The 60,948-nt window shown below is 43.6% G+C and overlaps 1 protein-coding gene across 13 annotated transcripts; it reads right to left on the bottom strand.

Annotated features, from left to right (window-relative positions):
- Window positions 1–28,999: 28,999 nt before the first annotated feature.
- Window positions 29,000–59,442, bottom strand: LOC124010899 (target of Nesh-SH3-like). 13 transcript variants are annotated; one of them, XM_046323675.1, is made up of 25 exons: window positions 59,242–59,442; window positions 50,745–50,924; window positions 48,787–48,855; window positions 48,554–48,689; window positions 47,372–47,562; window positions 46,578–46,630; window positions 45,120–45,159; window positions 44,626–44,703; window positions 44,365–44,439; window positions 42,957–43,163; window positions 42,554–42,631; window positions 41,437–41,652; window positions 39,498–39,689; window positions 38,755–38,820; window positions 37,873–37,959; window positions 35,954–36,016; window positions 35,536–35,658; window positions 35,310–35,399; window positions 34,978–35,187; window positions 33,590–33,695; window positions 32,722–32,801; window positions 31,793–31,822; window positions 31,206–31,364; window positions 30,978–31,100; window positions 29,000–30,819 (listed from the first exon to the last, which is right to left on the bottom strand). In XM_046323675.1, exons 1-25 carry the CDS (start codon window positions 59,315–59,317, stop codon window positions 30,704–30,706), a joined length of 2,844 nt encoding a protein of 947 aa, XP_046179631.1. In that variant the 5' UTR covers window positions 59,318–59,442; the 3' UTR covers window positions 29,000–30,703. The 13 variants fall into 13 exon arrangements, with proteins under 13 accessions (XP_046179631.1, XP_046179632.1, XP_046179633.1 ...); XM_046323676.1 differs by lacking the exon at window positions 44,365–44,439; XM_046323677.1 differs by lacking the exon at window positions 42,554–42,631.
- Between the last annotated feature and the right edge of the window lie 1,506 nt (window positions 59,443–60,948).

Consider the following 60,948-nt stretch of genomic DNA (forward strand, 5'->3'; position numbering starts at 1 on the left):
TGGTTGCATGCTTATTATTATTATTATTATTGTATTTCACCTTTATTTAGCCAGTGCAAGTAGAGATACAGGGGTGCAAAGGAGCAAGATAAATAAATAAATACAGTATGGGGATGAGGTAGTTGGATGGGCTATTTACAGATGGGCTATGTACAGGTGCAGTGATCTGTGAGCTGCTCAGACAGCTGGTGCTTAAAGCTAGTGAGGGAAATATTAGTCTCCAGCATCAGTGATTTTTGCAATTCATTCCAGTCATTGACAGCAGAGAACTGGAAGGACAGGTGGCCAAAGGGGGAATTGGCTTTGGGGGTGACTAGAGAGATATACCTGCTGGAGCGCGTGCTACGGGTGGGCACTGCTATGGTGACCAGTGAGCTGAGATAAGGCGGGGCCTTACCTATTAGAGACTTGTAGATTACCTGAAGCCAGTGGGTTTGGCGACAAGTATGAAGCGAGGTCCAGCCAACGAGAGCGTACTGGTCACAGTGGTGGGTATTATATGGGGCTTAGGTCACAAAATGGATGGCACTGTGATAGACTGCATCCAATTTGTTGAGTGTTGGGGCTATTTTGTAAATTTCATCGCCATAGTCGAGGATCTGCAGGATGGTCAGTTTTACGAGGGTATGTTTAGCAGCATGAGTGAAGGATTCTTTGTTAGGAATCCAGGTACCTCTGGATCCGATCTTGATTGGGAAGTCACCAAGGACCAAGGTGCCGGAACCTCTGGTTCTAGGTAGGCAAAGCTGTTTCTGGTCTGTGTGAGTTCCGGGCTCAACATCTCCATGGAGACCCCTGTTTCCAGAGGACACCTTCTTCAACTTCCATGGCGGCCCCATGGCTGGTTGGTTGGGTTGAGAACAGCTCTGTTCTCCAGGGAAGGGGGAGACCCCTTCGGGGATAAAACCCTGCCTAGCACCGGCTGTGGAGAGCCGACACAGCGGCGAAACCTCCACCAGACCAGAAAAGAAAAGTAGGTGGGCGTGGTTTCCCCAGTAGCATATGTAGGTTGCAACATTGAAAGTAAGCGTGGTCCACATTGTCCCGAAGCAAAGTAAACACAGCTCCTGCAATGCTGGAAATGTTCAATAGCGGCCTCCACTTGAGGCCGCCGAGCCAACTAGGCTACCTGGGCTTTTGCCTTCTCTCCCCCTATACGGAATCTGGCCTGATCCAGGGATAGATAGCAGCGCTCACAACAATTTAGCCCAACAGAGCCACAGGATTCAAAATAAAATAAAAGTATATAAAAACACTGTCATATAAAAACGCTGCTTTTAAACCGTCCATCAAATATTATTTTTTCAACACTGCTTTTAAACTGTCTTTAGTTCAGCTTTCGGCATTCGACAGCATTCAACAACAACAAACATCTCTGGAGAGACCTAGTGGGCGACGTCCTGCGGCAAGGTGGGCCACCAGTACTTCTCAGAGAAGGATTGGATGGTGCGGGTGATACCTGGATGTCCAGTGGCGAAAGGTCAACAACCACTCTCTCACCCCCGTGGGGACGTAGATGCATTCTAGAGGGCAGGTGGCAGGAGCAGGTTCCCTCTGCAGAGCATGACGGATGTCCACATCTACGTCCCAATGATACAGGAGGTCCGATTGGTGGGCACATACAGGACTCTCAACCGGCATGGAAGAAGAAAGCAGGTCCTCCAACATCCCGGTCCCCAGGTGGTTATTTTCATCCTCGACCATGAGATGGTGGGGTTGTGATGTTGGGTCCACAGAAGGCCAATTACCTTGTGCCATGATGTTGGCCTGGGGGGTAGGTTTATGACAGTCATAAATACCTCCTCCCCCCTTTTTCCTCTCTCTACCCTACTGAGGTTGCATTTGCAAAACCCTTGGTTAACATAGAGATTCTGGGAACGTCAGAAGGTGGGGGGAAATGAACTATATTCTGGTAATCCAACCAATGGAACATATGCGGTGGTACTTAATGAATATGATGTCAGATCGGTTGTCATCTGAGACATTCTCTTCAATGATAAGATGACATAAACTCTACAGTGGAAAGTCTACACATCAGAGCTATCGGATTCACATGGAATTGTTGTTCAATGTAAATGTTTGAATATAAAATTATTCCTGATGGGATGAAATGTGATTTTAGCTTCTAAAATGTGAGATTTGGGTTTTCATAAGACAAGGGCTCTGCTCAATCAGTGTCCCGCCCCTGTGAAGGGACGTGGACTATAAAACTTTTCAAACACGCCCTCCTCTCCCTTCCTATATAAGCCCTTGACGACAATAGAACCTCCTGTTCCAATGATGTGAGGACGATGGTCCAATGTCAGAATGGTTCAGATAATAACTTCAGAACGAAGCCAACATCAGCGTGAGCTTGTTTGCGAATGGTATGAACTTTGAACTCTTATTCACTACAGAAGTGATACCTCCTAGCCGTTGAGTTAGCAACAGCAGATCCTGTCTATCACCCAACAACGTTACTACAACGTATTCAACTGACAACCAGAGACATTCTTCAAAGGACTCGGTTTGGCAACACTGCCTTCCATCTACTATCAATAATTAGGAACCAGAAAGAGTTTGCCGGGATAACGATAATAATGGATTATTCACGTCAACCCTGGGAGACGGAAGGGCAATGGGGCCGCCCCTCTGCTCTAGCGGGTTCCCCTACTGGCCGCAATAGGGACAAAGCCCCAGCTGTCTCTGGCAACGCCGCTCTGCCACGGAGAGATGTGTGGCCCCTAACTCCTTGGGTTTAGCCTCTGCCTCAGGACAGGCAAAGGATGGAGGTGAGTGGCGAGGTGGACATCTGGGCACCCGAAGAAAGTTATCCAGATGGATGGCCATCGAGGTGAGTGTCCAAGGATATGTTGTCATCCCGACATGCCAAGTCTGTCTGGACCTCCTCACGCAGACCACTAGGGAATAGAAATGCGGAGCGCCGGCTCATTCCATCTGCTGGAAGCTGCCACAGGCGAAAGGTGAGGCTCTTGGCATCCTGCCGGTCTGGGCACCTTGCCAGAGCTGGAGAAGTCGCTCACCTCCCTCTCTGCCCTCTGGAGGATAGTCGAAGACTGCCCTGAACAAGGCCATGAACCACTTACCAATCCAGCTCCTCCTCTCCTCCCTCCCAAATGGTCGTACCCCACACCAACACCCATCCGGTCAGCAAGGAAATGACCGTGGCAACCTTGGACCTCTTGGTGGTGGGAGCTCCCATCTGATAAACAAACTAGAGGGAGCACTGGAGTAGTAAGCCACAACATTTTGATGGAGTACCATCATATTTCTCCGGAAGGGACAGTTGGGCAGCTCTGACCTGGGGGGACGGCTGGGTAGGATGGGGGACTGGCTCACTTGTACGACCCGTGGTAGGAGGCCCTCTGATAGGGGTATGGAGAACTTCGCTGGTGGTGTCAAGGCAGTGGAGACCACAGAGGACCTCCTCCATTGCCATACCAAGTTTCGCCAGCTGTTCATGTTGTTGATGGAGTAGATGCCCTTGTTCATTAACCATCTGGTAGAGAGTTTAATCTTCTGCTGCTTCCATATTGCGCAGTGTTATTCGAGGTGTTATATGCAGGGAGTCAGAAAGCAGGTGCAGAAGGTGAGTTTTAACACTGAACCGATACAAAAGAACAAACCTGGGACGCGTACTGCACGTGAGAGAAAAACCAATAACACTTAAGTATGGATGACAAGGGAGGGCTAAATAAAGGGGGAGTAATCAGGGAAATTATGAGTCCAGGTGTGCCTAATGATGAGGCGCGGGTGTGCGTAATGAAGGTTGCCAGGTGTTTGTAAAGATGGGTTGCCAGGACCGGTGGTTAGTAGCCCGGCAACGTCAAGCACTAGAGAGGGGGAGCGGGAGTAGATGTGACAGATGTCTTCAAATCCTTAGGTAGATTTTCTGCTCGATTTCTAAGAAAAAAAGTTCAAATCCAGACGGTGAGGCCCCTCTGCTGAAGGGTTTGACATAGATTTACTCCACAGTAAGAGAACAGTACCATGGCACGAGGCGAGACCCAAATGCAGACACAGGAGGCAGATGGTTGGAGTCTTAAAATATTTATTAATCCAAAGGGGTAGGCAAGGGAATGGTCGTGGACAGGCAAAAGGTCAAAACCAGATCAGAGTCCAGGAGGTACAGAGTGGCAGACAGGCTCATGGTCAAGGCAGGCAGAATGGTCAGGCAGGCGGGGCAGACAGGCACGTGGTCAAGGCAGACAGGCGGGTACAAAGTCCAGAAACAGGCAAGGGTCAAAACTGGGAGGACTAGAAAAAGGAGAATAGCAAAAGGAGTATGGAAAAAACACACTGGTTGACTTGACTTAAACATACAAGACGAACTGGCACAGAGAGACAGGAAACACAGGGATAAATACACTGGGGAAAATGAGCCACACCTGGAGGAGGTGGAGACAATCACAGGGACAGGTGAAACAGATCAGGGCGTGACAAACAGATGTATTGTGTTGCAACATGCAAACCACAAAAAAGGAAACATCACAAAAATCATTAACCAATCATCTTAAATGGACATCTATCAACAACGTGTGTCAGATTGAAGACACCATTGTCTGTCTCTGACTTTAATCCATTTACTGAAAGTCACAGATTGGTTACTTCTACTGTCTCCTCTTCACCGAAGACTTGAAGAAGAGAAGGAAGAGGAGGGTTTGGCAGCTGGAGTAAAGTAGGAATGAGGAGAGGAAAATGTAGTGAGGCCATGGGCTGGCTTTGTCTAGTCTAATACTCCCTTATGAGGACTGTTTTAGATTAGAAAAAGGGACTTTCTCAAGTGCCCTGTATCATGTATAAAAAGCACATTTAAACATGACAAATTGCTCATCAGAAGCAGACGATTCAGCTTGCTGCAAACACATCTTCCACTTATGAGGGAATTATGTAAATGCTTCATTGCAGTATAAGCTAGAGCTAGGCAACATCATCATTGCTTAACGGACATTGAAAAGCCTGTTAAAGTCAACGTTTTTTTTTGGTATTGCACCCTTTTGCAATACCTTTTTCAACCATGTAAATAGTTGGTAACTATGCACCTAAATGATAATTAAATCATAAGAAATGGTGCATGAATGGTAATGAACAAGAACGACAGGAGCAGTCAGAGCTACTGATGAGCCCAGAGGGGACAATGTACTGAAATGAGCTCTCAATATTTACTCCTTGTAAATTACTCAGCAGACTAAGTGCCCGGATGTAGTTACTGTTAAAATGGCTACTAATCACCTACCTGATGGTTTTATGTCACCTCAGGCACTGTAGGAGGAAGTGATCTGTTTAATTGTGCTTGGCACAAAGAGGTATAACAGTACTGTACAGCAAGTATTATGTAACATTGCGTACCTGCACTGTAATAACACTGTTGCTGTGTCGATACCATGTGAATATGTATGTTTTTTGGACACCCAGAAGTTTGAGCAGGTTGTCCATGTTGATTGACCACAGGCCCTATTCGCCCTCTATCAGTCACTCCATTTTGACAAAGTAGGTGTTAGCAGTCTGCTAACCTTCAGGCTTTTGCTTCACTCTACAGGCCTTTGGTTCACTCTCTGAGACTTAAACCCAGTCAGTCACCTGGAGAGTTTACTGCTAAGTAGCAAAGGTTCACAGATGAAACCTTCTCCATGGACACCTTCCAGTGCTTTCTTCTATCTACGCTCTCCAACCCACTGCACTTCACCTTTCATCTACAGAGCCGTGTGGGAAACTAGTGTTTTTAAAATAGACCCCAGTCCCTCACAGGTGGAAAAACACCCCAGCTCTCCTCCGCGCAGGCGGCACTTCCCGGTCCAGAGCCCCTAGTGTGATGACGGGTCTGTAAACGTGGAACTTACAGTATGACGCACTTCTCTGCCTTCTTTTAGCTGTTATGTTTTCATAACCTTAAAGTGCAGGTTATGTAAGAGCAGTTATGAACAGCCAGGTAAACAGAGAGGAGGTGGTGAAATGGAGATGCTATCCACGGGGTGAAGGAAACTGACCCAGATCCATGACTGTGAGAATGACTGATTTTAGAGGGAGAGAGATCCAAGTATTTCCTAATGGAGAGGTTCAGAAGACATCGATCCCCCTGGTGTTTGGCCCTGCAGCTCTAGGCTGCGGTGAGATTTATTGATCGTGAGCTCTAAACTGATCTTTGGCGAGGATTGGTCTGGCGAGTGATATTGGTACTCCTACACCTTTCCACTAGGAGGTGGATAAAGCAGGTTGCGTTACAAAAGATGACCATAATTCCATTAGCATCCTAACTTAGAACTTTTGTTTAAATCATGTATTGCACAACTTAGGAGCACTGAACATAAATCCGGCCATAGTGACAGGTAGCTTTTGTGGAAGCCAACACAACCCTACATGCACATTAACTTAACACGTTAGAGACTGTCCGCCTGTCTTCAGCTGCTAATCATGGGATGATTTAAAAAGCTCATGCTGACTCAAGTGATATTTCTCTCTTGATTTCGCCATTTATTTTTGCTCCAGTCTTGACATGATGTCGGCGCTTACAGCTGTCTTTTATTAGGTGGACGAGGTCATTTGTCCCCAGCCAGAGGTTTCCTGAGTGACAATGACACAACGTCGCCACCGCCAGCCAAATGTGTCATGTCAGCTGGAAGCGGGACGTGTCTGTCACACGTGGAGCGTACAGTAGGCCTGACCTTAAGGTCAGCTGCAGCCACAGTGTAGCTGTAACTGGCAAGCTGTATCGGAGTCTTCAGATCTTAAACCATAACCACAAGTGCTGTGAAATGTGATGTTGTTTACAGTCTGTTTCTACGGTATGGTTTCTGTGCCAGAGCAGACGATGCGTGACTAATTGTCTAACGACGATGCGTGACTAATTGTATTTGATGTTGTGTTTTTATAATGCTAGATGAACGGGGATCTCGTTATGTCACCATTGTGTCCCCCTGCTTCGCTTTGATGGTGACATAAAAAAAACGGCAAAAAGCTTTTGAGCTTTGCCATGGGTGAACGTCACTGGTTACCATTATTATATTGGTCCCTATGTGGAAAATTTGAGCAATTACAAGTTCTTGTACTGTACTGGAGTACATTCTCATTTAAGCCAAGATGTGATGGAAATATGTCATACAGTATAATTCTTAGCTTCCCCATTTCAGAGACAATTCTTCCATTCAGATGAAGACGGACATATGAAAACATTCTGTTCTCATTCGACTGGTCATAAAGTGATACGTTTGGGGCCTGCAATAAGAGTGAACGGACATCAGCAACCACACGTTTTCCCAGAGTTGGATAAATCATTCACAGTTGTCATCAGCACAGCTAAGTGCAAAAACATTATGCCAGATTATTACAGGCAGGAGTATAACTAACTACTGTAACTACTGTCCCGATGTTGAAGGATTGTAGACAAGACAGTTCATAAGTAATCATTAGTTGCTGATAGCCTTCTTGCATCTCTTTGTTATGTAACCTCTTTCTCCGAGATAGTTTTTTTCCCTCTAAAATGAGAAACATGCATTGATTGCAGCGTTGTGCAGTGTGTCAGACTCTGGATGTCAGAAAGCCATAGAAGTCGCCATTAAACATCAACTGACACTAGCCGGCCAACAATTCTGGTCTCAGGGAGGACAGGCTAATATGCTCCTAAGTGAAACCTTGCCCCCTGCTTATAAAAGGTCAAATATACAATATGTTCTTCCAGGGCTTTCTTCATTTGACTATCTCTTTCTACCCCATCCGTTGGCCTTTTTAAGTCATTCACGTTTCTAAAATGCTTTGTATTTTGTTGAACTCACGGTCTGTCTTAGAACCATAACCTTCCATCTATGACATCATCCTCCTTCCATGTCAATGACTCTTATTCAAGCAGATATGATCAACACAGCACATTTACAACCTCACATATCCTGCATCTCCCTGTATGTAGAAATTAAGTTTAATTCCAAAACGCTATACAGTATATACATTTTAAACAATATGGGTAAATTCACTTTTTTTGTTTAAATAAATGATGTAAGAGATTGGTGTGTTTTTTCCCAATCTAATCATGGCATAGGGTTGGTAAATGACAGACGTATTTGTTTGAATACTATCACTAGGTAGTTTCATTTCAGAGGGACGAACAATCAAATTTAGTTGCAAAACTACATATATCTGCCTCACTCAGAGAAGAAACTAGCACTGCAGGGTGTGAAAAATAATCATGTTTTTAAAAAATGCAAACGGTACGAATGATACATTTGTGACAACAGAAAATAAAAAAAACCTGTTAAAAAATGTATCGACACAGTAATATGGGCTCTGATCAAAAGCAGGGCACTATATAACCGCCCTACAGCCATCGGGCATCAGCCATCTGCCATTGAGGGAATGCGGGAATGCACTGCGTCACCTCCAATGGCAGCGTCTAAGCTCAAGAATTGCCCAGGTTCAATGATGGCTGATGCACCTGTTCATTTTATCTTGTCACTTAAAATAATGAGAAATAAATTCAATTTTGGTTGCATATGGCCTGGACTAGACACCACTGGTTATTTAACTAAGTTGTATGTGTCACACCTGCTCCCACTCACGCTCAAAGGCGCCAGGCTCCCAAACATCACGCACTCATGCCACCATCATTACACACACCTGCCTTCCCCCGTCACGCGCATCAGCAATTATTGGACTCACCTGGACTCAATCACCTCTGTCATTACCTCCCCTACATCTGTCTGGTTCCCCGCTCTGTTCCCTGCTACAGCATTAATTATTATTTGTGATTTTGTACCCGTGTGCATCTAATCAGGAAACAGACAAAGAACAAAACAAGAACAGATTTGTTCTTGTCTTGGTCATTGTCTGTTTCCTGATTAAATGTTGACTCCCCCTACCGGCTTCGGTCCTTACGGTATGAAGTCAAGAAGCTTCTAGCTAGCAGAAACTCTAGCTAGCTACATTGACTATGTTCAAAATGTAAACAAAAGAAACGTGTGTAATTAGAGGATCATTTAGCACAAGCATATTGTTATGCAGGTGAAGTGAGGACCCAAAAGCGACTTAACAGAAACAGAGTTTATTCAAGTCCACAACAGAAAACGACAAATCCCGAATCCATAACTGAAATCCTCTAGTCTGTAGAGGGGAAGGACAGGAGAAGCGGCCACAGACTGCAGGTCGCTTCGGGTAGGCGCAGTCAGTAGCTGACAGAGACACCTGCTCACACGCAGCATCTGATGAAGGCAAAAACATGACAGGACGGAACAAGAACACAGTACAGCAAACAAGGATCCAACAAGGACAGAAGCGGAAACAGAGGGAGAAATAGGGACTCTACAAGGATCCAACAAGGACAGAAGCGGAAACAGAGGGAGAAATAGGGACTCTAATCAGAGGGCAAAATAGGGGACAGGTGTGAAAGAGTAAACGAGGTAGTTAGGAGAATGAGGAACAGCTGGGAGCAGGAACGGAACGGAACGATAGAGAGAGAGAGAGAGAGGGAGAGAGGGAGAGAGATAGAGAGAGGGAAAGAACCTAATAAGACCAGCAGGGGGAAACGAATAGAAGAGGAAGCACAGGGACAAGACATGACAATCTATGACAAAACATGACACATATTCCTTCGCCATTGACACTACGCTGATAGTGGAGCTGAAGAGTAAGGAATAGCCATTGACACCTAGCTGATAGTGGAGCTGAAGGGTTAGGAATAGCCATTGAAACCAAGCTGATAGAAGAACAGGGGGTAAGGGAAAGACATTGACACTACGCTGATAGCGGAGCTGAAGGATAAGAAATAACCATTGAAAGGAGGCTGAAAGAGGAGCTGGGGGTAAGGAATAGTCATTGACACTACTCTGATAGTGGACCAGAAGGATAAGGAATAGCCATTGACACCATGCTGATCGTGGAGCTGAAGGGTAAGGAATAGCCATTGACACCAAGCTGATCGTGGAGCTGAAGGGTAAGGAATTGCCGTTGACACCAAGCTGTTAGTGGAGCTGAAGGGTAAGTAATAGCCATTGACACTAAGCTAATAGTGGAGCTGAAGGGTAAGGAATAGCCATTGACACTACTCTGATAGTGAAGCTGAAGGGTAAGGAATAGCCATTGACACCAAACTGATAGTGGAGCTGAAGGGTAAGGAATAGCCATTGAAACCAAGCTGATAGTGTAGCTGAAGGGTAAGGAATAGCCATTGACACTACGCTGATAGTGGAGCTGAAGGGTAAGGAATAGCAATTGACACAATGCTGATAGTGGAGCTAAAGGCTGTTCTTTAGCAATTTACACAAAGCTGATAGTGGAGCTGAAGGCTGTTCTTTAGCCATTGACAGTATGCTGATAGTTGAGCTGAAGGGTAAGGAATAGCAATTGACACCAAGCTGATAGTGGAGCTGAAGGGTTAGGAATAGCCATTGACACCTAGCTGATAGTGGAGCTGAAGGGTTAGGAATAGCCATTGACACTACGCTGATAGTGGAGCTGAAGGGTTAGGAATAGCCATTGACACCAAGCTGATAGTGGAGCTGAAGGGTAAGAAATAACCATTGAAATGAGGCTGAAAGAGGAGCTGGGGGTAAGGAATAGTCATTGACACCAAGCTGATCGTGGAGATGAAGGGTAAGGAATAGTCATTGACACCAAGCTGATAGTGGAGCTGAAGGGTTAGGAATAGCCATTGCCACCTAGCTGATAGTGGAGCTGAAGGGTTAGGAATAGCCATTGACACCTAGCTGATAGTGGAGCTGAAGGGTTAGGAATAGCCATTGACACCAAGCTGATAGTGGAGCTGAAGGGTTAGGAATAGCCATTGACACCTAGCTGATAGTGGAGCTGAAGGGTTAGGAATAGCCATTGACACCAAGCTGATAGTATAGCTGAAGGGTTAGGAATAGCCATTGCCACCTAGCTGATAGTGGAGCAGAAGGGTAAGGAATAGCCATTGACACTACGCTGATAGCGGAGCTGAAGGATAAGAAATAACCATTGAAACGAGGCTGATCGTGGAGCTGAAGGGTAAGGAATAGCCATTGAAACCAAGCTGATAGAAGAACTGGGGGTAAGGAAAAGACATTGACACTATGCTGATAGCGGAGCTGAAGGATGAGAAATAACCATTGAAACTAGGCTGAAAGAGGAGCTGGGGGTAAGGAATAGCCATTGACACTACGCTGATAGTGGAGTTGAAGGGTAAGGAATAGCCATTGACACTAATCTGATAGTGAAGCTGAAGGGTTAGGAATAACCATTGACACCAAGCTGATCGTGGAGCTGAGGGGTTAGGAATAGCCATTGACACTACGCTGATAGTGGAGCTGAAGGGTAAGGAATAGCAATTGACACAATGCTGATAGTGGAGCTAAAGGCTGTTCTTTTGCAATTCACACAAAGCTGATAGTGGAGCTGAAGGGCGAGGAATAGCAATTGACACCAAGCTGATATTGGAGATGGAGGGTTAGGAATAGCCATTGACACCAAGCTGATCGTGGAGCTGAGGGGTAAGGAATAGCCATTGACACTACGCTGATAGTGGAGATGGAGGGTTAGGAATAGCCATTGACACCAAGCTGATCGTGGAGCTGAGGGGTAAGGAATAGCCATTGACACTACGCTGATAGTGGAGCTGAAGGGTAAGGAATAGCAATTGACACCAAGCTGATAGTGGAGATGGAGGGTTAGGAATAGCCATTGACACTACGCTGATAGTGGAGCTGAGGGGTAAGGAATAGCCATTGACACCAAGCTGATAGTGGAGATGGAGGGTTAGGAATAGCCATTGACACCAAGCTGATCGTGGAGCTGAGGGGTAAGGAATAGCCATTGACACTACGCTGATAGTGGAGCTGAAGGGTAAGGAATAGCAATTGACACAATGCTGATAGTGGAGCTAAAGGCTGTTCTTTTGCAATTCACACAAAGCTGATAGTGGAGCTGAAGGGCGAGGAATAGCAATTGACACCAAGCTGATAGTGGAGCTGAAGGCTGTTCTTTAGCCATTGACAGTATGCTGACAGTTGAGCTGAAGGGTATGGAATAGCCATTGACACCAAGCTGATAGTGGAGATGGAGGGTTAGGACTAGCCATTGACACCAAGCTGATCGTGGAGCTGAGGGGTAAGGAATAGCCATTGACACTACGCTGATAGTGGAGCTGAAGGGTAAGGAATAGCAATTGACACAATGCTGATAGTGGAGCTAAAGGCTGTTCTTTTGCAATTCACACAAAGCTGAATTCTGAAGGGGAGGAATAGCACAAAGCTGATAGTGGAGCTGGAAGGCTGTTCTTTAAGGGGTGGAGCTGAAGGGTAGGAATAGCAATTGACACCAAGCTGATAGTGGAGATGGAGGGTTAGGAATAGCCATTGACACTACGCTGATAGTGGAGCTGAGGGGTAAGGAATAGCCATTGACACCAAGCTGATAGTGGAGATGGAGGGTTAGGAATAGCCATTGACACCAAGCTGATCGTGGAGCTGAGGGGTAAGGAATAGCCATTGACACTACGCTGATAGTGGAGCTGAAGGGTAAGGAATAGCAATTGACACAATGCTGATAGTGGAGCTAAAGGCTGTTCTTTTGCAATTCACACAAAGCTGACAGTTGAGCTGAAGGGTAAGGAATAGCAATTGACACCAAGCTGATATTTGAGCTGAAGGGTAAGGAATAGCAATTGACACCAAGCTGATATTTGAGCTGAAGGGTAAGGAATAGCCATTGACACCAAGCTGATAGTGTAGCTGAAGGGTTAGGAATTTCCATTGACACTACGCTGATAGTGGAGCTGAAGGGTAAGGAATAGCTATTGACACTACGCTGATAGGTGAGCTGAAGGGTAAGGAATAGCCATTGACACTACGCTGATAGCGGAGCTGAAGGATAAGAAATAACCATTGAAATGAGGCTGAAAGAGGAGCTGGGGGTAAGGAATAGTCATTGACACCAAGCTGATCGTGGAGATGAAGGGTAAGGAATAGTCATTGACACTACTCTGATAGTGGACCTGAAGGATAAGGAATAGCCATTGACACCAAGCTGATCGTGGAGATGAAGGGTAAGGAATTGCCGTTGACACCAAGCTGATAGTGGAGCTGAGGGGTAAGGAATAGCAATTTACACAAAGCTGATAGTGGAGCTGAAGGCTGTTCTTTAGCCATTGACAGTATGCTGATAGTTGACCTGAAGGGTAAGGAATAGCCATTGACACCAAGCTGATAGTGGAGCTGAAGGGTTAGGAATAGCCATTGACACCTAGCTGATAGTGGAGCTGAAGGGTAAGGAATAGCTATTGACACTACGCTGATAGTGGAGCTGAAGGGTTAGGAATAGCAATTAACTCCAAGCTGATAGTGGAGCTGAAGGGTTAGGAATAGCCATTGATACTATGCTGATAGTGGAGCTGAAGGGTAAGGAATAGCCATTGACACTACGGTCACAGTGGAGGTGAAGGGTAAGGAATAGCGTGCCATTTAGTGCGAGGTCTTACTCTAACCAAAGACTATAGCATGCGGCTAGATTTGTGATAGTCAATTCATATGTTAAATACACAGGATTCCAACATTCCATTTCAGTTAAACAATGGTTACTTTATATACCCATTTTAATACACATCGAAAAAATATGAGATCAGTAATATTTTTCACACAAATGAAGATACCCATAACCATTCATTTTTGACGAAACAAACACAAATGTGAAAAATTGGTAGATTTTTAAAAATAAACTCTTTTTAAATATACCTCAATAAATACCAGTTCTCAGAAATGGGTAATAAAGACAAGCAGGGATTGTTCGTGGAACGTGAGACGCTCTGGAGTGAAACAGGCTGCTGAGGGGAGAACTGCTCATAATAATGTCTGGAACGGAGCTCATGGAATGGTGTCAAACACCTGGAAACCATGTGTTGGATTTGTTGATACCATTCCACTGAATCCGCTCCAGTCATTACCATGAGCCCAACCTCCACAATTAAGGTGCTACCAACCTCCTGTGGAACCTACACCAGACAAAATATTCTACAAACCATTCCCACTCGCTGTGTGGATGTCCAATCGTAATTTCAAACTGAAATCTAGCGTCTCTGGCTCTGCCAAACATTTCAGATTATAATCATTCTTCTGGGAATTCATCCCACTCGTTCCTGACAGCCAGCCTCTCCACTGGCACGGTGTGCAGAGCCTCCTCTCCTCTCTCATTTCTGTAGAAACAATCAGATATTTGGACGATTTTGTCCGCCTCGATCTTTTCGTCTGTTTGAACAATCAAGTCCTGGACATGACAGTGAGTTGGCGGTCCACCTCAGGCAGCGCAGGCACAGAGCGTCTCTGGGGCTGGAAGATCTGGGTCCTGCGTTGATTAACTGATGTCTTTTGGAAGCTCCATTAGTTTAGTTATTTCTTTTGTTTGAAACTCCAAGGAAAATCTCCATGAGAGCACAGATGGTGCACAGGCAGAGTAACGACACGTTCTCCTCTCCCCAAAACGAACACAGGGATGGTATCCTATTCAGATCTCCATAAGGTGACTGATAGACCATGCACTACTAGAGCATGTAATGTAAATAAATACATTCTGGGATGTGCTGCTTCCCTTGTCTTTTTCTTCTAGTGTCATATTAAACAGCACGGCTGATTTATCAGCTATTAGTCAGCGGCTGCTGGCGGATCAGTTGGAGTCCATCCGCTAGAGTCTACAGGTTAAATGGTTTGGATTAGTGCTCTCCATCCATGTTCCTGGAGGGCTACTGTCCTGTAGGTTCTCACTCCAACCCTACCTAGCTCACCTCATTCTAATAATTAGCTGGTTGATCAGCTGCATCAAGTTTGTTACAACTGGGTTTGAAGTGATTACCTACTGGAGGGTAGCTCTCTAAGAACAGGGTTGGTGAACACTGGTTTAGATGTTTCTCACAGTAAAGAAAATCTACTAAGGGAATACATCATATGAACATGATTGGACCCAACTCTTGTACACTCTTTGAAAAAAACTGCTCTCTAGAACCTAAAAGCTTCTTTGGTTGTTCCCATAGGAGATCCGTTTAAATAACCATTTCTGTTCCAGGTTGAACACTTTTGGGTTCCATGTAGAACCCTTTCCACAGAGGGTTCTACATGGAACACAAAAGGGTTATACCTGAAACCAGAAAGGGTTCTACCTAAAGCCAAAAATGGTTATCCTGTGCGGACAGCCGAAGAACCCTTTTGGAACAAATGTACAGGTTCAAACTTTAAGCCGCTCAGTGACTTTTCAGAGTTGTTGAGCGGTTTGATTCTTCTAACAATCTAACCTACTGTAGGATGGAGGACAGGCGGAGAAGGATGTTAATATACTGTATATATATTTTTTTTAAAGCCAGCTTTGTAAGATGAACTCTGAAAAATAAATTAAAGTTGAAGAGAGGTTCTGATCAAAACCGGATGAAGTAATGTATTTTTGGAGGAAGAGAAGAGAATGAATGAAATAAATGAGTCCACTCATGACAGCAGTGGCAAATTTGCGAATTTATGTTTTCAAAAGAAATTAGTTATCTTCAATGGAGATGTTTGGCAAACAGGTGTTTTGAATGCTATGGGGTTTACAGTCATAAATGAGGTCAAGCTCATTCACTGACAAGGCCATGCAGATTACTACCCAAGGAATGTATTCTGGAATGTCTCCGTCTGACCTCAGTACTGTCAAAGCATCTTGTCACAACACAATCAGCAGCTGGAGAATTTACAGTCGTCTAATGAGGGTAGATTGTTTCTGGGTCGTAGGATTGATTGATCATTTGTGCAGCCTTTTGGCAACATTAGTCCATCCGCTAGAGTTTACAGGTTAAATGGTTTAAATGTTTCTCACAGTAAAGCATCATTACTATGGGAATACATTATATGCATATTATTGGCCTCATCTCTTGCACAGGTACAGATGGTCTATCTTAATTTGACTCTGCTTCTCAGGAAATGGAAACAGGAATTGCAAATTATTATGTGGATTATAACTAATGGATATTTTTGTAAGTGTTGATACATTTTTCATTAGGGCAAATAAAGTCAGAAATGTTCAAGTGGAAAGTACAAACTTTAGAAGCTTTTATAAACCTTTAATAGACTACAATGTGCATTTCCTGCAACAACGGAGTGATCAAACTAAGATAGCAGATATGTAATTCAACCTTTAAGCCACGCGGTGACTTTTCAGAGTTGTTGAGAGGTTTGATTGTTCTAAGGGCCTAAAGTAGGATGGAGGACAGGTGGGGAAGCAATTTGATACAATACATTTCAATCTTATTTGAAAGCCAGCTGTGGAAGACCAACTCTGGAAATGTTCTGATCAAAACTGGATGAAGAAAGAGTTGCTGGAGTCGATCAGGAAATTCCTCTCAGGAACAAATTAGTTGATTGTGTCAGACTGTATTTCATAGTTTTTACATATTTTTTTGGAGGAAGAGAAGAAATGAAAGAAATGGCAGCTGTTTTGTCTCTGGGCCTCTTTGAAAAGAAGTCCCTCATGACAGCAGTGGCAAATTTGAGAATGTATGTTTTTCGAAAGAGATGAGGTACCGGTGTCTTCAATGGAGACGTCTGGAGAACAGGTGCTTTGAATGCTGTGGGTTTACACTCATAACTGAGGTCATACAGACAATTACCCAAGGAATGTAATTCTGGAATGTCCCCGTCTGTCCTCGGTACTGTCACAACCTCTAGTCACAACTCAATCAACAGCTGGAGAATGTACAGTCACCTAATAAGGGTAGCTAGATAATAGGAGTGATTGAAGGAAAAGCTCCCTTGTTATTACTCCTCTATCGTCCTTCTGTTGAAAAGACATGAACTTCTTATTGCAATGAGCCTTGACAAGATTGACTGGGGAGAATGGACTCCTGTCTTGAGTTATGTAACAGAGTTGATGGATAACAGGCCACAGAGTAGTAGAGTCAGCCAAGTGGATTTAAACACACACACACACACACACACACACACACACACACACACACACACACACACACACACACACACACACACACACACACACACACACACACACACACACACACACACACACACACACACACACACACACACACACACACACACACACACACACACACACACACACACACAGGATCCCTTATAGGTACTCAGGGTTCAAGGCTACGAGTCCTTTGACATGTATCACGTTGAGGTGCGCCAACCGCACTTACAGGTTTTTTTCTCAACCGCCCAGTTGTTGGCATAGTTATGGTGCCTTCAGAGTCTCTCAAAGAGGTTAGGTATGTCATTGGATGAAACAGCCCAATGGTTGTTGTGTTTTGACACTTGAGTCTAATGCATTTGGTTTTAGTTGCAATGGATACTCCCCGGCAGAACCGTATTTATATTATGTCGTTTTTACTTTCCATCTGCTTCTGATGCCCAATCCCCAACTAGCCCTAACCTTTGGTCATTGTATCAGAACACCCAACCAACCCTAACTTCATTATACAGATCCCCAATCAACCATAACCTCCTCATATCAGATGCCCAACCAACCCTAACCTTATTGTATCAGAACACCCAACCAACCCTAAACTCATTGTATCAGAACACCCAACCAACCCTAAACTCATTGTATCAGAACACCCAACCAACCCTAAACTCATTGTTTCAGAACACCCAACCAACCCTAACCTTATTGTATCAGAACACCCAACCAACCCTAACCTTATTGTATCAGAACACCCAACCAACCCTAAACTCATTGTATCAGAACACCCAACCAACCCTAAACTCATTGTATCAGAACACCCAACCAACCCTAAACTCATTGTATCAGAACACCCAACCAACCCTAAACTCATTGTATCAGAACACCCAACCAACCCTAAACTCATTGTTTCAGAACACCCAACCAACCCTAAACTCATTGTTTCAGAACACCCAACCAACCCTAACCTTATTGTATCAGAACACCCAACCAACCCTAAACTCATTGTATCAGAACACCCAACCAACCCTAACCTTATTGTATCAGAACACCCAACCAACCCTAAACTCATTGTTTCAGAACACCCAACCAACCCTAACCTTATTGTATCAGAACACCCAACCAACCCTAAACTCATTGTTTCAGAACACCCAACCAACCCTAACCTCATTGTATCAGAACACCCAACCAACCCTAACCTTATTGTATCAGAACACCCAACCAACCCTAAACTCATTGTATCAGAACACCCAACCAACCCTAAACTCATTGTATCAGAACACCCAACCAACCCTAAACTCATTGTATCAGAACACCCAACCAACCCTAAACTCATTGTATCAGAACACCCAACCAACCCTAAACTCATTGTATCAGAACACCCAACCAACCCTAAACTCATTGTATCAGAACCCAACCAACCCTAAACCAACACAACCCTAACCTTATTGTATCAGAACACCCAACCAACCCTAAACTCATTGTATCAGAACACCCAACCAACCCTAAACTCATTGTATCAGAACACCCAACCAACCCTAACCTTATTGTATCAGAACACCCAATCAACCCTAACCTTATTGTATCAGAACACCCAACCAACCCTAACCTCATGATATAAGAGATGTTGAGACAGCAGAGTGTCACCACTTTATCACTACTATCTGCTACTAACTAACCAAGGCCTTACGGGTAGGTTCAAGAGGATTTAGGGCTAAGGCTACGTCCCAAATGGCAACGTAATCCCTATAGTGCCATATATCGTGCAGTAGCAAAAGTAGTGCACTATGTAGGGAATAGGGTGCCATTTGGGACTAATACTAATCTGTATTTGTTATTTTATTTATGGCCTCAAATAACCTTCTCAGCCCTAAATCCTCATCTCAACACCAACCGAATGTTAGTCTGAACTTCTGCCACTGTAACACTATCGCCAAACACCCATAATCCACTTTGTCTCTCTATTTAGACCCATAATATGAGTCAACTCAACTCCCCGTGAGAAAATGAGAACAGAGCCTCGCTCAGTCAGGAAAACCATTGCATGCATCCACAGTCGCTCAAAGCATGGAAAGACCATTTATTTCTGATGGTAAATAAAACCTTTCTACTGCTTTTGTTCATTGTTTTACTGTGGTTTTATTTTTAGGTTTATGCCCTACTTTGACATGCCAGTGATTTGATGTGCGCATTAGGAGCTTAAAATGGCAAAACTCAGCCAAAACATTTGAGTCCTGGTTGCCCAATAGTTTCCATGTTGCCTGAAATTTGCTCACACTCTCTGTGATGTAGTAATGCTCTGCCAACCTCTGGCATAACACACTCTCTGTGATGTAGTAATGCTCTGCCCACCTCTGGCATAACACACTCTCTGTGATGTAGTAATGCTCTGCCCACCTCTGGCATAACACACTCTCTGTGATGTAGTAATGCTCTGCCCACCTCTGGCATAAAACACTCTCTGTGATGTAGTAATGCTCTGCCCACCTCTGGCATAACACACTCTCTATGATGTAGTAATGCTCTGCCCACCTCTGGCATAACACACTCTCTGTGATGTAGTAATGCTCTGCCCACCTCTGGCATAAAACACTCTCTGTGATGTAGTAATGCTCTGCCCACCTCTGGCATAACACACTCTCTGTGATGTAGTAATGCTCTGCCCACCTCTGGCATAACACACTATCTGTGATGTAGTAATGCTCTGCCCACCTCTGGCATAACACACTCTCTGTGATGTAGTAATGCTCTGCCCACCTCTGGCATAACACACTCTCTGTGATGTAGTAATGCTCTGCCCACCTCTGGCATAACACACTCTCTGTGATATAGTAATGCTCTGCCCACCTCTGGCATAACACACTCTCTGTGATGTAGTAATGCTCTGCCCACCTCTGGCATAACACACTCTCTGTGATGTAGTAATGCTCTGCCCACCTCTGGCATAACACACTCTCTGTGATGTAGTAATGCTCTGCCCACCTCTGGCATAACACACTCTCTGTGATGTAGTAATGCTCTGCCCACCTCTGGCATAACACACTCTCTGTGATGTAGTAATGCTCTGCCAACCTCTGGCATGACACACTCTCTGTGATGTAGTAATGCTCTGCCCACCTCTGGCATAACACACTCTCTGTGATGTAGTAATGCTCTGCCCACCTCTGGCATAACACACTCTCTGTGATGTAGTAATGCTCTGCCCACCTCTGGCATAACACACTCTCTGTGATGTAGTAATGCTCTGCCCACCTCTGGCATAACACACTCTCTGTGATGTAGTAATGCTCTGCCCACCTCTGGCATAACACACTCTCTGTGATGTAGTAATGCTCTGCCCACCTTTGGCATAACACACTCTCTGTGATGTAGTAATGCTCTGCCCACCTCTGGCATAACACACTCTCTGTGATATAGTAATGCTCTGCCAACCTCTGGCATAACACACTCTCTGTGATGTAGTAATGCTCTGCCCACCTCTGGCATAAACACACTCTCTGTGATGTAGTAATGCTCTGCCCACCTCTGGCATAACACACTCTCTGTGATGTAGTAATGCTCTGCCCACCTCTGGCATAACACACTCTCTGTGATATAGTAATGCTCTGCCAACCTCTGGCATAACACACTCTCTGTGATGTAGTAATGCTCTGCCCACCTCTGGCATAAACACACTCTCTGTGATGTAGTAATGCTCTGCCCACCTCTGGCATAACACACTCTCTGTGATGTAGTAATGCTCTGCCCACCTCTGGCATAAACACACTCTCTGTGATGTAGTAATGCTCTGCCCACCTCTGGCATAAACACACTCTCTGTGATGTAGTAATGCTCTGCCCACCTCTGGCATGACACACTCTCTCATTTATCATCATGGAGACTATGGCTTCTCTGTGCGAGTCTGTCTCAACAACACCCTCTTCTCTCGCTTTCTCTAGAATTGCCCCTTGTTGCTCTATCTGGCTCTGTCTCTCTGTCTTTCTTTCTCTCTTGCTCGCTCTCTCTCTCTGTATCTCTTTCTCTCTCTCTGTCTCTCTTTATTTCTCTCTCTTTCTCTGTTTCTCTCACTTTCTGTTTCTCTGTCTGTCTCTCACTCTCTCTCTCTCTGTCTGTTTTTCTCTCTCTCTGTCTGTTTTTTTTCTCTCTCTCTCTGTCTGTCATTGCCAAATCAAGTGAAATGGATAAACAAAAGTGAAATAAACAATAAAAGTGAACAGTAAATATTACACTCACACAAATTCCAAAAGAATAGAGACATTTCAAATGTCATTATATCTATTTACAGTGTTGTAACGATGTGAAAATAGTTAAAGTACAAAATGGAAAATAAATAAACATGAATATGGGTTCTATTTACAATGGTGTTTGCTCTCTCCCCATCGATTCCCTGTCGTTTTAGCCCTCTCCTCTGTTTTCCTCACACTTGCTAATCCTCTTTAATTAATGGTGGTCATTAAAGAGGTTCAGGACTATTAACTTGTGGTCATTAGGCAGTACAGTTGGAATGTCCCACATTTTTTCAACATCAATTCTCCATTAAGACGCCTGAGCTTTTGTTCTCTGAACTTCACAGGCTGGCTTGTTTGCAGGAAAACCGTCTTGTGTTGAAAGTGTGTGTGTGTGTGTGTGTGTGTGTGTGTGTGTGTGTGTGTGTGTGTGTGTGTGTGTGTGTGTGTGTGTGTGTGCGTGCGTGCGTGCGTGCGTGCGTGCGTGCGTGCGTGCGTGCGTGCGTGCGTGCGTGCGTGCGTGCGTGTGTGAGAGCATCCCAGCTGAGGGGAATGGAGTGTGTAGAAGGAAAACACTGCGTCGGATTAGGACTCTCAACCCTCCGCTTTTCTTTCTCCCTGTCATGTTTCTCTCAAGGGCTTCCTTGATAGATGAGTTGTGGTCCAAGGGAAATTCCCTAATCCTATCTGGGCAGGGATTCCCTGTATAAGGAAAAATATTTTTTTTGAGGGATGAATGGAGAGATGGAAGGAGGATGGAAGGATGGAAGGAGAGCGGAGGATGAAGGGTGCTTGGCTCAGGGGAAGGTGGATGACAGTGAAGAGGGGCATGGAGATTAATATGGTATTGCTCTGTGATGACTACCTCATACAAGCATGGGATCCCTGCATAGAGATTAGTGTTGTGATTGTTTTCACAGCCCTCGTCTGTCCACTGCAGGACTGTGCTAACATGTTTCTCTGTGATTCAGGTTTGTTATGGGGCCTTTGTCTATTTAGTACTGACGTGAAGCGTTATAGCTCATAACAGAAAAACAGAAAATGGACCACACAAGCTTTAACCCGTATTTGTAATGCTAGTAAAACAGTTTTATGTCTTTTCATTTTAGGAGTGCTTTTGTTTTAACACTACCCATGTTGGTAGTGATTATAGGGGGGACACTGGGGATATGCTTTAATACATTTGGCACAAAGCGTCTCACCTTTGCATTGAGGGAAGTTGACAACAGAAAGCAAACACATTCAACATGTGTTTTCAGTTGACTGAATACTGAGTGCCTGGACAGCTCTCTTTTTTCATCATTTCAGTGTATTCTGCTATGTATGTCCTTGAAAGGGAACGGTCATTCTTCACAACTCCTCTGTAAATGTCATCCATGCTGTTTAATTGCTAGACAAGAGCATTGTCACAAAATGTTTACTTACTATCAGAACCTCCTTCACACAATGTACTTTGTGGCTGAGTGACTGGGGTGAGGAGTACGACAGTCAGTACTGAGTTTAACCCTGCACTATCCCTGTTTTATTTCCCAATAGTCACAGTGATTTTGCTACTGAGACAAATCACAGAGAAGAGAAGCCCCTAAAGTCAGCTTCAGTCAAATGGTATTTTTGCCAGCAGTCCTCTACAGCAGGGATTCTTCAACTTTTTCAGTTCGAGACCCAAACGAAGAAGAAATAGTATGTGATTATAGATGTATTATCATAACTTGTGACCCACCTCTCACATGCCCAGGGCCCGCTTCGAGTCCCGACCCATAGTTTAAGAAACCCTGCCCTAGAGATGTGATTGGGATACAGCTGGATGTGGATGTGATGAGGGACCCCAGTACACACATGCCTTCTCAGAGAGAGAGAGAGAGAGAACTTACAGCTGGCTGCAGAACACACTACTGTTGCATCTGAAATGACACCCTACTCCCTATATAGTACACTACCTATGGGCCCTGTTCGAACCACCTATGGACCCTAGCCAAAAGTAGTGCGCTAGGCCTATATAGTGAATAGGGTGCCATTTTGGATGCGCCCCTAGAAACTGAACGTTTCCAGCTGGCTGCAGAACAGACCCTCCCAGAGGCCTGCTGTCTAAACTCCCCAGGGCCATGTACTCACTGTCAGTAACCAGGAAGTGGACTTTTATCACATCCCCTGAAAACTAGAGGATTGGTTACAGTACCAGCATGTGCTGTTCACAGAGTGCTGAACACTTCCTGGTTACTGACAGTCAGATCCCATTCAAGTCCAAGTCATTGATTAGCTCATTTATTTTCTCACAGACACATTTCTTCTTTCATTTAACCTTTATTTAACTAGGCAAGTCAGTTAAGAACAAATTCTTATTTACAATGACAGCCTAGGAACAGTGGGTTAACTGCCTTGTTCAGGGGCAGAACGACAGATTTTTACCTTGTTAGCTAATAGGATGTCAGTGGGTGGAGCCGGGAGAGTCGTCAGCAAAATGGGACACACCTGTGCTCAGTTGTGTCCCAGGATAAATACACCTCTTCCCCATTCATTGAGGAGACTCTCTCCATGCAGACACTGATTGATTTTGGTTGTGGCATTTTTTGTGGCTGTTTTTTGTTTGTTTGCGTTGGCACCTTTCAACACCCCTCATTATCACATTTATGCACGCAACCACTTACTTACACTACTGATTACTGATCACAATTGCCAATTGTATTTAGTTTACTTTAGTTAATAAATATATTTAGTTTTTCCTTATCTCCATCTCCCTTTTGTTACGGGTTTCGAGACGGTTTATGACACATGGAACTCAATTCAATACAATTCAAATATAAATGGGACGCTTCAATTTTCTTGGTTCGAGACATTTGTTTGATAACAGCGTCAGACAGTGGTTGACTGACCGTTGAATGGAGATCTGTGGACTGGTGTCTGGTGCACATTTCCATGATTTGAGAACTGATTTCAGTACAACACATACAGACATCTGTTATCGTGTTCCGTTGTTTTTCTATGACACTCAGTTGTTTTGACGTGCTCCTATATTTCTCTCTCTGTATACACTTTGGGCTTCACAATGTTGTGTGAAAGAGGCTTTATCAATATATTAGTTAGGATTCAACCCCAAATGACTTGCCCCTATACCTTCCGTCTTAACCTTAAGTCTAACTCCTAAACTAAACAGAATCCCTGCAGTTGTTTTAACACATGCATTGTCTAATGCCTGAAATTATGAGGAATCACCATCCAATGATGTAATGTCCCTGCATAATGATTCCACCATTGGCATTTTGGCCTCACAGAGCTTATTTGTCAACTGTTGAGGCTGAATTCTGCTTGTGATCATGAATTAGTACAGTATATTTGATTAACAGCCAAGCCCTGCAGTTTTACCCCTGTTAACATGAGAAATCAGCGAGCTATAAAGGCCATACTGTGAAACTGTTCCTATATACAGTGAATGCCCTGCTGTTGAAACAGCTGCGTGGGATTTGTGGTTCCCTTGTGTGAAGCGGCGTGGGTGGGCGGTGTAGTTGTGTAGTGAGACATGGCCACTTACACTATACTCTCTGCTGACATTGTTGTATGTAGTCTGGTTAGCCAGCATGCTTGGACAGAAGCCTCTATGTACTGTTACAATGCATTCGAAAAGTATTCAGACCCCTTGACCTTTTACACATTGTTAAGTTACAGCCTTATTCTAAAATGTATTACATTTTTTTAAATCATCATCAATCTACAAACAATACCCCATAATGACAAAGCGAAAACAGTTTTTAGTTTTTTTTAGAAATACCATATTTACATAGGTATTCAGACCCTGCTATGAGACTTGAAATTGCGCTCAGGTGCATCTGGTTTCCATTGATCATTCTTGTGATGTTTCTTCAACTTGATTGGAGTCCACCTGTGGTAAATTCAATTGATTGGACATGATTTGGAAAGGCACACACCTGTCTATATAAGGTCCAACAGCTGACAGTGCATGTCACAGCTAAAACCAAGCCATGAGGTCAAAGGAATTGTCAGAGAGCTCCGAGACAGGATTGTGTCCAGGTATAGATCTGGGGAAGAGTACCTAAAAATGTCTGCAGCATTGAAGTTCCCCAAGAACACAGTGGCCTCCAGTCATTCTTAAATGAAAGAAGTTTGGAACCACCAAGAACTGGCCACCCCGCCAAACTGAGCAATCGGGGGAGAAGGGCCTTAGTCAGGGAGGTGACCAAGAACCCGATGGTCACTCTGTTAGAGCTCCAGAGTTCCTCTGTGAAGATGAGAGAACCTTCCAGAAGGACAACCATCTCTGCAACACTCCACCAATCAGGCCTTTATGGTAGAGTGGCCAGATGGAAGCCACACCTCAATAAAAGGCACATGACGGCCTGCTTGGGCACCTAAAGGAGAAACAAGATGATCTGGTCTGATGGAACCAAGATTGAATTCCTTGGCCTGAATGCCAAGCGTCACATCTGGCAGAAACCTGGCACCACTGTGAAGAATGGTGGTGGCAGCATCACGCTGTGGGGTTGTTTTTCAGTGGTAGGGACTGGGAGACTAGTCAGAATTGAGGGGGAAATAAACAGAGCAAAGTACAGAGAGATTATTGATGAAAACCTGCTACAGAGAGCTCAGGACCTCAGACTGTTCACCTTCCAACAGGACAATGACACTAAGCACACAGCCAAGACAACCCAGGAGTGATTTCAGGGCAAGTCTCTGAATGTCCTTGAGTGGCCAAGCCAGCGCTCAGACTTGAACCCGATCTAACCTGAAAATAGATGTGCAGCAATGCTCCCCATTCAACCTGACAGAGCATAAGAGGATATGCAGAGAAGATTCAGATAAACTCCCCAAATACAGGTGTGCCAAGCTTGTAACGTCATACCCAAGAAGACTGAGGCTGTAATTGCTGCCAAAGGTGCTTCAACAAAGTACGGAGTAAAGGGTCTGAATGCTTATGTAAATCTGATATTTCATTTTTTTAAATATTTTTTTCTCAGCAAAAATGTCTGCACTGTTTTAAGCTTTGTCATTATGGGGTATTGTGTCTGTAGATTAATGAGGAAAAAACACAATTTAATACATTTTAGAATAAGGCTGTAACATAACAAAATGTGGATCAAGTCAAGGGGTCTGAATACTTTTCAAATGTACTGTGAGCTATTTGTAGTGTATTTGTGGTTTAAAAAGGCTTTTGAAGTTTGCAATATCCACTTTGAAACTTCAGATTTGATTTTCACTTACAAAAAAAATGATTAACAACTACAAAAATACCCATGAATTATAATCCACATAACAAATCACATGTCCTGTTGCTGCAGGATTATTTTCCTGCTGTAGCAAACTGTCTCAAATGAAGATCCTAGATCTGTATAACATTCCCATTCTGTAACTCATACCGCTGAGTTGTTCCCCATGGATCAGCTTGGCATCAAGCCTGGCAGTGTCCCTGATGGCACTGGTTAGCTGAAGCTTATCTTTATCATTCTGCAAATCTTATTGTTCAGCTGGTAATGTCTCATTGCCTGCACAGACTGGTCCATCCTTCTTAATACAGAGCAGAGTTATTATTACTAAAGCAGCAAGGGTGAAGTGGTTAGTTTAGCAGTATTTAGCCAGTTGGTTTTGTATAAATTGGTTAGTTTTAGCAGTATTTAGTCTGTTGGTTTTGTATGTAGTGGTTAGTTTAGCAGTATTTAGCCTGTTGGTTTTGTATGTAGTGGTTAGTTTAGCAGTATTTAGCCTGTTGGTTTTGTATAAATTGGTTAGTTTTGTAGTATTTAGCCAGTTGGTTTTGTATGAAGTGGGTAGTTTAGCAGTATTTAGCCTGTCGGTTTTGTGTGAAGTGGTTAGTTTAGCAGTATTTAGCCTGTTGGTTTTGTATGAAGTGGGTAGTTTAGCAGTATTTAGTCTGTTGGTTTTGTATGAAGTGGTTAGTTTAGCAGTATTTAGCCTGTTGGTTTTGTATGAAGTGGTTAGTTTAGCAGTATTTAGCCTGTTGGTTTTGTATGAAGTGGGTAGTTTAGCAGTATTTAGCCTGTTGGTTTTGTGTGAAGTGGTTAGTTTAGCAGTATTTAGCCTGTTGGTTTTGTATGAAGTGGGTAGTTTAGCAGTATTTAGCCTGTTGGTTTTGTATGAAGTGGGTAGTTTAGCAGTATTTAACCTGTTGGTTTTGTATGAAGTGGGTAGTTTAGCAGTATTTAGCCTGTTGGTTTTGTGTGAAGTGGTTAGTTTAGCAGTATTTAGCCTGTTGGTTTTGTGTTTTGATTTAGTGGTTTTGTAGTGGTTAGTTTAGCAGTATTTAGCCTGTTGGTTTTGTATGAAGTGGGTAGTTTAGCAGTATTTAGCCTGTTGGTTTTGTATGAAGTGGTTAGTTTAGCAGTATTTAGCCTGTTGGTTTTGTGTGAAGTGGTTAGTTTAGCAGTATTTAGCCTGTTGGTTTTGTATGAAGTGGGTAGTTTAGCAGTATTTAGCCTGTTGGTTTTGTGTGAAGTGGTTAGTTTAGCAGTATTTAGCCTGTTGGTTTTGTGGGTAGTTTAGAAGCCTGTTGGTTTTGTGTGTTTAGTTTAGCAGTATTTAGCCTGTTGGTTTTGTGGTGAAGTGGGTAGTTTAGCAGTATTTAGCCTGTTGGTTTTGTATGAAGTGGGTAGTTTAGCAGTATTTAGCCTGTTGGTTTTGTATGAAGTGGGTAGTTTAGCAGTATTTAGCCTGTTGGTTTTGTGTGAAGTGGTTAGTTTAGCAGTATTTAGTCTGTTGGTTTTGTATGAAGTGGGTAGTTTAGCAGTATTTAGCCTGTTGGTTTTGTGTGAAGTGGTTAGTTTAGCAGTATTTAGCCTGTTGGTTTTGTATGAAGTGGTTAGTTTAGCAGTATTTAGTCTGTTGGTTTTGTATGAAGTGGGTAGTTTAGCAGTATTTAGTCTGTTGGTTTTGTATGAAGTGGTTAGTTTAGCAGTATTTAGTCTGTTGGTTTTGTATGAAGTGGGTAGTTTAGCAGTATTTAGTCTGTTGGTTTTGTATGAAGTGGTTAGTTTAGCAGTATTTAGTCTGTTGGTTTTGTATGAAGTGGGTAGTTTAGCAGTATTTAGCCTGTTGGTTTTGTATGAAGTGGGTAGTTTAGCAGTATTTAGCCTGTTGGTTTTGTGTGAAGTGGTTAGTTTAGCAGTATTTAGCCTGTTGGTTTTGTATGAAGTGGGTAGTTTAGCAGTATTTAGCCTGTTGGTTTTGTATGAAGTGGGTAGTTTAGCAGTATTTAGCCTGTTGGTTTTGTATGAAGTGGGTAGTTTAGCAGTATTTAGTCTGTTGGTTTTGTATGAAGTGGTTAGTTTAGCAGTATTTAGCCTGTTGGTTTTGTATGAAGTGGTTCTTTTAGCAGTATTTAACCTGTCGGTTTTGTATAGTGTTTATTTTAGCAGTATTTAGCCTGTTGGTTTTGAATGAGAGTGACATAACTTGAACTTCCTTTTGAAAGACTGCTGTATGTAGGTCATCTGTGGCAGATGCAGTCAGGTTCCTGGGATCAGACTACTGTCCTATTTGAGGGAACGCTCCACCTTGATGTGACATGAGCTGTTATGCCCAGACTATAACTTTCTCCTGGAAAGCTAATACAGACAATGAGAGCCTTTTTTCCCCTTGCCCCTGCGATTTGGAAGAATGTCCCTGTGTTGAATTTGGCGTTCGTTGGGCTCTCTCTGGAAAAGCGTGGTAATCCATGGATGTCTGTTGATCTTTCTAATTGGCGATGTGGTTCTACTCTGACATGGGGAAAGTACACCAGGATGTAAGAGCTGTAAGGGGATCGGCTCAGTGGTGGTCAACATCTCATGTCAACATAGACAGACCATAAAAACCACTAAATTTTCTTTTAGAGCTAATAGAAATTCTATGGATGAAACAGAGCAGCCCAGTTAAGGAAGGTAGTTTATTTTTCAAGTTCCACCTGTACGCTCCTTCAACTGGAAAACACTATCACTCTAGTTACCCAAAGTGAAAAATGGCAAGGACATATTTTTTTAAATAAAAAAGTAACAGAACTTCTGTTTTTATTATTGAAAATAGATACAGAAATGAAAGTATGTTTAAAAAAACAAGAGTACAGTTCCATATGACAAACATTTTCCATAAAAAATAAGTATGAAAACACTGATCTGCAAGCGCATTGAGCCAAAAGTGTATTTTTGTACAAAACTAAGAAATCATTCAACAGGACTCCTCTCTGTACCATTTATCAAGGCTACTAAGAAGATAAGATATCCCTCTTATTTTCCAACATGATATATATACAACGTGTTGTATCAGAGGATGTAAAATGTTGCCAGTGGAACACTGTGAAGTATGAGCGTTCGCTTTAAGGGACGTGTCTTTTGAAAAAGTTAGTTGAAAAAAATACTTTCTCTCCATATACATATAAATACATTTATGCTGTGCAAAATGCAAGTGTAAAGAGCTCCCATGCACAGCCACCCCATATATCAGGGCTAATGAAGGAGAAATATTGGTTTGGTGCGAGACGTCCTCTGCGTGTGTGCTTATTTTCCTTTTTGGTTTTAGGTGACTGCGAGGGGAAGATGCAGGTTCGCCATGTGCCATTGCTCGGTCAACATTCATACAATGAACTACTGGCACAGGAGGTTGGTGGCACTTTAATTGGGGAGGACGGGCTCGTGGCAATGACTGGAGGGGAATTAGTGGAATGTTTTCAAATACAGCAAATACATGGTTTCCATATGTTTAATGCCATTCCATTCACTCCGTTCCAGCCATTATTATGAGCCGTCCTCCCCTCAGCAGCCTCCACTGGTTAGTGGATATGTGTGAGAGTGGACATCATGTTAATATTTACAGCATTATCTTCTCTGAAGGTGTATATTGAAGTAGGGCTGGATTCAATTTGTTTCGCTGAAGCGTTACAGATTGCGTGATGGACATGTAGAGGTCATTTCCCATTGAGCCGTTTACCATGAATGCAGTCTCCGCTAACTCGGGAATATTGCCTTTAAATTTCAATCGTGCCGCAATGCTGAGCTTCAGCGATACGGATTGAATAGAGCCCCTAAGACTGACCAAATTATGGGACAATTCTTGCACCATGAATCGGTCACTGAATGAAACCATGAAATTCCGGCAGGTTGTCTGAAACTCTACAACTCGTACTGTACAGCAAAAGCGTTGCATTATAACCCATTTCCTAGAACTCGGAACATGGCATCAAACACTTTGATAAATAATATTATACACGTTATCAAAATAAGTTTCAGGGAGCCAGCTTCCCATTATTAAAACAAAAAAAGATACCTACTGTCTGTTTGTTACCTCACACTGTTAGTTAGAAGTTTCTCCATCTATCTCATACTATGTTCTTTTTATCCCTTTGCCTTTTTGTCATGTTTGATAAATAAGATAAGGCTATTACATATGGACATTATATTAACCTGACATGGAGATCCTGTACACGTTTTTACATGGCCGGGGTTCGGAGGCGGCTGGATGGGGATATGTAGCATCCAGAGACTGATTGGATGTGTAGAAGGACCCCCCCTGCCACCTTCCCAGACGGTTTGATATGTACTGTATATCCTTCGGGCTTCTCCACAGACAGCTTTGGGGGGGTCCTACCATTTGCCAGGAATGGCCGTTCCACACTCATACCATGACACGTAGGTGACGTGAGAGTTCCCTCCTATCTGACCAAAGTTGACCGGCTCTTGTCTCATAGCCCTGTAATACCCTGTATGTAACAGACAAAATGAAGTGAGGGGCTGAACTTTGAGTCGTTTTAGACATTGTGAAAATGTAGTTGTTTTCAGGCATGGATATTAAGCATATTCTCAACAGGTTCTCATTTCAACAATTGAAAGATAGATGTGTCCGTGCTGTAGCTTTTACCTTCTCTTGCTGGCAGCTGGTCAGCCCTGACTTGGTTTCCTGTCCTTCCATCCAGGAACGAGTCTACAAACTGACAGTGGTCCTCACCATGGCCAGTCTGGTCCCCAATGTTGTAAAATTTACCTGTAAAGTTATTAGGGGAAAAAGTTGTCGAATGGGATGGCAATTTAAACTGAGCTACAGTACTGTTCTCTACTATAGACACTGAGTGCCGGAAGCAGAACTGACCGTTGAGAGAATCACTCAGATATATCTTGTATCGGAGGGAGTTGCAGAGCTGGATGCCCACAAACTTGCGGTACCAGGTCCTTTTTACGTACTGCTTGCCATTGCACTCTGAGTATGAGTCTGTCTTGAAGGGGAACTGGGTCCAGATGGCATCTTTTCCTACAGGAAATAGTTAACAAAATATTAGAACGTGGAATATCAAAGGCATGAAGCATGAAACAAAGATAATAATTAAGAAAATAGAGATGAGTAGAAGCCCAAATGTATATTTGCATTCCCAATCAGAGTTGTCTTTTTAGTGTATCACAGTCTTTTACTACTGATGAAATGAAATAGAAAATAAAAATGTCTCCATTCATTTAGCTGTGTAAATGTTTGGTCTGGCTGTGAGTTGGGCGTGGAAGAAGTGAGCTCATAGATATTGGATGGAGAGCAGTGTACTGCTGCACTGGGGCACGGTGGCCTGAGTCTCCACAGACTCTCACTGTGCCAGGCCAGACCTTCCTTAGATCATCCATTCATTCAGCCTGGTGGAATGTGTCACCTGGGACCGGTGCTCAGGACAGACCACAGACTGAGGGGCTTACCTGAGACATTCTCACTCACACGTGGGTCCGCTGCAGGACGGAGGGATGGAGAGATGAAGAAGACGAGGCAGAGAGAGAAATGTGAGTTAGTAGGTGCTTTCAAATGTCTTCTTCTCAGAATAGACTGTAGAAATGGTTCCCAAAACGATTTTGAAATAAGTTGGTAATTCTCCTAAATAAAAGACCACAAAACCACACGTCTTGTAGCAAAGCCATACAAAATCTACGGAAAGTAATTTAGTCCACTCTGGCACTGAAGAGCCAGTCTGATATGGTAGTGTGGGACTCCAGGAGACTCCAGGACAAATCATTTGCCTTCAAACTCCTCATCATCTCTCACATAGAGGGTAAGCCTCTATGAGCCAATGAGGCCCAGTGGTGAGGTCCTCCCAGAAACATAAAAATGACCTGATTCCCTACTTGCCATTCATTTATGATACGCTGTTGTATTTGTGAGTTTGATTGAGTGTGTTGTGAGCTGCAACGCAGGATGAGGGAGAGCTGGCAGCCGACAGCACTCCTGGGGTTGGAGGCAGTTTACATGGAGAGGCAGCAGCCAATGTTATGGAAATGGAGGGGCCATGCTGAAATCATTAGGTTAACAACAGCTAGTTGATTACAGACCCCTACACCGGTAAGTGGTGGACCGCCAGACATGACTGGAGCTGGCTGATGAGGCTGTGCGTTAGTACGTTTGTACGTGCATATTTTAGTGGATGCTTGTTTGTTTGTTTAACGCCAAATGCCTGACCTTGTCAACAGATGGCCTACGCAAAAGGCCAGATGTGGCTCTTGAACTTTTAACTGGCTCCTGATTAGGTAATGGTGTAAGTCAGCGATTCAGCGAAACAACCAATCACCAATCACCAAGTGTCGTTTAATGAGGCGTATTAGTGCTGGCCTAGAAAACAACGTGGCCCATACTGTACCTGATTCAGTGTTGAAGGACACAGGCTCACTGGGTGGCCCCTCTCCAAGCTCGTTCTTGGGTTTCACCTTGAACTCGTAGCTGTGAGGTAAGAGCAGGAAGTGTCACTATCAGAAGGTCTCACAGCGATTATCCTACCGACTCGCTCCAGATTCCAATTTCCGCTCCATTTCCAATTGCAAGCAATCATTTCCACAGAATCTGATTTTCCTCTAATCCTCACAGCGTTTAAAATGGACACAGTATTTTGATGGAAACGTAGTGTATTCTTGTTCGGCCTTGTTGTTACAGCGAGGAAAGGCTCTAGTATTGCCTCCCTATTTATCTCTTCTCCAGACAGTGCAGTCCAGAGAGCCAGAGTCCCTCCCGCTAATGTCTCCTCCATATGAGATGTTCAGACACAGCGATTGGTCCACCACGTGCCAGTAGCCTCAGCAGGCTCAGCTCACAGGAAGCCCTGGTTTATATTCTATCACTTCTTTAATGTCAAATAGTCCCATATTCAGGCTTCATTAAAAACCTAGGGAGCGTGGCAGCCCTCCTCTGCTCTCCACACATGAAGAACCTTTCTTCTCCAACTACACCAGAGAGAAGTGCAGGTCCTGATCTTAACCAGACATAGCTAGCTAGCTAATCCTTCTGACAAAAGTAGTAATAATACAATGAATAATTAAAATGTTGTATTATTTCCATGAATGAAAGCCTTTCAGATAGTATAAGTTTCACAAACATTTACATTTGAGTTATTTAGCAGACTTACAGTAGAGAGTGCATGCATTTTCATACTTCTGAGGACTGAGAGCATACCGAGAGAATACAATGTGTTGTATCAATCTGAAACACAGGCACAAAGATGTTATGTTATATACCTGCTCTCGGGGTTGAGGTTCTCCACTGCAGTGTGAGTCTGGTTGGTGGTCAGGATGGAGACCTGAGTACCATCTGGTCCCTTTGTTGTGGAGATGACCTCATATTCTACACAACAACCAGGAAATCACTGTTGAATTCAAGAATTTACCAAGTATCCCAATATTCAGAGTTACACTTTCCAATGTACACTACCGTTAAAAAGTTTGTGGTCACATAGAAATGTCCATGTTTTTCAAAGATAATTTTTTGTCCATTAAAATAACATCAAATTGATTAGAAATACAGTGTAGTCATTGTTAAATGTTGTAAATGACTATTGTAGCTGGAAATGGCAGATTTTTTTATAGAATATCTACATAAGCATACAGAGGCCCATTATCAGCAACCGTCACTCCTGTGTTCCAATGGCACGTTGTGTTAGCCTTGTAAAATGATAAACTTAGATTAACTAATTGATCATAAGAAAACCCTTTTGCAATTATGTTAGCACAGCTGAAAACTGTTGTACTGCTTAAAGAAGCAATAATACGGGCCTTCTTTAGACTAGTTGAGTATCTGGTGCATCAGCATTTCTGGATTCGCTTACAGGCTCAAAATGGCCAGAAACAAAGAACTTTCTTCTGAAACTCGTCAGTCTATTCTTGTTCTGAGAAATTAAGGCTATTCCATGCGAGAAATGGCCAAGAAATGGAAGATCCCGTACAATGCTGTGTACTACTCCCTTCACGGAACAGAGCAAACTGGAGCTAACCAGAATAGAACGAGAGTGGGAGGCCCCGGTGCACAACTGAGCAAGAGGACAAGTACATTAGAGTGTCTAGTTTGAGAAACAGACGAAATGAAGTCCTCAACTGGCAGCTTCATTAAATAGTGCCTGCAAAACACCAGTCTCAACGTCAACAGTGAAGAGGCGACTCCAGGATGCTGGCCTTCTCAAACTAGACACGCTAATGTACTTGTCCTCTTGCTCTTGCTTTATTTATCAGGACAACAGTTTTCAGCTGTGCTAACATAATTGCAAAAGGGTTTTCTAATGATCAATTAGCCTTTTAAAATGATAAACTTGGATTAGATAACACAACATGCCATTGGAACACAGGAGTGATGGTTGCTGATAATGGGCCTCTGTACGCCTATGTAGATATTCCCAAAAAACATCTGCCATTTCCAGCTACAATAGTCATTTATAACATTAACAATATCTATTGTACTCTGTATTTCGGATCAATTTGATGTTATTTTATTAATGGACTTTTGGGGGGTGCTTTTCTTTGAAAAACAATTCCATTTCTACATTTCCCCAAACTTTTGAACGGTGGTGTTTGTTACTATGCATTTGCATTGTAGTTGGAGTACATAGACAGGTACAGTGTCCCACTCTCCCCACCTGTGGTGTCGTTGTCTGTCTTTTCCCAGTCTAGAATGATGAAGGAGGGGCATCCCTCCACCGTTACCACGGTGAGGTTGTAGGGCGGAGACTTGGGCGGGGCTGTCACGTTTGTCTCCCCGCCCTCCTCCTCTGGGAAGTAGCTGAGAGAGGTGGTGATGGAACAAGGCTCGTCTGGTTTCTTGTCCGTCTTGTAGACTACATGGGGTGCTTAGGGAAGAGAGATCACATTTAAAGGATCCCTGCACTGCTGGTTCAAAACAACCATTTAGTCATTTTCTGTCCGGGACAATAGAAGTACATGATAGTTACAAGAAGGGTTTTTTACGTACCAACGAAACGTTTCTTTCCCAATGCGTCCACGTCAGAGGCTGGTAGGGAGCTGAATAATGAGGAGTTCTCCCAGGTTTCAAACCAGATGTCTGTGAGAGGATGAGAAAGGACAAGGATATGCTTTAGAGCTCCACAAAACACATTTAAGGACTGTCCTCATACGGGGCACCAATAATGTAGGTTTTCTTAGGACATAATTTAGCTCTGAATTGTGATCGGTTATACCATTGGCTGATGGTGCAGTCGTTGTTGTGTGTCTGCGGTCTTGCTTGGCAGGTTTAGTCGTCACTGATGGAAACTTCTTCAAAATGGAGGCCTTGTCTGTTTGCTTCAAGACATTCAGCTTGTCTGTAGAGAACCGAGTTTGGCAAATAACAGAGTTTACAAAAAATAAGGTTTGTTGTTTTTCTTGGCTTTCTCAATATTTCTATATTTGTTTAGAAGAAAGGTGCTTTTCGAGGTTGTAAACATAAGCTCAGCCAAATGACAAATTTCATGATGACAAAATACTCTTTCACTAACAGCTGGTTTATAATGGAGTTTGGGAACTGGTGTGTATACCCCCATTTCAGGCAGTGGATGATGTATAGAAAACTGCTCAATGTTAAATGATGTGTTATTATTACAACCAACTAAACCTTACTCATATCACCAGGTTTGCCAACCAGGTTGGTCTTTTTGTTGACAGGAATGGACGGACGAGATCCTGAAAAATAGAAATCAAAGGAAAGAACAGTCAATCACATAATCACTAAACATTACAATTTCTGCGAGAACCATTCCTTTGTCTCTCTGATGGCATTATTTGCCTTGAAGAGATCATCTTAAATGAAAAACAGTGGAACACTCTTTCACCGCCACTTGTAGAATAACCCAAATAACTTGACCATTGTTGACACAATCGGCAATATCTAGAGAAAACATCAGGATTTCATCACGCATCTGACATGCACCATCGGTCATACACTGTTAGAGAAAAGCTTTCCAAAAAGGGTTCTTCTGCTGTCCCCATAGGAGAACCCTTTTTGCTTCCAGGTAGAACTCTTTGTGTAAAGGCTTCTACATGGAACCTAATAGGGTTACACCTGGAACCAAAAGGGTTCTCCTATGGAGGACAGCAGAAGAACCCTTTTAGGTTCTAGATAGCACATCATACTGATGACCATGAGCTGTGGCAAATTATTGGAAGGAACTCTATATGGACTGTATAAATAAACGGATGGTAAAACCCCATACCCTACGCCCAATGAACCTTAAAACATGAACAATCCTTTGTAATTCCTTGAGGTTTTACACATGTTCTGAAAGTTACCCAGAACGAAATGCTTAACCTGTTGCCAATTAGCGCTCTGTTGCACTGAGGCCAAATTCTTCACAATCAAGGAATTGTTCCTAATCCATAAGAAAATATGCTAAATGCAAAGCCCCAGTACATAAAAGCTGGTGTAGCTCTGAAACATTTTAGCTGGTAATATAAAACAATATGGGTCCATTACTTTCCATCAATTACATGTAAAATATCCATGTTTGAAATACTGCCAGTTTGCAGTTAGCACTGCTTTATCCAACTCTACAGTTTCTAGAAAACATGCTTAAAAAGAAAAGCTTTCCCGAAATGTTTTCATGCTGTCATTCAGGACAGCATATGTTATACATTTATAAAACTGTGACTCTACTGAAAAAATCGGAGTAAGAATAGATATTTCTCTGCAATGACAGTGTTCTATGTAATCTTAAAACATAGCATTTTTCTAGCCACATGGAACCAGCATAGATCAAGATTACAAATGTTTCACAGGGTACAGAACATGCAGTGAACCTTGATCATAGGGGACTGCATGATCAAGTGACAAGCCACCAAACACAATCATTATTGACTGCTGACTTTTTCTGCCTTTGCACTGTGACCAGTCTACTCATGCAAAAATATTAGTCCACTAAGTCTAGTTCATACAAACACAAATCTGTAACCAAATGCAAACATTGAATTCCTGTAGCTGATGAAAAGCTGATGCCATGCTCTCCTGATTGCATGATGGGTACTCCAAAAACTGGCACCTCCACAGTGATGCACTAGCCTGTGAAGATTATTGTTCTTCTTAAGTCAATACTTGCAATCAGGCAAGAAGCATGTGGAACCTACCCAGGAAAATAGATGAAAATAACATTTGAGCCGCCCTCCAAACAAAACGTCAAGTTCATTACACGGCGGCAGGGCTATTATAGAACACTTTATTTCTTAACATGTGGTAAGAGAAAGTGCAAAGCTTGGTGAGAAACACGCCAAAATAAGGTTCTTAAAAATAAGCTAATGACACTCAGACGTCATACTTTCCAAAAAAGGAAAGTATTTTCCAAAGGCCCGGTTGAACTGAAGCCTTTGGTCGAATTCTTAGTGATGGTCGTCCAGTGTTTTGATCAAAACAAGACGTATTTTACATCCAACATGGCCGACTCATGCAGTCTGGGCCGAAATGATGGCGATGGAAGCTAGCGTGTGTCAGTGTGGGCAGGGCTAGCTTTGCGCAGGGTGCAGATAAGACTGGATTCATGCCATTTTACCATAGAACTGGTCCTCAATGGAAGAGAAGCCTGAACGGCCCAAAACATCAGGGTTTATGTCCTCCAACAGCGAGTTGTTTGTGTTTGCTGCAGGAAAAGTACTAAGATTAAAACCTATTCCCAAACCTATTGTGTCTTTGAGGGAAATGTGGCATGTCCAGACACTTGAAGACATCGATGGTATCTGAACATATCAATTAATATCTTTCAAAGAATCATCCTTGAGTATTCCACTGTCTTGCATTATCAGTAAAGACACAACCAATTGACCATAACATAAAACAGAGCACAAACATACAGTGAATGATGATGATAGACAACCCAACCACATCTCATGCTCAATGAGGACAGTACAGGACTGACATGCATACAATCATGCACAGGGTGAAACCCAACCATAAGCAGCTCAACATTGATTTGACTTCCAGTTTGCCAGTTTGTGACAGAGAAACAGCATTGGTTATGTAGCACGGCATACAAAGAGCCTGATCTTTGAAGACCTCTGAAACTGCTTCAGTTTCTGCCTGGAAAACATGAACTGACTTTCCCCACCACCACAAATGGGTACTAACACAGGCGTACCTCCCTAAAAAGAGCAGTGATTACTTAATACCCCTTTGATTACTCGCTGTCATAAGCTTTGAAGCAAGCAACAGCATTGAATCTGCAGAAGCTTCCATTAACACCAAGACCCTTGGACAACGTATGGATAGACAGACTGATGGGCTGATGAATGGATGGATGGTTAGACAGACACATTATTGACAAACAAAATGAATGGGTGAAGGACACCGATATTGTTTGATGATGGCGCCACAACGCCAACAAACTGTATGGGTTAATGGATGAGAGACACGGAGGAGAAATATCAGCTCTTTTTACCCATTCTCAGTCTGTTCCAAACGACTGGTTTGGGGAGGCCGGTTCCTTTGTGATGCTTACCATTGGCTGTGGAGAAGAAGAGTGACTGTTATGGAAAAAGCAGCTAGTATTGTTAGCTCAGACTTAATTCTTCAGGAAAAAAGAGATTAAAGATGAATCTCCCAACAGGCCTTGTGAGGAGGAAAATAAATAGGAAAAGGAGGAGATGGACCAGCGGAGAGTCCTGTCAGAGCTTCAGCCTCAAGTGAACAACGTGTTTCCCCAAAGACAGTGGAAAGCTCTGTCTTAACATGGCTGACCCGTGCTGCGACCAGAATCTACGACATGCTGACCGTATCTGACAGATCTTTCTAAAAGTAGCAGTGACTTCTTCAGATGGTGCGAGAGTCGAGAGATGGATATATTGGACAGCCAGGACAAATCTTGACCGCAAAGATGACAAGCTACGTCGATGCGTGACTGATCACGCTCTCCACATGTTGTGCAAGGTGAAATTAGGCACTTGATGCCAAACCAACTCTGCAATCTTTGCCTGACCTCAATCTCTGCCCAGATATGACAACATTTCTGGTTGGTTTGGAGGAAGTCCTGCACACTTTTTACACAGGGTTTGTGGGGCTAGAGAGGATTTCAAGAAGACCACACAGATATGACATAGTAGGAGGAAGAGGAGGAGGAGGAGGAGATGAGGAAGAAGAGGAGGAAGTGGAGGAGAAGAAAAGGGGACAGAGAGATTCCATTACCCCCTGGTGTCCTGGAGGTCTGTGATGAGTTATTAGCCCTACGAAGAAGGGATGAGGAAGAGGAAGGGGAATCTTGTCTTGAGCCATCAGTGAAGGGAAAGAGAGGGTTTGTGGCAGCAGGAGACTTCATGGTCCTGCCTATCAGTGTGATGGCCGGGCCATGGGGTTTCAAATTTCTCTGGTTGCCTTGACCTAGAAAACCACAAAAACAATTGTAGAACCTGTTACAATGTGTAGTTTCAATGTCTGTTAAAGACACATTATTTGTGACATTCAGGTGTTAGGGAACTACAGAGCCACGGCCCTTAGGAGTGGAATAGTGGGGTTCGTGAGGATGATTCAATCAGTGATCTCTCAAATAAATCTGCAGCATTCAATAGTGTAGTTTGATTGAAGGCATCTACTGTAGTTCCCTAACATGAGCTCTTAACTCATGTTAGCCTTGTTGTTATAAGTGTTGCATGTTTTTTTTGTGTACTTTTAATTAATTTTGTGACTTAAACAATATTTACGATAGATTTTTCAAGCATTTTTCATCCTAAAGCTTCCACAATCTTGAGGAATAGAGTCATAGATGCTGCTGGGGCTAAGCAGTGCAGCGTAACCATGACTGTCAGATTGTGTATGCCATGCAGATATGGATAATGCAGTAATGTGGTTGATAATGTGGTGGATGGTGCAATAACGGGCATTCAGTCCAACTCCTGATCATGACCTGTGGACCAATGAGTGTGCATTAAAGCTGGACAACAACACTGAAGCTGTGGACCAATGAGTGTGCATTAAAGCTGGATAACAACACTGAAGCTGTGGACCAATGAGTGTACATTAAAGCTGGACAACAACACTGAAGCTGTGGACCAATGAGTGTGCATTAAAGCTGGACAACAACACTGAAGCTGTGGACCAATGAGTGTACATTAAAGCTGGACAACAACACTGAAGCTGTGGACCAATGAGTGTGCATTAAAACTGGACAAAAACACTGAAGCTTTGTACCAATGAGTGTGCATTAAAGCTGGACAACAACACTGAAGCTGTGGACCAATGAGTGTGCATTAAAACTGGACAAAAACACTGAAGCTTTGTACCAATGAGTGTGCATTAAAGCTGGACAACAACACTGAAGCTGTGGACCAATGAGTGTGCGTTAAAGCTGGACAACAACACTGAAGCAGTGGACCAATGAGTCTGCATTAAAGCTGCACAACAACACTGAATCGGCTAGTATTGTTAGCTGAGACTTAATTCTTCAGGAAAGAAACAGATTTGAGATGAATCTCCCAACTGGCCTTGTGAGGAGGAAAATAAATAGAAGAAAAAAAGACAGGACAAAAACAGATGTGATTTTGTGTGGAAAGGTAGCGTGTTATACAGTAGGTGATGGACCAGCGGAGAGACCTGTCAGAGCTTCAGCCTCAAGTGAACAACGTGTTTCCCCAAAGACAGTGGAAAGCTCTGTCTTAACATGGCTGACCCGTGCTGCAACCAGAATCTACGACATGCTGACCGTATCTGACAGATCTTTCTAAAAGTAGCAGTGACTTCTTCAGATCGTGCGAGAGTCGAGAGATGGGTAGATTGGACAGCCATGACAGATCTTGCCCACGGAGATGAAAAGCTATGTCGAAAACATGACCGATCACGCTCTCCACATGTTGTGCAAGGTGAAATTAGGCACTTGATGCCAAACCAACTCTGCAATCTTTGCCTGACCTCAATCTCAGATATGATATGACAACATGTGTGGTTGGTTTGGAGGAAGTACTGCACGCACACTGGTTACACAGGGTTTGTGGGGGTAGGGGAGATTTCAAGAAAACCAAAAGGAGATTACATAGTAGGAGCAAGAAGAGAGGAGCAGGAAGAACATGAGCAGGAAGAATAAGAGGATGAGGAGAGGAAGGAAGGAAAAGGGGAGGGAGAGAGATTCCATTACCCCTTGGTGTTCCGGAGGTCTTTGATGAGTTATTAGACCTGTGAAGAAGGGATGAGGAGGAGGATGAGGAAGAAGAGGAGGAGGAGGATGGGGTATCTTGTCTTGAGCCATCAGTGAAGGGAAAGAGAGGGTTTGTGGCAGCAGGAGACTTCATGGTCCTGCCTATCAGTGTGATGGCCGGGCCATGGGGTTTCAAATTTCTCTGGTTGCCTTGACCTAGAAAACCACAAAAACAATTGTAGAACCTGTTACAATGTGTAGTTTCAATGTTAAAGACAATGCTGTTGTGCCATTCAGGTGTGCTGGGAGCCACAGCCCTTAGGAGTGGAATTGTGGGGTTAGTGAGGATGATTCAATCAGTGATCTCTCAAATAAATCTGCAGCATTCAATAGTGTAGTTTGATTGAAGGCATCTACTGTAGTTTCCTAACATGAGCTCTTAACTCATGTTAGCCTTGTTGTTATAAGTGTTGCATGTTTTTTTTTGTGTACTTTTAATTAATTTTGTGACTTAAACAATATTTACGATAGATTTTTCAAGCATTTTTCATCCTAAAGCTTCCACAATCTTGAGGAATAGAATCATAGATGCTGCTGGGGCTAAGCAGTGCAGCGTAACCATGACTGTCAGATTGTGTATGCCATGCAGATATGGATAATGCAGTAATGTGGTTGATAATGTGGTGGATGGTGCAATAACGGGCATTCAGTCCAACTCCTGATCATGACCTGTGGACCAATGAGTGTGCATTAAAGCTGGACAACAACACTGAAGCTCTGGACCAATGAGTGTGCATTAAAGCTGAACAACAACACTGAAGCTGTGGACCAATGAGTGTGCATTAAAGCTGGACAACAACACTGAAGCTGTGGACCAATGAGTGTGCATTAAAGCCGGACAACAACACTGAAGCAGTGGACCAATGAGTGTGCATTAAAGCTGGACAACAACACTGAAGCTGTGGACCAATGAGTGTGCATTAAAGCTGGACAACAACACTGAAGCTGTGGTCTGAGATGACGCTGACACCGTGGACAGCAGACAGACAGCGGAGTGTACGTAGACCAGCTGCGGCAAAACACAGTGAGGGCATTCATACGATGAGGTCATCGTTACCCAAGTTGTTATTATTGGCTTTCTCACTGCCCAGGGTGGGGGTTAGCAGTGCTGCTCCTTTCTGTGATTCGCTGAGAGCTGTGTGGGGAAAAAATTATTTGATCTGTTTCTGAAGGGTTGGGTTACAGTGGTTTGTAGAGAAATTCAAGTTAGAGCTTCCTTGCCTATCTGTTACTCGGGCAGCACTCTCAAAGACTACCCATTGAGTAAAGGAAAGCAAAGGATTCCTGCCTCACTTCATAAAAAATGTTTCAGTAAACATCTAGGCGTTTTCTCCGAAGAGAGTTAGGCATTTTAGATAACTTCTTTGAGGTGTGCCAGAGTATACGCTGATGCCCTTAACATGACATTACAGACTGTAAAAGAAGGGGAAGGTAAAAGAGAGTTGAAAGGTGGAAATTACCAGAGGAAGGGTTATGTGTCTTCACTGTGGCGCTAGTAGGTCCCCTGGGTTGGGTCTTTCCCTGTTGCTTTTCCCCGGGTGGAGAGGGGTTGTTAAGGACAGGGGTGGCAGAGGAGGTACTGGGAGTTTTGGTGGGCAGGAGTTGGGGGGGGGCAGGAGGGAGGTCCACGAGATGAGAGGAAGCATTTCTAATACTGTTTCCTCCGTCTGGGTGAGAGAGAAGAGGGAGGTCAACTATGATTATGGGGACTGGAATCTATGGAGTCACATAAGGACATACCTTATGGAACATTTTGATGCCCAATATTTGAGGTCAATATCAACAGTTCATAGAAAGGCATTCAAATCCATCTCTTTGGCTCTGAGATGAATGTCTCTGAATGCCTTTCATTGACTGTATAAGATTGTAGTTATTTATCTTTTTTAAATAGTGGATGCAGGTTGATTTAACTTTGTCACATAATGTAGTTGAACCTCATTGAAATACACACAGAAAGTCTTGAAAATATAATTGGAAGGAGTATTTAGAGGGACGGAAGGGGTATAGAGCAACTTTGTGCTGCCTTTCCCGAATGGGAAATTGAAGCACGTTTTTTGCATGCAGTGTTGTCATGCAGACTGTTTAAACCCAGCATTGCCACTGGCTTTAAATGCAACAACTCTGTAAACCAATGAGATGACAGGGATGAAACATGGAGAGAGATGATTGAGACGGCTGATGTCAAGAAAGACGTCATGGTGATGGACACAAACATATAAAATGATGGATTTTGATGGACACTGCTGTAGAGAGAGAGAGAGTCACAGAGGTTGTGGGGATAGACATGGGAAGAACAAACAGCAGAACAATTGGAAAAGGATGGATGAATAGATCAATGGATGAGCTATGGGTGAAAGAAAGAAAGAAAGAAAGAAAGAAGGAAAGAAAGAAAGAAAGAAAGAAAGAAAGAAAGAAAGAAAGAAAGAAAGAAAGAAAGAAAGAAAGAAAGAAAGAAAGAAGAGTGGAAGAGAGAGAGGGGTAAAGGTAAAGTGCAGAGTTGGACTGATACAGTATGAAGGGAAACTGAGCAAAAAAAGCAGCCAATCCTCTCACAGCGCCTGAGGTCTAAGCAAAACAAAATCCCCGTCATGCGTGTCCTTGGCATTTGCTCTGGCAGAAACTTACGCGCATACTTCCAACTCTGTGGCGGCACCGTCCTGTGCCACCATCATCTTCACGATCCAGGGACTTTCTACCTCTCAGTGGACTCAAGGCATGCCAGCATGCAGCCAATCACAATGAACAGCTGCGGTTCTCACCCCCCACCCTAGCCCACCCCTCCCCTCGCAGCAGCGTAGTGGACATAGCCAAGCGATGACTGACTGCGAATAAAGCTTGATATGATTCAAAATGTCCGTCGCTGTTTACCCAGTGGGAACTGTGGCCATTGAGGCTCATTGGAGCGGGGGTCAGGTTTAGCTTCCAGGTGTCTCTCTGGTGGTGCTGTAGAAAATAATATCATGTTTCATAAAGTGTGAATAGGAACGAAGTGCAAAGTTAGCGAAGGTGTTGGGCAGGAAATGTGTTTGACCACAGAAGGTCTTTAAAGACAGTGAAAATAGTAGTGTTTTTGGCAACAATAATACCATGTGAAAAGTTAAGTGCTTTAGAATGAGAGAGAGTAATCACCAAAAGATGTCTTGGGAGCTCCTGGGAAACCTTGGTTTTTGGTCAGAGGGAGTCTAGGCTGAGTCTTATTGTGAATAGCTGGGAGAGAAAGGGAATCAAGAGGAGATAGGCAGGATTTCAAGTAGCTACAACATACTCCCTATGTCTAAAGTAGTGATGCTGTAAACCAACACTTTACATAACATAGGCATATTAAATTATTAAAACAGTGTAAAGGCATTACCATATTAAAACAGTGTAAAACAGTGTAATATGCAGCTATATCCTCAGAAAGCAGGTGTAACAAGGGTAAGTAGCATTTAGCTGTCTGGACCTATACACCTGGAACAATATCATGACATCTACATTCCTGTACATTGGAATAAAGCTTAGGTAACGGTGTTGCCTGGACATGCATATTGACGTGTAGCATTCCTCACTGTTTCAGTTGGATATATAATAATAATAATAATATAAAAGTTCTGGTTTCAAGTGATTACACGGAAATGGCTTACCTGGACGAGGTGGGAAAAGTGCACGGGACATGGGTGGTTTCTGAGAAACAAAAACAATCTAGAGTTGGTGGACGGTTTTATTGCCACCAGATCCACAGCCACAGTTCATATGTCAACGCTAATACGCTAGCCGTGCTAAAGTCATGTTTCCGTTTCATGGTGAGGATTACGTTGTGCTTTGTGCTGTCTCCCCTTGAGTGCTACATTACTGAGAGTCTCACTTCAGACATCTAGTGTACCTAACGTGCCCTTCAACATCCCTTAACGGCACATACATCACTGAGAGTCTCCCTTGAGACATCTAGCGTACCTAACGTGCCCTTTAGCCTCCCTTAACGGCACATACATCACTGAGAGTCTCCCTTGAGACATCTAGCGTACCTAACGTGCCCTTCAACATCCCTTAACGGCACATACATCACTGAGAGTCTCCCTTGAGACATCTAGCGTACCTAACGTGCCCTTCAACATCCCTTAACGGCACATACATCACTGAGAGTCTCCCTTGAGACATCTAGCGTCTAACGTGCCCTTCAACATCCCTTAACGTACATCACTGAGAGTCTCCTTGAGACATCTAGCGTACCTAACGTGCCCTTCAACATCCCTTAACGGCACATACATCACTGAGAGTCTCCCTTGAGACATCTAGCGTACCTAACGTGCCCTTCAACATCCCTTAACGGCACATACATCACTGAGAGTCTCCCTTGAGACATCTAGCGTACCTAACGTGCCCTTCAACATCCCTTAACGGAACATACATCACTCCTGACTTCTGCCTGGAAAAGCCCTTTCACCAGAAAACATTTATGGTCTGCTGTCTACACTTCACCTACTGGTACCTGACTTAACCTAACTGACACACGCACGCACGCACAAGGGCCATATGACAGTCACACTTGCATATAAGCTGCAAAATCAAAATAGCCACCATGAAAGAGATTGGAAAAAGGATTAGGCTGGGTTTCTGTATAGCTCTTTGTAACATCTGCTGATGTAAAAAGGGCTTTAGAAATAAATACATCTGATTGATTGATTGATTGTGAGTAGGCAAAAAGACTATGTCAGCGTGAGCGCGTCATGTGTTGATTTGCGATGTTCTGCCTGTCACAGCAGGGCTGTGAGGGTGACCCTCTTAAACCCACGTTAAAGAGTCTCTCAGGCCGGGTGCTGGGGTCAGACAGGGGAAGCAGACAGCAGTTCATCGACTCTACTCTGGTCTTATACAGCTCAGCTATGCTCTGCTTCTCACCCTCTCTCACCACCTTTGTATATTCTCCCTCCACAGTGACAGCAGGAAATAAAAATATATTTTCTTGAAGAAATAAAAATGAGTGGTAGGGTAAAGTTGTCGTGTGAGAATACGTATGCCTGTGGAAGCGATTGAATACAGAGACTGAGAGTCCCGTAGGTCATAGGTTCTTATGCTGTATGGCCAACAAACACAGCACATACCATTGGCTTCACAATAGGGGTCCGGTGCTTGTAGGGTTTCTGGACGCTTTTGTCTGCAAAACATGGAGAAGAAGATGTAAACAATTGCTATTCTGAGAAGAGAGTGTCGGTAGGTCATCTTTTGAACAATAAAACACAAAATGGCTCACATATACATGATATGGATGTTTTATTCTTTGTTCTTGAGCCACAAAGATTTCTTACAGACTTCTTCAAAAATAAAACAAGGAGGTACTGCCTGAACTCTCTGATTTCCATTTTCCTAAGTATGATATACATACCGCCCATGCAGGGTTGGGAAGTAACTGATTACTGTAATCTGTAATGTAATCTGATTACCCCCCCCCCCAAAAAAAAAACTGTCAATGTAATCAGTTACATTTCCATCTGAAATATTGTAATCAGATTACAGATACATTTTAAAAACTAGATGACTATTTCTTGGATTACTTTTAAATTCGGAAAGGATGTTTGCTCAAAAAAAATTTATACATTATGACACCTTTCTGTTTTCTCAATGGCATTCAATTCAGCATTGAAAAGAAGCCGGTTAGTTTACATTTGTTCCACTTGAGCAAGTCTGACCACAAGTCAGAGACCACTTTAATGACTCAACAAATGTGTTTGATGGATCCTTTTTGTCTTCTTCTAATGCCTCTTAAGGGGAAAGTAATCCAAAAGTAACTGAAAGTAATCAGATTACGTTACTGAGTTTGGGTAATTCAAAAGTAATCATTACTGATTACAATTTTGGACAGGTAACTAGTAACTATTACATGTAGAAAGTAACCTACCCAACCCTGCGCCCATGTTGGTTTTGTGAATGACAGGCTTGCTCCAGATTCCACTGCGTTCGTCTTTGTTGGAGCGGACCCCAAACTCATATGGGGTGTCGGGCTTCAGGTTGTCAACCACAGTGTCGCTGGTGGGGCAGGTCTGGTAGATCCACTTCCTGTTCCTCTCCCTGTAGCGGACAGTGTAGTGTCTGCATGGGAGGGACAAACAAGGCACAGTAAACAACATGCTGATTCTTGTACAGTAGCTGTGCATCTTTATGGCAAACCTAACCTTTGGAAAATTCTGCCTTCTTTTCTCATCGACCAACAAAGCACAGCAGGCGTGCTCAACATCATACAGTATGGGTGGCTATTCCAGCTCTACGGCTGTGGTCTGATGAACCATAGTGACTAATATGTTAAACAAGCTTCCTCCGTTAGCTATTGTTAATTCTGGCTCCGTTATCTCAGGTCATCTCGTCAGTGTCAACCGATCCCTTTTCATGCCCTCGGGGATTGTCTTTCTGGGTAGCGCTGCCGGCAGTAGCCAAGCAGTAAACAGAAGGAACTGATATTAGCTTTTAATAAGCCACCAGATAGAAGGGGGAACTCTCAGCTGTAACTTAGGTCGAGATTTCCAACGACTCCTCCAACTTACGGAATGGGGGAAATTCTAGAATGTATTTAAGGTGGAGGATAAATTGAGTGATGGAAAAGTGTGTTTGTGTCCCAGCAGTACAGTCCATGTATTCTCAGTCAACTCCTGCACACACCTGTGTTGGAAAAGACCTCGGTCCATTCCCATGCTCCATTTTCCATAGAAAATAAATGGCACACTTTCTCAACGTTTCTCTACAGAACTGTTATGCATTATAAATACTGCAAGGTTCGACGGCACAGTACATTGAATGCACGGTATGAGTTGAAATCTAGTCAAGCATCCATACAGTATGTCGTCTTTATATATGGCTAGCAATAACAGCCTGGTATTCAGATCTCAGTGTGTGCACCTGATTTCAACTAGATCCTTCTCTTTTGTGAAAAGCAGATAGTCTGAATGCCTTAACAGTGTGTAACTGCATTCACCTGTCATCCATTTTGAGCTGAGTGAGGCTGTTTCTGTGGAAGCTTTGGCCTGAGAAATGCAACATGGAACTGGAACCAGATGCCTGGCTGGCGGTGCGGTAGGTTATAACTCACCCCTCTTCCAAACAGTCGTTCATGATGTTGCCTGCTTCGTAGGGCGTCTTCAGGAAGGTTCCCCAGGACAGCAGCACAGAGGTTGGGGTGACGGAGCCAATAACCAGGTGGAGTGGCTTCTCCAGGTTGACCTTTCCTGTGAGGACAAAGGTCAAGGGTCATGTACTATATTTGCAACAGATTTGATGACCTGATTTAACCTTTGAGATGCGTAGACAAACTGCCGCAGGTACCTGTGCATTGTTTCTTTACGTCGTTGCTCGGGATTGGCTGGACAGCAACAAGATACTTGGGTTCAGCGTCTGAAAGGTAAAAAAATAAACCGTTGTCACATTGATTTCTCTGTCATGGAAAAAGGAATATACCAGAAGGGGGGAAATATTGTCCTGGGCAGTGAAAGAAGGGTTTGCGAAGAAAGAGTCCTGCTGACGCCTGGTGAGTCACTACCCAGCCAGGTCTCTGGTGTTAAGGAGATGGGCTGAAACTATTCAAATCCGCTGTAAACAGAAACAGAGCAGATACACAGATGAAAGAGCTTGACTTTAAGCACAACAGATGAAAACAAACAGTCGTTCAGATGGTAAATTGAAATGCAGTTGAGTTGCTTGAACTCCTCGATACAATGGAACGTTGTCCAACCTGCAGATACTTTAACACGTACAGTAAATTCTCTAAGGGGTTTATATTATCCACACACAATCTAACAGATGTCTATTGTTATAATACTTGCCCAAATGCAAACAGTGTCTGAGGCTAGCTAGGAGGGGTGAAATATGGGTATGGATCTGGAACACAGTTAAGACACATCTGGCCACTTGGATTCAATGTGCTATAAAAACAGTGATCCAAAAAGATTGTGTTTCTATTGCATGAGAATGGCGAGCTCATTAATGAATAACTATACAGAACAAAATAGACAGGATGTGAAGGGTGGAGCACTAAGGGCCTGACTAGGTCCTGGTGTTCAATGGATTAACATAAAGCCAGAGCACCTGCGCTGGCATGCCAGGAGCAGCAGCAGGCTGGCATGGATCGAAGCTGGCACAATGTTATGGGTGGGGCATTGGACAAATGATAGTCACTTGGTTGCTTAAAATAAAGCAAACTGTTGGGTGTGGGGAAACACTTTAAATAAGTTAAGAGTCAGCACTGCAGAGGATCCCAGAGAGTCACAGTAACACAACCATATCCTATTGGACTACTACGTGTGTCATTATTGCTGTGAAGGTTCTGTCTACCCTCTGCTCTCTCGTTGGATCCCTCTGGGCTCTCTCAGGTGTTCTAAAGGGGCACCTGAGACCAATTTAACTCGGCTCTTTGTCGTTGTTGTTTTTGTACGTGGAAGGTCACAGCTTGTACCAGTGAGAAATGATGTTTGATCACTTCTGTTGTCTCTCACACAGGTGAAAGGGCTCAAAGAAAAGTGACTAAAAAGCTATTCCGCATTGAACAAACAGTGCTCCTTTCACTGATTGGGGAGCCAGCCAAGGGAGTTGTTCCATTCCCTTTAGTCTCTGGTTCCATTCTACTCTAACACTTCATAGCCAATGGCCATTGAGACCTTTTCATACAACAAGAGGAAACCTGTTCCTGACCTGCTCTCATTTCGTGCCTATCATAAATCCGAACAGATCAACACAAAACAGCAATAAAGGAACCGTATTTGTTTGATTTAATTATGAAAACACTCCGATGGTTACTTTAACTCAAGTGATTTTAGTGAGTGGGAGTATCAAGAAAAATAAGCAACAGCATATCATTCGAATTCTAACATAAGCATGTGGTTTCACGCTCAATAGATGATCTACACAAGCTGTAAAGTAATCTTCCACTGGCCCAGTGCTGCCCTGCTAAGGTGCCGTAGTGGGCTGGGATGCTGGGATGTATCTCATGAGAGGCTGTGGTTGATGATGAATGGAACCCATTGAGCTGCAGGAAAGGGTTTTAAAGAGGAAAGTCAACACTGTGGCATGCTTAGTGTAACTCCAGCCCTTTTCACCCTGTTTGGAGAATCTCTGTGCTCTACAAAGACAGGTTGCTAGGTTTCTCAGAGGAATGGTTTCTCACCCATACTGACGTATGTTGGAGTCACAATATACACTGTTATGTTATGACTATCTGATGAGTCCCTGAGAGTCAATAGGTTAGTGTGTGTGTGTGTGTGCATAGTCTTACCATAGACTGGTCTTACCTATCTCAGTCTCGTAGGGCTCTCCATTCTCAGGCAGCTGGATGAACTGTTTAGAGAACATGCTGCTGCCGTAGCCCAGGATGTAGCCCTCCAGCTTGGTGTCAGGGTTGGGACGGACAAACTTCATCACGATGGTGTCGCCCGTAGCGTTGATGCGAACCTTCATGTTCTGTCTTCTCACTGTTAAAGGCCAACAAGTAGAATAATACAGTTGAATTGCATTGTGGATATGATTAGTTGAACTGTGGTGCATTGCACCTAAAGATGCTAGTGCATTCCATCACAGCTAACCTTCAGCACCTCACATGAACATGAGCAGATTGCAAATACTGTGCAGAGCATTTGTGAATTGCATCGATAAGTGCTGCATTTAAGAAACTTCTGTACACAGATTAATTTAGGGGTAATTGCAAGATAAACAGCTGCCTCTCCCCAGGTACCCAAGGGATTAATCAAACAGGATTGTGTTTGTGGTTTTCAGGAAACAGACTGCAGTACTCTTCAACTGCAGCCAATATTACCCTGAACGCATACAGGAGATGGGATACTTGATTCCCCATCAGTCATAACATTGGACTATTAGGATAAACCCAAAGGACTTTAAACCCACTGATATTGTCAGGCTTGAGGGAGTGTGTCAGCACAGGAGAGGTCAAATTAGAAGGTGAAATGCAATGGAGGATGTAACTCTTGAAGGTTGAGCTCCAAAGAGTTCAGAAAAGTCATTATTAAAGAACAGAGGCTAAATAGCTGTCTGGGAAATGTCCTAAACATGAGTAATGGAGCTCATTTGAACCTGGTAATAAGGCTCTTTAGCTTTGGAAAAGGCTTTCCCTTGTCCACCAGGTTCCCGTTTCCCACCATGCAGGAACTGGACTGATTCAGCTGCTGGGTTAAAGAGGCTGTTAAATGCTAATGAAAAGCAGGCTTAAAATGCCACATAAAGGGGATCAAGATGGTGTTCGGAAAAGGATGTTGTGGAAGTTTTTTGTCGTCACACACATCAGTCAACAGCCCGCCCTTTTAATGCCAACGCAGGCAAGAGGTAAGGCGTGCGTTCTGGCACTCCAGCTAACCCCAATCATCACTCAGAGCATTAATTAGGTTTTAACGATAGCCTAATCACTCCCATTCACAGAGCGAACTTGGGACGAACCTTGGATATAATATTGGTGCCTTCATTATCGATGACCCACGAACCTCTTCAATCAAATCAAACTTTATTTGTCACATGCGCCGAATAGAACAAGTGTAGACTTTACCGTGAAATGCTTACTTACAAGCCCTTAACCAACAGTGTAGACCTTACTGTGAAATGCTTACTTACAAGCCCTTAACCAACAGTGTAGACTTTACCGTGAAATGCTGACTTACAAGCCCTTAACCAACAGTGTAGACCTTACTGTGAAATGCTTACTTACAAGCCCTTAACCAACAGTGTAGACCTTACCGTGAAATGCTTACTTACAAGCCCTTAACCAACAGTGTAGACCTTACTGTGAAATGCTTACTTACAAGCCCTTAACCAACAGTGTAGACTTTACTTACAAGTGAAATGCTTTACTTGCTTACTTACAAGCCCTTAACCAACAGTGTAGACCTTACTGTGAAATGCTTACTTACAAGCCCTTAACCAACAGTGTAGACCTTACTGTGAAATGCTGACTTACAAGCCCTTAACCAACAGTGTAGACTTTACCGTGAAATGCTTACTTACAAGCCCTTAACCAACAGTGCAGTTCAAGAAGAAGAAAATTTACAGGGATAGACTAAAATAAAAAGTAATAATAAAAAGTAACACAATAAGAATAACAATAACGAGGCTATATACAGGTGGCACTGGTACCAAGTCAGTGTGCAGGGGTACAGGCTAGTTGAGGTAATCTGTACATGTAGATGGGGGCGAAGTGACAATGCATAGATAACAAACAAACAGCGAGTAGAAGCAGGGTACAAAAGCAGGGTACAAAAGGGGGGGGGGTCAATGTAAATTGTCCGGTAGCGATTTTATGAATTGTTCAGCAGTCTTATGGCTTGGGGGTAGAAGCTGTTGAGGTGCCTTTTGGTCCCAGACTTGGCGCTCTGGTACAGCTCGCCGTGCAGTAGCAGAGAAAACAGTCTATAACTCGGGTGATTGGAGTCTCTGACAACTTCATGGGCTTTCCTCTGACACCACCTATTATATAGGTCCTGGATGGCAGGTAGCTTGGCCTCAGTGATGTACTGGGCCGTTCGCACTACCCTCTGTAGCACCTTGCGGTCAGATGCCGAGCAGTTGACATACCAGGCGGTGATGCAACCGGTCAGGATGCTCTTGATGGTGCAGCTGTAGAACCTCATGAGGAGGTGTAAAACAAACAAACAACCATATTTGTGTGGTGGGTGAATTAACTGTTTACAACTGTTTACAAAGAGTAATCTTGAATTAATTTCTCTTCTCTGCCGAACCCCAAAGAGTAATCTTGAATTCATCTCTCTTCTCCGCTTAACCCCAAAGAGTAATCTTGAATTCATCTCTCTTCTCCGCTTAACCCCAAAGAGTAATCTTGAATTCATCTCTAACCCCAAAGAGTAATCTTGAACCCCAAAGAGTCTTGATCATCTCTTCTCCGCTTAACCCCAAAGAGTAATCTTGAATTCATCTCTCTTCTCCGCTTAACCCCAAAGAGTAATCTTGAATTCATCTCTCTTCTCCGCTTAACCCCAAAGAGTAATCTTGAATTCATCTCTCTTCTCCGCTTAACCCCAAAGAGTAATCTTGAATTCATCTCTCTTCTCCGCTTAACCCCAAAGAGTAATCTTGAATTCATCTCTCTTCTCCGCTCTCCATTTCTCTTCTCCGCTTAACCCCAAAGAGTAATCTTGAATTCATTTCTCTTCTCCGCTTATCTTGAATTCATCTCTCTTCTCCGAGTAATCTTGAATTCATCTCTCTTCTCCGCTTAACCCCAAAGAGTAATCTTGAATTCATTTCTCTTCTCCGCTTAACCCCAAAGAGTAATCTTGAATTCATCTCTCTTCTCCGCTTAACCCCAAATAGTAATCTTGAATTGTTTGGAATATAATTGGAGGGGGAAAGGATGTTTTGCTTGTCATGTTTCTGCTTTCGAAGATCATATTTCTAGTGGCGCCTTTGATTCTAACTGTCATTAATAAACATATCTCCCCCGGCAACATCACATAACCTCTGCTTACCTCAAGACTCTTGTCATGTTATTGCTGACTCCCTTTAATTTAACAAGAAGGATGTTTTCAGTCTCTGGCTTTATAGCTGCAAATCCATAAGGTTTTATTAAAGAGACCCTAGACTTACAAGGACTGTAATGTGTTTTCCTGTGTTTACAGAGGACCAGATGACCACTTCACCCCTTGTGGAGACATACAGATGAAGAATGATTCTAGCTACAGGGGGAGAATGTGGAAGACATTATTACGTTACATAATACCAATAAATGTATGCTAAAGCTTGTGGAAAAGCTTACTCATCAAAAATGCAGGTTTACGTGTATTGTCATCCATCTTTCCCTGGAGGCAGAACTGAGAGATTTCTGCCACTCCCTTAGAAAAAAGGGTTCCAAAAGGAGGATTTGGCTGTCCCCATAGGAGATTCCTTTTTGGTTCTATGTAGCTCTTTTGGGTTCCATGTATAACCCTCTGTGGAAATGGTTCTACATGGAACCAAAAGGGTTCTACATGGAACAAAAAAATGGCTCTTCCAAGGTTTCGCCTATGGTGACAGTCGAAGAACCCTTTTGGGTTCTAGAGAGCACCTTTTTTTGTCTATATTGTAAAAATTAATGGGGAAAAATTATTTTGGGGGGTCTTAGTTTCAGGTTAGGGTTAGGCGTAAGGGTACCGTACTAAACCACAAATTACCTCTATGTCCTGAGGCATAATCTCAAAACTTTTACTTGAGAAACCACTGTAGCAGTGTGGTTAAGGTTAGGGTTCATGTTCATGTTCATGTTAGGGTAAGGTTTCAAATCAGATTTTATGACTTTGTGAGTATGCCAGCAACACTCTTAGCACCTTTTTCTATCTAGAACCTTTAAGGGTTCTTCGGCTGTACCCACAGGAGAACCCTTTGAATGACCATTTTTGCTTCCAGATAGGACCCTTTTGGGTTCCATGTAGAACCCTTTCTACAGATGGTTGTACATAGCCAAAAGGTATATCTGGAACCAAAAAGGGTTCTCCTTTTTTTCTAAGAGTGTGAGTGTAGTGACCACACTGCAGAGCTGCCTCCATTACATGAGTCATACCAATAAATGCCAACCTGCATAAAAAATAGCCCCCTCATGCTGGAAAGCTTGTTAGCTATGTTGTGTTCTGTTGTCAATGAAGTTATCCTGCTCTTGACGAATGTTTCAAGTTTTACGTTTTTAATGTCACATGCACAAGAGCAGTGAAATGCCTTGCTTGCAAACAAAAATGCAATAATCAATAACAATGTAATACTAGAAAATGCACACAATAAATATGAAGAGCAGAATAAGTAAGCATACTTATATACAGGGTCAGTTCCGTACTGTATTTACAATGTGCAGGGATACTGGTGTGCTGGAGGTAGATATGTACAGGGGTATGGTGACTAAGCATTAGGATATATAATAAACAGAGTAGCAACAGCTTGTGCGTGTGTGTAGTCAGTATAAATGTATGTGCATATTATGCGTGAGTGAACAGATTATGGAGTGAATGGGTGTGCATAGAGATAAAAGGTCACTAGTCCTTGTAGCTATTTGGTTGGCTATTTATCACTCTTATTGCTTGGGGATAGAAGCTGTCCAAGATCCTGTTGGTGTCAGACTTAATGCACCGGTACCGCTTGCCGTGTGGAAGCAGAGAGGATAGTCTATGTCTTGGGTGGTTGGAGTCTATAATGATTTTCCGGGCCTACCTTTCACACTGTATGTCCAGTATGGCGGAGAGCTTGGTCCCAGTGAGGTACTGGGCTGCCCGCACCACCCTCTGTAGCGCTATGCGATCGAGGGCGGTGCTACTGCCATACCAGGCAGTGATGCAGCCAGTCAAGATGCTCTCAACGGTACAGATGTAGAACCTTTTGAGGATTTGAGTGCCCATGCCAAACTTTTTTAACCTCCTGAGGGGGAAGTGGTGCTGCAAACTTGATGATGGTGTTGGAGTTGTGTGTGGCCACGCAGTCGTGGATGAACAGGGAGTAAAGGAGGGGACTAAGCACACACCCATGTGGGGCCCTCGTGTTGAGGGTCAGCAGGACGGAGGTGATGTTGCCTACCCTCACCACCTGGGGTTGGCCCGTCAGGAAGTCCAGCATCCGGAGACAAGGAGAGGTTGAAAATCACAGTGAATATGCCAGCGAGCTGTTCTGCGCATGCTCTGAGAACGCGCCCTGGAATACCGTCGGCCCCTCGGCCTTTCGGGTATCGATATGATTAAAGACCTTTCTTACGTCGGCCTCAGAGAGCGAGATCACCCAGTCCTCTGAGACGGTGATGGCCCTCACGCCCGGCACGATGTTGTTGTTGTCCAAGTGTGCATAAAATGCATTGAGTTCGTATGATAGAGAGGCATCGTTGATATTAAGAATTCCCAGTAACAAAGTTGTCTAGAAAAAACAATAATTTTTAAGCATTAGCAACAGCAGGCATGTTTCATTTGGCCAACTGAGTCTTCAGGATTGTGTGCGTTCATCAGTGTCCGTCTTCAGTCTCTTAAGCTATCTTTGGGTTGTTTGTTCTACAGATTGGCATTGGCATCCTGTTGCCTTCTCAAATGGTGGGAAAGCATGGAAGTTTGACACTTAAGACATGTGTAATCATGCATGGTGGTTTCTTGGCACGGATGTGGTGCTTCATAGTTGAAGGCATTCCAACTGCAGCTGATTGACCCAAGAGCAGAACTCAGTGTGAGGCTGATCACAAGTGAAAACAGTTGGTTTGGTTATATGACCCTTAAAGTGAATAACAGCCAGCCTTCAGGGTATTGCGCTGAAGGAAAAAGTCTAGCTAGCATCTAATCCTTTGGCAGACTTTGAGATATGTTAGTCAGAAACAACTTCTCTTCCAGCAATATCCCAAATTGTTGTGTTTGTTTGTTCTGTATATTGAATAAGGAACTAACAAACTTCACTCAAACCAAACCTTGAAACACTTAGAGTACATTCTGTTGTGGAACATGGTCCTTCCATTTCTCCCAAATTGAGCATACCTTCTAATTAAAATGACACATCTGGAACAAAAGTCCCCTAAATCTCCAAATGCTACTTTTCTAAATTGACTCTTCAGGAGCATTTTACCTCGTGGCTATATGGAACATGTAGCGGCAGGGTAGCCTAGTGGTTAGGGCGTTGGACTAGTAAGTGAAAGGTTGCAAGTTCAAATCCCTGAGCTGACAAGGTACAAATCTGTTGTTCTACCCCTGAACAGGCAGTTAACCCACTGTTCCTAGGCAGTCATTGGAAGTAAGAATGTGTTCTTAACTGACTTGCCTCGTTAAATAAAGGTAAACAAAAAAAACATTAATCGTCCCCCATAGCTTCTCTGGGCTCATATATTGTCCAGTCACATTTAGGTGGACTTGATCTCAATGCTCTACAGCTGTTGATTCACTCCATAACTGCAGGGGCTTTCACTGGCAGCACATGCATGGACACATGTTGAAAAACACACACGTTAACTCTTACTGTATTCTCTTTGACTGTGTCCATCTGTCATGAGTCCAACTTCACCCTTTCATTCGTAGAGCATCAGTCCTCATTCAGCTACAGTTGTGGGGCACAACAGCCCCCGCCTCTCTGCCCTCATCCTCACCAAAGAGACGGTAGTTAACATGAAGGCAGGGTATATTTACACCGAGCACTGTAGCACAACTGATGAGTGGCTTGGTGTGAGACTGAGCCGTCTCTCTTTCATCTCCTCTAACGAAGTTTGACCATGCGTGAAGAGCTGGGGGCACAAACACGTCTCCAGCTGCCTGCACAACCACAGCTTCAACATACTCTGAGCTCAGATACTCAGGTACACACATGTTACCCGTTTACAATGTACATCCGCTGCACGGAAAGCAAAGCAGGCACTTGAAAATTCAACAACATGTATTTTTTAACAAGATGCTTCTCTGCCTGAGATTGTGGAGTGTGCAGAGGGGAGATGTTGGCCCAATCCCAAACCCAATCCCAAACCTAACCAAACCCCTCCCAGCTGTGTTAGAGTATCATTGATAGACACCGCAATCACAAGGCTACATCCTCTGGGAAGTCCACTGGACAGCAGCAAAATGATCATTAGGATAAGATTTCTAGTCAACAAACAGAGTGGAGCTCACACAGATTCACTTTACTTTAATCATGGGAACCTGTCCAAGAAACACCCCAAGACAACCAACAGGCAGAGATATATACACACACACACACACACACACACACACACACACACACACACACACACACACACACACACACACACACACACACACACACACACACACACACACACACACACACACACACACACACACACACACACACACACACATCATAATTCTAACAATAAAATTAACCCCTAACTAAACTAACCCCAAGTGAGAACAGGCGAAACGTCCTCACTTCTATGACTTTCTGTTGTTTTACTATTCACATACACACTGCCGCTAAAAAAAGGTTTGAAATTGGCGAGTGTTTGCATGTGAGCTAATACAGTGTATCGATCACCCATTGTTTTTAGCCTGACATTTCCCTTTTCATTTCTAGGAGAGTAAATCCATCATGTTGCATAACTACTGTATGTTTAATGGGACAATCAGTACGCTGCTGAACGTCCTGTAGCTCAAATCATCTGAACATGATCTCTAACAAAAGGCAATCCAAGCTCCAAACAAACATTACAATTCTACAGTGAGACCAAAAAGCATCAGAACAAAATTCAAGGAAACATAATCTACGTACCGGTAACAACCAAACTTCTGCTTTTCATTCCGTTTTTGTGCCAAACTAATTCTTATCTTGCACAGTCACAGCTACAGGTTGCAAGACAGATATACAATGGTTTTGCGCCTGAATCTAAATGCTTTTGCATTTATGGTCAGTAAATCGCTTGGATGAAAGCGTCTGCCATTCACACTGTGGTTTCACTGCAGTCAAGTCTGCACAACGCTACACGTTATGCAATGTCCTAAACATTTTGGTCAATACTGTTGCGATAATTTCATGGGACTTTACCAACTGGACCATGAAACCTCTACTCATGTACACGTTGCAATTTGGTTTTGGCAAGCTATTTCTTTCTATACAACGTGAATGGCATTAGGAGAACACATGCAAAGTCAGCAAAACATTGCATTGTCCACAATGCACAATGATAAGCATCAACAACACCAAAACACTTTCCATCACACATGCATTGGCAAAAACATAATATGCATGCTCAAAACTATACATAAAACATGTAACACAAAACCATACTATCCAGAAACACAATACACCTGACTTTACAGAACGGCCAATCTGTGCACTTGCCTCTAATCCTCTGTGCAGGGATGCAGTTGAGGAGAATGGATCCGGAGAGGAGCAGGAGAGAGACTCTGAGGAGCATGGTGCCTGCAATAGAGCTCTCTGGTCAGGGATGCTGGACTACTTCACTAAGGTAGCAACTCAATTTAGGACTTGTGCAGCGCTCCGTGGAAACACTGTGGAGTAGAGAGGACCACCGGACCACGAAGCATCTATACTAGCAGGATAGGAGAGGGGTGGGGGTGGGAGGGGACTGGTGATGTCACAACCCAACCCCACACACACTATTCCTAGGTGGGTGGCTAAATGTGTGGAATCTCGCTGAAATGTTTCCTTCTATTTTTTTTCCCTCCCTCCTTTTTTTGTATCACCCACCCGGTTTTCCCCTCCCCTTCCTCCTCCTCCAGCCCTCCTCCTCTTATGTGTTATTTTTGTATTGATATTTATTATTTATTTATCCTCTGTTCAACTCAAGTGCTATTGCAATGTAGATTCCAGGAGGCGCCAATGTGGTGGGAAAAACAGGGTGGTGGCACAGGAGGAGCACAGGAGTGGCACCCTCGCTCCATCCTAACCTATGGCCTTGGGGGTAAAGTTAAACTCATGCAGTGTAGTTTGTATGGCACACTCCCATCCCCACCTCTGCCCAACATGTGCACACTGTGCAGACGAACCAGTACCATGTTTTTAAGCCATTTTCTTTTGGAACACACTACACAACATCACAGTACATTCTCTCTGAGCACAAATGACACGGGTAGAGGAGCACCAAAGGGTATCCAAATCCAACCTCCACTGGAGCTCTTTGGGAGGCAGTGACCATGCTCTCCCGCCAAGAAGTCCAGCCCCTGACATAGAGGAGGTATGAGGGGCAGTAGTACAGAGGAGAGAAGGAGTCCAGCCCCTGACATAGAGGAGGTATGAGGGGCGGTAGTACAGAGGAGAGAAGGAGTCCAGCCCCTGACATAGAGGAGGTATGAGGGGCGGGAGTACAGAGGAGAGAAGGAGTCCAGCCCCTGACATAGAGGAGGTATGAGGGGCGGTAGTACAGAGGAGAGAAGGAGTCCAGCCCCTGACATAGAGGAGGTATGAGGGGCGGTAGTACAGAGGAGAGAAGGAGTCCAGCCCCTGACATAGAGGAGGTATGAGGGGCGGTAGTACAGAGGAGAGAAGGAGTCCAGCCCCTGACATAGAGGAGGTATGAGGGGCGGTAGTACAGAGGAGAGAAGGAGTCCAGCCCCTGACATAGAGGAGGTATGAGGGGCGGTAGTACAGAGGAGAGAAGGAGGAGGGGATGGAGGGAATAAGAGGGGTATCCACACACTTCCTTCAAGCTGATTATGTTAGGAGCCCCATCCAACCAACACGTGCCATCACATGCGACAGGATACCGACTGGTGGAGACAGCTGTTCCAGAATCATCAGTATTCATGATTCATGCTGCCCTCCACTAAATCACCATATCCAGATTTTACACAATGGACAAATTAATGGGTGACTGACTGACCGCCAGAAGTATGAATAAAAGAAACCAAAACACACATTAACTTTAAAAAAGAAAGGTTGTTAGGGGAAAAACACAATGTTGAAACCCCTCGTACTCATTGGACCATTCCTGCCAGAGACACAGTGACCAACAAGCATTGACACGCAGGTAACCAAAGTCAACACCCAAGCTGAGGGGCAGACAGGGACCTAAAAGCAGCCCTGGCA

This window comes from Oncorhynchus gorbuscha, linkage group LG23 (assembly GCF_021184085.1).
Source record: "Oncorhynchus gorbuscha isolate QuinsamMale2020 ecotype Even-year linkage group LG23, OgorEven_v1.0, whole genome shotgun sequence".
In the NCBI taxonomy this organism is placed as follows: Eukaryota; Metazoa; Chordata; class Actinopteri; order Salmoniformes; family Salmonidae; genus Oncorhynchus; species Oncorhynchus gorbuscha.

Coding starts and splice junctions, on each gene's coding strand:
- LOC124010899 (XM_046323675.1), bottom strand. CDS start 59,317: ATGCTCCTCAGAGTCTCTCTCCTGCTCCTCTCCGGATCCATTCTCCTC. Junction 38,821..39,497: donor GACCTCCAGGACACCAGGGG/GTAATGGAATCT, acceptor TCTTCTCCACAG/CCAATGGTAAGCATCACAAA. Junction 31,365..31,792: donor TGTGAGTGAGAATGTCTCAG/GTAAGCCCCTCA, acceptor TATTTCCTGTAG/GAAAAGATGCCATCTGGACC.